Source organism: Theobroma cacao, chromosome 2 (assembly GCF_053813885.1).
Source record: "Theobroma cacao isolate CCN51 chromosome 2, ASM5381388v1, whole genome shotgun sequence".
In the NCBI taxonomy this organism is placed as follows: domain Eukaryota; kingdom Viridiplantae; phylum Streptophyta; class Magnoliopsida; order Malvales; family Malvaceae; genus Theobroma; species Theobroma cacao.
In genome coordinates this window covers 18,992,028-19,064,116 of record NC_142640.1, presented here as the reverse complement: position 1 = coordinate 19,064,116, position 72,089 = coordinate 18,992,028, and the positions used below count along the sequence as shown (strand labels likewise).

Sequence of the window (72,089 nt, the reverse complement as noted above, 5' to 3'; positions counted from 1 at the left end):
TTGAACAAGGATACATGAACCAACTACTTAAGTGTTCGTCTATGTCCAAAATTGAATTCCAATTTCAATAATATATATATATATATATTCATTCTAAGTTAGCTCAATAATTTTCTCAATATTTTATATGCTTTATAAGACAAAAAGAAGGCAAGAAGATTATGTTTATTGAATCATAAGAACATTATGTTTATTAAATCATAATTTACTTGAAACTAAACAACAAAATAACAAGTAGCCAATAAAGGTCATACTCATAAATTCATGAATATGACTTCCTGTGGATACGTGATTAAGCTAAACAATGAAGCTAATTAAATTCAAGAAAAGAAATAGTTTGTCCAGATTTTCTAATCATATGGCAATTTGATATCCCTCCCAACGCAACTGTCACGACCCGGAACCTCCCTCAGGCCCATGACAATCGCCGCAACGTCCCTGATTGACACTCATTATCCGGAATGCCAACCGGAACCCCGCAAGGCTTACATATTAGTTTCTTTCCTTTCTTGTGAGCAATCATTGTTAAATATCTAGTTTTTAGAGAATATACACTATTTTAAATAAAAAACAATCAAAATAAAATTTTCGCCACACAGGGGTATTTTGGTCATTTTTTTCTCAAAAATTTTGAAACTGGCTAAACGTAATATACAAGTACAAAACACATAATTCATATTCAAAATGAGTTTAAAAGTCTAAAATCTTCATTTAAAATGAAATTACGATTATTTGAATATAATAAGAAAATAAAAGAAATATTAAGGAAAATATTCTATTTTCTTATAAAACAATATTTATAGAGTTATACGTGAATAATTTTTATAGCGTAAAAGCTAAATAAATTTATAAATATTGAAATACAGTAAGCCAAAATATTTAATTTGATTTACAATAACAAGAGGGCCCCCGAATAAACAAAAGTAAAAAGGACTGTGAACCTACGGTTTGGAAAATGCAGATCCAATGGTAGTCCTCGATGAGATCAGCTATCTACAGTCTATACTGAACCTGAAATGGGTGGAAAGGAGTTGGGTGAGATTTTGCAATCCCAATGAGTAAACAGACATTATCATAAATATCTAAAGGTGAGTAAAATGGAGGCAAGTTTAAACAACAAATTTCAACCCATTTCATAATGTTTTCAATTTGTTTCTTAAACCATAAAATATTTGTAATTTACCAAAACAGTTGTTAAGGCTTATGTCTTTTATTAAAACAAGGCTCAAGCCAAAACTAATCCTCGGGGATACCTTGGCCGAGACATCTAACCGAGTCCACCAAGGGTGTTAAAATATTCACACGTGAAACACATTTTTATTTTTAAAACCAGCCGTTCCTTGGCGTTGGCCGAGTTACACATTCACGTGGGGGTTCGACGTGAAGTGAGCTCTAATACTACCCCGGGAGTTACCCTCCTCGCCTCTACAACCGGAGTAACTATATAACTGGGTTTACCGTGCCCCTCTAATAGGTAGTCCACGGAAACCCATCACTGCAGTGACTAACCCACCAATTTTAATAAAATTTTGACAGTATAACGTGGCTTTTATTTATTTATCCAGCCTGCATAGTAAAACAACTTACATTAATTTTCCAATGCATTCACAAAATATAGCCACATATACTCATTTCTCATAAGCCATTCCTAGGAAAATATATATTTTTCAAGTCAATTTGTAGCCTCCAATTACTCAATTTCATAATCAATATAATATTTTTTTATTTGTCACGTTTATTCCTAAAACATCAAAAATCCCGTTTTAATCTCGTTCTCATTTCATAAAATACATAAAGGGCATTTAAAATAAACTCTAGATAATTTACAATAATAATAAGTTTACTCACCGTTTGTACAAACTAAAAGCTTTCTAAGCGCCCCGATAACTACTCGTCGGGTACGACTTCTTTGCCTTTTCCGGAAGGCTCTCCTCCTAGACACATTACAAAAATTTACACAATTCATCACACTGATGCTAAATCACTATATAATTAACTTAAATCCTATACTAATGCATGGTATGAAATGCAATAGCCTAAAACGGCTTAAACGTGGTATTAACCTATTTTTGGCACTTTGCCCGATAAATTGCTAACGCGCTCCATTTTAGCTCTAAATCATCCCATTCTCTCTCCAACATTTCTAACCATTAAATATCAGCCAATAAACTTCTAAAAACAACAAAATCAGCTCACTCCCTTCCTTGGAATATTCGGCCAAAAATGAGACATTAACTTGATTAATTTTCAACTTTGTTTTTCTATCACGTTTAATCGTTTTTCATCATTTTCTCTTCATTTCCCTTAGAATAAAATCAATTCATCATCATTGTACAGCATTGAGCATCCAGCCAAGAGTGGGTATTGTGAAAATTTAATGATTTCTTGCCCAATTTAATTTCTAAACACATTTAACTAACTAAAACTATCAATTTAACTAAAAATCAAAACCTAAAAATTTCAATTTCTCTCCCCTAGAATTTCGTCCAGCCCTTGATATCACTTTTTGATCTCTCTCCTCAAGCATGCTAAATGGAAATAGAGGCATAGGAAAGGTAGAAATCAAGCTAAAACCGAAAAATCTTACCGTTAGACGCGTAAACGGTCGAAAACCGCGAATTTCTCTTTGAATTTTCTTGTTTCTCTTTGGTTTTTCTTTTTTTCTTCCTTTCCTCTCTATTTCCTCTCTTTTTCTTCCTTATGGCCGGCCAGCACTCAAAATTTGGGTTTAAATGGCTGACTTTTCATTAAAATAATATTATTTCATTAAAAAAATGCCACGTGTCACTTTCCCATTGACCCATTTTTAAAATTTCATCCATTTGTTTCCAAATTTTCACCATACACTTGTCTCATATGTTCATAGCTTAGATAAAATTCTCAGACTCATCCAAAGTCTCGGTGGAGTAATTTTTGTAATTTACACTTTTGCCCCCGTAAAAGTTAAAAATTACATTTTTGCCCCAAAAATTGAAAAATTGCCCACAGACATATTTTGTACCCCTTATACTCATACCATTCTCCAATTTGTCAAATTTGATCTAAATTCTCTCAAAATCTCAAATTTTGTCCGTGGGTGGCAACATTACGATTTTGCCCCTACACTCCAAAAATCACCAGAATTAAACTTTTTCACTTCCTATCATTAAATTATACTCCAAATAGTTAATCTTGGTAAAAAATTTCACTCCATGATCAAATTATTATCTTAGGTGGCAAAATGACGATTTTGCCCTTGAATATCCAAATTTCTAATTTTACCCCAAATGAACCCTCGAACTCTGAACAATCATTTTTAGTCATTCCTGGACTATAAAATATTAAATTTCATCATACAATTCCTATTTGAACTAGTTCAAGGTTAAATCAATTTAAGTGTACCGTTAGGTACAATACCGGGTTTCGTCTATTCTTAGGTGCTTTTGTAGCGTAATAACATGCTATTCAATGCATGTATGTCATGACATGTATTTATAGGGTCGGGTTTTACAATTCTACCCCCCTTAAAATAAAATTTTGACCTCAAAATTTCACTTACCAGATTCGACAAATAGATGCGGGTATTGGTTCCTCATCTGATGCTCTACTTCCCATGTGATTTCCTCCATTCGAGCACTTTTCCACAACACTTTGACCATTGAAATACTCTTGTTTCTCAGTACTCGATCCTTTCGATCCAAGATACTCACAGGTTGTACCTCGAACTTCAAATCGTCATGCAACTCGATCGGAGGTGCTTCGAGGACGTGAGAGGGATCTGGTACATATTTCTTAAGCATGGAGACATGGAAAACGTTGTGGATCCGATCTAACTCTGGAGGTAATTCTAATCGATAAGCCACTGGTCCAATCCTTTCAATTATTCGGAATGGTCCAATATATCTCGGGTTGAGCTTTCCCCTCTTCGCAAATCGAATCACACCTTCCATTATCCAATAAAACACCATAATTTATCATGATAGTATAATCAATAAGATTTAATACTTCAAAGTATTCAAATTATTACCTTTCCAAGGAGAAACCTTAAGAAAAACTTTATCATCGATCTCAAACTCCAAGTCTTTTCTCCGCTTATCTGCATAACTCTTCTACCTATCCTGGGCTACCTTTAGTCTCTCTCGTATAACCTTGATCTTGTCATTAGTTAGCTCGATCAATTCCACACTCACTAACTTCCTTTCACCTACTTCATCCCAACAGAGTGGAGTACGACATTTTCTTCCATATAAAGCTTCGTACGGTGCCATACCAATGCTAGACTGAAAGCTATTGTTGTAAGCAAATTCCACCAATGGCAAATGTCTGTCCCAACTCCCAATAAAGTCAATGACACAAGCCCGTAACATATCCTCCAAGGTCTGGATAGTCCTTTCTGACTGACCATCCGTCTGTGGGTGAAAAACAGTGCTAAATTTCAATTTGGTTCCAAGAACTTCTTGAAATTTTGGCCAAAATCGAGAAGTGAATCGAGGATCTCGGTCTGACACTATAGAAACAGGAACTCAATGCAGCCTCACAATCTCATCTATATAGAGCTAAGCCAGCTTCTCAATAGAGTATGTACTATGGACAGCTAAAAAGTGAGCGGACTTAGTCAACCGATCTACGATCACCCAAATCGCATCCTTTCCCCTCTGTGTCCGCGGCAATCCCAAAACAAAATCCGTAGTTACATGCTCCCATTTCCACTCGGGAACAGGTAAAGACTGAAGTGTACCTGCTGGCCTCTGATGCTCCGCCTTAACTTGCTGACATACGAGACACTTTGCTACGAATTCTGCTACGTCTCGCTTCATACTCGGCCACCAATAATTCTCCCTGATAGTCCTATACATCTTGGTGCTTCCGGGATGTAATGCATAAGCAGATGAATGAGCTTCTTCCATGATCGCCTGTCTCAACTGGTTTCCCTCAGGAACACAAACTCGATCTTTAAACATTAAGACGTTATCCTCTCCAAATCTGAACTCACTAACTCCCCCATCGATCAGTTTTTGAATTTCTTTTCTTAACTCATCATCAGACCTCTGAATGTCCTTGATCTAATTAAGTAACGAAGGTCGCACAATGAAGTTTGCCAATAAGGATCCATCCTCACCATTTCTCAACTGGACCCCAAGAGATTTCATCTCTATTAATGCTGGAAAATAACAACTCTGAAGTGCTGCTAAAGACGATGAAGACTTACGACTTAAGGCATCAGCTACAACGTTCGCCTTTCCCGGATGATAGTCTATCACCAAGTCATAATCTTTTATCAACTCCAACCATCGGCTTTGCCTCAAATTATGCTCCTTTTGGGTGAGCAAATATTTTAAACTCTTATGATCCGTAAATATCCGACAATGCTCACCATACAAGTAATGCCTCCAGATTTTTAAAGCAAACACCACTGCGGTTAACTCTAAATCATGGGTAGGGTAATTTGCTTCATGCCTCTTTAGCTGTCTAGAAGCATAAGCCACAACTTTTTCATCCTGCATCAATACGCACCCCAACCCCAACTTTGAGGCATCACTATATACTACAAATCCCTTACCATTAACAGGAAGTGTTAAAACGGGAGCGGAGGTTAACCGGCTCTTTAGCTCCTGAAATCGATTCTCACAAACATCATCCCACACAAACTTAACTCCCTTACGAGTTAGACGGGTCAAAGGAGCTGCTATTAAGGAAAACCCCTGAACAAACCTCCGATAATAACCGGCTAATCCGAGGAAACTACGAATCTCCGTCACTGTCTTAGGTTTCTCCCATTGTAAAATTGCCTCTACTTTCTTAGGATCAACATATATTCCAGTTCTGGATACTACGTGTCCCAAGAATACCACTTCCTGTAACCAAAACTCACACTTCGAAAACTTTGCATACAACTATCTTTCCCTCAAAGTTTGTAATACTATACGCAAGTGGGCAGCGTGCTCATCATTATCTCTCGAGTAAACCAGTATGTCATCAATGAACACAATAACAAACTTGTCCAAGTAAGGGTGGAAAACCCTATTCATGAGATCCATAAAAGCTGCCGGTGCGTTAGTTAACCCGAAAGGCATGACCAAGGACTCATAATGACCGTACCGAGTCCTGAATGCTGTCTTGGGTACATCCTGTTCTTTAATCCTCAACTGATGATACCCAGACCTTAGATCAACCTTGGAAAACACTGTAGCTCCCTGTAATTGATCGAAAAGATCATTAATCCTCGGTAACGGATACTTGTTCTTAATGGTCATTCTGTTAAGCTGTCGGTAATCGATACATAACCGAAGTGTACCGTCTTTCTTTTTCACAAATAAAACCGGTGCTCCCCATGGAGATATACTAGGGCGTATAAAACCCTTGTCCACCAACTCTTGCAATTGTACTTTCAACTCCTTTAACTCTGCCGGAGCCATTCTATATGGAGGGATAGAAATAGGTGCGGTACCTGGAAGTAAATCAATAGGGAACTCAAGCTCTCGATCAGGAGGCAGTCCCGGTAAATCATCAGGAAATACATCAGGAAACTCACTTACTATCGGGACATCCTCTAACTTAGGTTCCTTCTTTGAGGTATCAATTACGTATGCCAAATAAGTCGGATACCCTTTCTGCACTAATTTTGAAGCTTTGATGGCCGAGATTACACAGGACGGTAATACTCGACGTTTCCCTACAAACACAATCTCTGCTCCCTCCGAATTTCGGAGAACAACTTCCTTTCGGAAACAATCCACGTTCGCCCAATGTGCAGTTAACCAGTCCATACCCAATATTAGATCAAAATCCAGGATCTCTAGAGGAATTAAGTCACCCCTAAATTCTTCCTCGCCTACCCTTACCCCACAGTCTCTATAACAACTGTTTCTAACTAGCTTTTCTCCTAAAGGGGTGTGAATTACAATTTCTTCCTCTAATGGTGACAGGTTTCTATCAGCAATTGATGCAAATGTGGTGCTCACATAAGACCTATCTGAGCCAGAATCTATTAAAACATAAGCATTTTTATCAAATAAAGACATATTACCTGTCACTGCTCCAAGTCGGACTTGTGCCTCATCTTCCGTCACAGCGAAAACTCTTGTCGAGGTACGAGTCTGTGGTCTAGAAGGTGGATGTGTCGGGGTATTACTCTCCACACCGGACCGTATGGCTACTCCTTGTCTCGGTGGCAACCCAGAAGAATCTCTCCTCTGTATATCAGTGCGAGCTGGTGAAGATGATGCAACTACCGTGGCTCGTCCTAACCGTGGGCAATTACTCCTAATATGACCCGTCTGTCCACATTGGAAACATCTTGTTGGCTCTCTACATAGCCCACTATGATAATTCTCACAATTTTTGCATCTGTCAGAACCTCCGAAACTCTTCCCAGAACCAGTCATAGCAGATCTGCTAAACCTCGAAGGTCTCTGTTGTGATGGTGGAAATGGAGGTCGAGGAGATGTCACGAAAACAGAAGTAGTACTCCCTGAAATCACTAAGTCCTTGCCTCTTTTTACTGGCTGACTAGAAGACATACCAGGATTCCTCCTTTTTGCAAACTCAGTCCGAATCCTCCTATTCTCAGTCGCGAGTTTCTCAGCTCGTAAAGCCATCTGTACCACCTCCTTATGCGACTCCCTACCAGTCACTGTCATCCGCTCTCTAATCTCATTACGGAGCCCTTCCTCGAAATAACTGGCCTGATCCTGCTCAGATTTCACCAGATCCGGCACATATAACATTAACTCGTTAAAACGAGTCTCGTACTCCTCTACAGTTAGATTTCCCTGTTTCAAACTCAGAAATTCTCTCTTCTTTTCTTTCTGATGGAAATAAGTGAAATACTGACCATCGAATTCCCTGAGAAAATCAGACCATGTCTGAGGAGTAGCGGAACGGGACTTCACCGAATTCCACCAAGTACGAGCCCTCTTCTCTAATAATCTCGTAGCCACCATCAGCTTCATGTCGTCGTCTAATCTCATATCAGAGAGAGTCTCTGAAACCTGATTAATCCAGTCCTTTGCCACCGTGGCATCCAACTCACCCGTGAAAGATACACAACCCAATTGCCTAGCCTCCTTCAACTTCTTGGAAATGGATACATCCTGTACTGGTGGTGGAACTAAAGGAGTAGTTGGAGGCACTATAGGTGGAACTTGACCAGTCTGAGCTTGACCAGCCATTGCTGCAAAGAAAGCTGTCAATGTTTGTGCTGCCTCAGTAGGCATGGCGGGAATACCCGTAGGTGGCTGAGGAGATGGAGGATGTGGAGGACTATCGGCCTGCTCAGCAGCAGGTGCTGCCCGAAGGGTAGATGCAGCTGATTCCTCCTCTACTTTATTTGGCTGATGACGTTGGGAACGACCTCTTCCCCTCCCAACCGATCTAGTGAGAGGTGGGCGTCCGCGTCGAGGAGGCATAATAATCTATAAGAGAAATCGAGCAAGCTTAGGGAACCTTAGGCTCTATATGAAAATGCATGCATTCTATTCAACCTAACCTAACTTAATCCGGGGCCGCACTGATACTGTAAATTTTTAAAACCACTTTAAAACCAAAAACTCTTATCTTTAAAACCAAAAGCTCTTATCTTTAAAACCAAAAGCTCTTATCTTTAAAACCAAAAGCTCTAATACCAATAGAATTGTCATGACCCGGAACCTCTCTCAGGCCCATGACAATCGCCGCAACGTCCCTGATTGACACTCATTATCCGGAATGCCAACCGGAACCCCGCAAGGCTTACATATCAGTTTCTTTCCTTTCTTGTGAGCAATCGTTGTTAAATATCTAGTTTTTAGAGAATATACACTATTTTAGATAAAAAACAATCAAAATAAAATTTTCGCCACACAGGGGTATTTTGGTCATTTTTTTCTCAAAAATTTCGAAACTGGCTAAAACGTAATATACAAGTACAAAACACATAATTCATATTCAAAATGAGTTTAAAAGTCTAAAATCTTCATTTAAAACGAAATTACGATTATTTGAATATAATAAGAAAATAAAAGAAATATTAAGAAAAATATTCTATTTTCTTATAAAACAATATTTATAGAGTTATACGTGAATAATTTTTATAGCGTAAAAGCTAAATAAATTTATAAATATTGAAATACAGTAAGCCAAAATATTTAATTTGATTTACAATAACAAGAGGGCCCCCGAATAAACAAAAGTAAAGAGGACTGTGAACCTACGGTTTGGAAAATGCAGATCCAATGGTAGTCCTCGATGAGATCAGCTATCTACAGTCTATACTGAACCTGAAATGGGTGGAAAGGAGTTGGGTGAGATTTTGCAATCTCAATGAGTAAACAGACATTATCATAAATATCTAAAGGTGAGTAAAATGGAGGCAAGTTTAAACAGCAAATTTCAACACATTTCATAATGTTTTCAATTTGTTTCTTAAACCATAAAATATTTGTAATTTACCAAACAGTTGTTAAGGCTTATGTCTTTTATTAAAACAAGGCTCAAGCCAAAACTAATCCTCGGGGATACCTTGGCCGAGGCATCTAACCGAGTCCGTCAAGGGTGTTAAAATATTCACACGTGAAACACATTTTTATTTTTAAAACCAGCCGTTCCTTGGCGTTGGCCGAGTTACACATTCACGTGGGGGTTCGACGTGAAGTGAGCTCTAATACTACCCCGAGAGTTACCCTCCTCGCCTCTACAACCGGAGTAACTATATAACTGGGTTTACCGTGCCCCTCTAATAGGCAGTACACGGAAACCCGTCACTGCAGTGACAAACCCACAAATTTTAATAAAATTTCGACAGTATAACGTGGCTTTTATTTATTTATCCAGCCTGCATAGTAAAACAACTTACATAAATTTCCCAATGCATTCACAAAATATAGCCACATATACTCATTTCTCATAAGCCATTCCTAGGAAAATATATATTTTTCAAGTCAATTTGTAGCCTCCAATTACTCAATTTCATAATCAATACAATATATTTTTATTTGTCACATTTATTCCTAAAACATCAAAAATCCCGTTTTAATCTCGTTCTCATTTCATAAAATACATAAAGGGCATTTAAAATAAACTCTAGATAATTTACAATAATAATAAGTTTACTCACCGTTTGTACAAACTAAAAGCTTTCTAAGCGCCCCGATCACTACTCGTCGGGTACGACTTCTTTGCCTTTTCCGGAAGGCTCTCCTCCTAGACACATTACAAAAATTTACACAATTCATCACATTGATGCTAAATCACTATATAATTAACTTAAATCCTATACTAATGCATTGTATGAAATGCAATAGCCTAAAACGGCTTAAACGCGGTATTAACCTATTTTTGGCACTTTGCCCGATAAATTGCTAACGCGCTCCATTTTAGCTCTAAATCATCCCATTCTCTCTCCAACATTTCTAACCATTAAATATCAGCCAATAACCTTCTAAAAACAACAAAATCAGCTCACTCCCTTCCTTGGAAAATTCGGCCAAAAATGGGACATTAACTCGTTTAATTTTTTACTTTGTTTTTCTATCACGTTTAATCGTTTTTCATCATTTTCTCTTCATTTCCCTTAGAATAAAATCAATTCATCATCATTGTACAGCATTGAGCATCCAGCCAAGAGTGGGTATTGTGAAAATTTAATGATTTCTTGCCCAATTTAATTTCTAAACACATTTAACTAACTAAAACTATCAATTTAACTAAAAATCAAAACCTAAAAATTTCAGTTTCTCTCCCCTAGAATTTCATCCAGCCCTTGATATCACTTTTTGATCTCTCTCCTCAAGCATGCTAAATGGAAATAAAGGCATAGGAAAGGTAGAAATCAAGCTAAAATTGAAAAATCTTACTGTTAGACGCGTAAACGGTCGAAAACCGCGAATTTCTCTTTGAATTTTCTTGTTTCTCTTTGGTTTTTCTTTTTTTCTTCCTTTCCTCTCTATTTCCTCTCTTTTTCTTCCTTCTGGCCGGCCAACACTCAAAATTTGGGTTTAAATGGCTGACTTTTCATTAAAATAATATTATTTTATTAAAAAAATGCCACGTGTCACTTTCCCATTGGCCCATTTTTAAAATTTCATCCATTTGTTTCCAAATTTTCACCATACACTTGTCTCATATATTCATAGCTTAGATAAAATTCTCAGACTCATCCAAAGTCTCGGTGGAGTAATTTTTGCAATTTACACTTTTGCCCCCGTAAAAGTCAAAAATTACATTTTTGCCCCAAAAATTGAAAAATTGCCCATAGACATATTTTTCACCCCTTATACTCATACCATTCTCCAATTTGTCAAATTTGATCTAAATTCTCTCAAAATCTCAAATTTTGTCCGTGGGTGGCAACATTACGATTTTGCCCCTACACTCCAAAAATCACCAGAATTAAACTTTTTCACTTCCTATCATTAAATTATACTCCAAATAGTTAATCTTGGTCAAAAATTTCACTCCATGATCAAATTATTATCTTACGTGGTAAAATGACGATTTTACCCTTGAATATCAAAATTTGTAATTTTACCCCAAATGAACCCTCGAACTCCGAACAATCATTTTTAGTCATTCCTGGACTATAAAATAATAAATTTCATCCTACAATTCCTATTTGAACTAGTTTGAGGTTAAATCAATTTAAGTGTACCGTTAGGTACAATATCGGGTTTCGTCTATTCTTAGGTGCTTTTCTAGCGTAATAACATGCTACTCAATGCATGTATGTCATGACATGTATTTATAGGGTCGGGTTTTACAGCAACTACTACTGGCTCCGAATTGTCAAATAGGTGGCAGCCCTAACTCACTCTTGACAGAGTTACTTCACTTAAAGGATACAGTCCCAGCCCTATATCACTCCTATAAAGACCAAAATTACTGCGTCCAACTAAACTCCCATGATGAAGCCCTATGGCGTCTAAAATCTGTAAGAGGCAACCCCATGTTAAGTACAGCACTGAAGTTCCTAGATAAGGAGTGAATTAGTAGCACTTGATCATTTGTAGCACTCCCAACTAATAGGTGATATAGTAAGCATATATCTTACCATATCACTCCTTATGCTACTATTGCCAGCATATTTAGGTTCTTTTTTGTTCATCATATCGATGAAACATTGGTTCCATAGAAAGGGCTCAATGAGAGTGCCTCAATCTCAACCATTGCCGATTCTGCCACTGCTAGTTAAGGTTGTTTCTTTTACTTAAGGCCTTAAGAAGGAAAAGGAAGATGTGGATTAAGAAAGGCATTTGTAAGAGTAAAAAGAGCTTGTTGGAAAAACTCAATCCTTTTGCTAATCTACTTTATCTTCTCCTCTATAAAGAAAGACAACCCATTCCGTTCACTAAGGTTAAGTTCAATAGGCCCCTTGCCTTAATTGATTTGATGCATAAGATGGGCTTGATTTGATGCATAAGATGGGCCATCTCAATTTCCTTGTTCCTCTTTTTTGCACTTTATCAATTGTTCTTTGGCCTTCTTAACTTGCTTTTTGAGGTAGGTTTCTTGGTTCATCATTTTCTTCAGTCACTCCGACTCGGACAAGCTTTGGAACTGTGCAAGCTGTTGTTGTACCATGTTAGGTGACAGCCACACCACTGTCTCAATTTTGTCTAGGCCATAGATGATGGCACAAGCATTGTCACCGCATAGAGTGGATAACTCACTCATTTTCTTCAATAATCTTAACCTCTTTTTCTTGATGTTGACTCTTCTAGCATTGTCATTTGATATCCATTCAAGCTTCACCTTCTTTCTTGTCATGGTTATTGCTCAACAAATGGCAAGTCTCTCTTTTTCTCGACCTACTTCTAATAGAGGGAGAAAACAGAATTGGGTTACTTGAATGGTAGCCAATAAGGATTTTATATAGTAAGAGAGATGGGAAAAATCATTGAAGAGCTAAATTGGTAAATGATTGTGCAATGATAATTTGGAGATTAAGAGAATAATGCCTTACAAGATCCACTCGTCAAGACTCTATAATAAATGATGGATGGTAAGAGAATTTAATTTGTTGCTCAGTATGGTAAGATAATTCATTGTCATTCAATTATGTATGATGTATATTATCTAGATTGATACTTAAAATGACTATGTTATTAAATTATTTTAATTTGCGTGGCCTATTAAACTTAAGGCTTTTATTTCTTTCATGGTGTTCTAGTTTATATTCAAATGTATTTTACAGATCAAATTTCACAAAATATTCATCTATTCACCTTAATTATTAATAATAAAAAAGTATAAAATAATATATGAATTAATTAATTGATCAATCTTCTGATTAAGATAAGATCGCAATATCTCGGATGATCATGTTGGTGGAAAATTATCACGTTCGAAATAGACATATACATGATACTTGTCATTCGGATGTAATCAAATGATCAGATTTGATAGTAGATTTTATCTATCCACCAAATTCATAACAAAATAGTATATTTCCTAATCAATCAATCTTTCAAGACAAACAGGTATTATCCCGAATGAACATTATTATGCACACATTTTAGAGTGGTGAAATATTACCATGTTCATAGGTAAGATAAGTATGCTAGTTTTGATTCAGATGTATTTTAATTAATAGTCAAACCTGATGCATGATCTCATCTGTCCACCTAACTCCAAGGTAGAAAGGTATATTAATCAATCGATCAGTTTTTTAAAATAACACCTATATATTTTATCTTTTTATATATAGATCCATATCTATGTTTAGATTTTCCTTTTTTATTGTTAGCTTATCCAATCAAGCTCGATGATGCCATGGCTGTTACTTTAAGCTTTTTCTTCAAGATCTCTCAAAGGTGATTAAACTTACAAAACTTGAGAACTTACTCTGGGACCAATTCTTAGAAAGATAAGCGTAAAGTAAGACTACCAAGAAGGAGGTAAATTAGTTGTTAAATAAAAATTCCTCATTTTTCAAAAAACTTTGATGAAAAAGCAGAAATATGAGAGAATAGAAATAACAAAACAGAGAATGAAGTTAGTGAGTGAGGAGTAGAAAAATAAAAAGTAATCAGCAAGATTTTATAGAGGTTCGACCTTTTAATGCCTATGTTCTCTCCCTTGATATCACAAGGAGTTTGAACCCATTATCAACTTGCCTTTTTAATAAGATTAGGCATAATCTTTACAGTAAGCCTTTTGCATGATCAAGCGTAACCTCTACAATATGTCTTTTGCAAGATTAGGCGTAACCTTTACAACATGCCTTCTGTAGGATCATGCAAAACCTCTATCAAAACATTGCCTTTTCAAGTTCAAGCACAACCTTTACACAAGATGTAGCCTTTTAAAAGATCAGGTAAAACCCCTCTACCTTTTGCTTGGATGTAAACTAATGCAACAGTAGATTCTAATGAATCTCCAACTCAAAACCTCTAGAAAGGTTGATAAAAAAGTATAGGATCAGAAAAATGAGAGATTTTCAAAGATATGAATAATCAAGGAGGTTTTAGCTTAAGAAAGTATCAATTGAAGGATAAAAACGTGATTTTTAGGCTTTGCTCTTGCTAAAAGATAGGAACTTTCTACTCATAGCTTTTTATCTTGTTTTTCCACTCTTTTCTTCTTCAAAGACGATTCAAATTTATTCAAAATCTCTCAAAATCCTTACTTTAATATTCTCAAGGTAGGCATTTATAGCCTCTATGATTTCTTGCCCGTTGGAATAAAATTTGAATCATTTCTTGTACATTCTAGCTAACTTGCATAATTCTGTCGCATATGTAGAATCCGTTCTTTGCCTTTGAGTTGTTGGTTCCTCACAAAGTCTGGAGCTTTTTGTCTTTAAAGAATCAAGTCTTATATTTTTAGATGCCAGTTCTTCTACAACTAGGGTCAAAGGTGACACCTTTGCAATATTAGAGAATTGATTCTTCTACCTCAAAGTGTCGGTTCTTCACTATGGTCTGACGCCAAAATTTGAATTTAAGCTTTGTTTTTGTCGCTTTAATCTTGTCCAGTTGTACCATCTCTTCCTTAGTCACCAAGTCTTTGAATTTTTCTTTCAGTGCTTCAAGAACTTATATCTTCTCCATGTAGAATCAATTCTTTTTTCTTTGCATTTCTACCTTTTGCATTCTGTCTCTCTAGAATCAATTCTTTGTCTCTAAGGTGTTGGTTTTTCACAAATCCTAAAGCTTCTGTCTGTTAAGAATATACTTATTCTTTTCTTAGAACCGGTTCTTTACTAATGATCTTTGCTTAAGAACTGACTTCTCCTTTTTCAGAATCAATTCTTTTTGTGATAAAGAAATAGATTTTGCTCTCTTCTCATTTAAGAATTAAGTATTTTCTTTTTGAAAATTTGATTCTTAGGCTGGCACTTTGAATTTTAAAAACAACAAACTTTGAAAAAACCAAGAGATATTTCTTTAAGTTCAAGAGCATGATCATTCACATTCAAAGCATGTTCAAATAATCTTAGCCTTTCAATATATCTTTCTTTTAAATTTAGCTTCAACACTTCTTTGAGAATTTTCTTCATATTCAAAAGTATCTTTAATTTATTTTCAAAGCTCATTAAGTTCAAACAATTTTGTCATTTCAAAACAAGAATAAAGCTAACAAATTATTGTAGTTAAATGTTACCATTGAAAAGCCTTGACGTAAAGTTATACGAATTGACATAAAAGCTTATAAAGGTGGAACAATCAAATTTAAAATCCTAATGTAAATGATTAAGATTTGACATAACAAGTCAAATAAGTAAAAAAATCAAATTTTAATGAAAAGTAAACATTTAAATTTATATTTTTGGGTTAAAAGTATTTAATGATATACAAATTTTAATTTTAAAATAAAGAATAATAGGCATAATGTCATGACCCGGAGCTCCTATCGAGCTCGTGACAACTGTTACGACGTCTTGATAGACATTCATTACCCGAAATATCAATTAAAACCTCGCAAGGCTTAACATCAGTTTTTCTCGCTTCCCCTGTGAGTATTAGTCACTAAAATTATGTTTTGAGAGATTATAAACTATTTCCAAATCAAAACAATAGAAAAACAATTTTTTTTCTCACGAGGGCATTTTGGTCATTTTTCCTCAAAAATCTCAAAATCCGCTAAAAATGTAGTATGTGAGTACAAAACACATAATTCATAATCAAAAATAAGTTTAAACATCTAAAACCTTCATTTAAAATGAAATTATGATTATTTGGATATAATAAAAAAATAAAAGAAATATTCAAAAAAATATTCTATTCTCTTATAAAACAATATTTTTAGAGTTATAGGTAAATAATTTTTTGCAGCGTAAAAGCAAAATAAATTCATACATACTATAATACAGTAAGCCAGAGTATTTTATTTAATTTACAATAACTAGTGGGCTCCCGAATAACCAAAAGTAAGGAAGACTGTGAACCTATAATTTGGAGGATGCAAATCCAATGATAGCCTTGATGAAATCAGCTATCTACAGCCTATTTTGAGCTTGAAATGGCTAGAAAGGAGAGTGGTGAGATTATATAATCCCAATGAGTAAACAAATACTATCTAAAATATCTAAAGCTAAGTAAATGGAGATAGATAAAATAGTTTAACATATTGTAATTCATCACCTTTCAACTTGTTTCAACCAAATAAAATCAATTTATATAAATCGAGTAATCAACATGGCTTATGAATTTCTTAAAACTTTGGCTCATGCTAAAATCATTCTTATACTCAGTTATCAAGGATACCTTGGCCGAGGGCTATCCCTACCGAGACCGCCAAGGCTGTTAAAAAAATTTATGTATGCATAAATCATGTTTTCATTTTGAAAATATAGTCGTTCCTTGGCGTTGGCTGAGTTCACCCTCACGTGGTGGTTTGGCATGAAGTGAACTCTACAGTTTTAACCTCAAGAGTTATCCATCTGCGCCTTTCATACTGAGGTATGAATATAATAGGGTTACCGTGCCCCTCTAATAGGCTGGTCCGCGGAACTCGTCCACTGCAGCGACTAATTTATAACCCACCAGACAATAAAATTTGCAATAGCATGACAAGGCAATTATTTTATTTTACAGCCTCTCAAGGCAAATTAACAGTTCATACATTTTCAACACACATACTAATTCAGCCATTCATACAAATATTATCATAAGCCATTCAATTCAAACCATGATTTATAACACAGCAATTAGTCTCCAATTACTCCATTTTCAAAACCATCATTCAATTTCAAGACAATTTTATAAAATCATTTTCATTTAATCCCATTTTGCTTATAAAAATAAAGATTTACCATTTAAACTCATTTTCCATAAAATCACAAAATCAGATAAAACCACTTTAGATAATTAAGATGATAGTAAGGTTACTCACTATTTCGGGAGTCGAATTCCAAGTACTCCGATTCTTGATCCTTGGGTACTATCTCTTTACTTTTGTCAGAATGCTCACCACCTAGACATACATGACACATAATTCAATATATTGTGTCATACCATTATAAATCTATTTCAGGCTCTTTACTAATGCATGAATTGGGATGTAAATTGTTCGAATTATTGTCTAAACACGGTGTTCTACACAAATTCAATTGTGTACCTAAATTAAACGGTATTGGCCTAATTCGATCTATCACTCGATTAATTGGCCAATACGTCTAATTCAACTCTAAATAATTTCATTTTTCTCCCAATACTCCAAATCATCAAACACAAATTAAATAACTTGAAATATGGCAAAATCATCTTCACATTTTCTCTTAGGAATTTCAGCCATGGTGAGTGCATCAACACTATGATTTTTTCTACTTGATTTTCTCACCATAATTCATCATTTCCTAACCAATTTACTTGAAATAAAATCAAAATCATCATCAATATTCCACATGGAGAATTTGGCCAATGATGGGTGATGGGAGAACATGAATTTTTCTTGCTTGATTTTCATGCTACACATCACTAACTAACTAAAAACACTAAAATATCTCAAAATCTAACCAAATCAAGCATCAAAATCTCTCTCTAAGTGTTCAGCCAGCAAGATACCCATCATGAAATCATGTGATTCAACCATGGAAAATGCAAAATAATGCATAGGAAAGGTAGATCACAAGCTAGAATTGAAAAATCTTACCTTTTGTCACTTGTTTCCTTGAATTTTCACACTTTTCCCTTGAATTTTTCCACCTAGGGTTTTTGTTCTTCTTTTCTTCCTTTGTTCTTGCTATGGCCGGCCATATGAAGAGAAATGGGCTGATTTTGTGTTGATTTTTAAGCTAAATAACAAATGGATGAAAATTTGACACATGTCACCATTCCATTGGTCCATGTGTCATACTTACCCATTAAGCAATCTCTCTCGACCATATAAATTTCATCAATTATCCATGATAATATTGGGTAAAATCCATGTGATGGACAAATGTTGGGTGGTGTAAAATTACAATTTTGCCCCTAGGTGGCAAAATGACTATTTTACCCATATGCTCAAAAAAATGCCGAAATTAAAATTTTTCACTTCTCAAACTCAAATTATGTTCTAAATAGTCAATCTAGATCAAAAATTTCTTTCAACATTCCAATTTTATTCTCGGGTGGCAAAATGACCATTTTGCCCCTAGATCATGAAAATTCCAATTTGACTCCAAATCGGTCATCGAACTCCGAATCACCATTTTAAGTCATTCTGGGGTTTTAAAATTCTCAATTTCATCTTAAAATCTCTATTTGGTCTAGTTCAAGGCTTAATTCAACTCAACTGTACCATTTGGTACATTGTCGTTCTTTAACGATTTTTGAGGTACCCAAGTAAGCAAACATGTATTCTTATGTAAGAATGGCATAATAAACATATTGTAGAGCTGGGCTTGACAGATAAAAATTAATTATAGTTAAATGTTATCATTAAAAAGCCTTTATATAAAGCTATAAGAATTGACGTAAAAACTTATATAGGTGGAACAAGCAAATTTAAAATCTTAACGCAAATGTGTGAGAGTTAACATAAGATGTCAATTAATAAAAAAAATCTAATTTTAATAAAAAACATTTAAATTTATGTTCTTAGGCCAAAAATATTTAATGATATACAAATTTTAATTTTTAAAACAAAGAACAATAAGGATAAAATAATTATAGTTAAAAGATTGCATTGAAATGTCTTGACGTAAAACTGTAAGAATTGAAATAAAAACTCATAAGGATGGAACAAGCAAATTTAATATCCTAATATTAATGTGTGAAAGTTAACGCAACAAGTCAACTAAGTAAAAAAAATCTATTTTTATTAAAAAATAAACATTTAAATTTATATTCTCAAGCTAAAAGTATTTAACGATATAAAAGTTTTAATTTTAAAATAAAGAATAATAAGAATAAAAATAATTATAGTTAAAAATTACCATTGAAAAGCCTTGACATAAAGTTGTAAGAATTGACCTAAAAACTTATAAAGGTGAAACAAGCAAATTTAAAATCCTAATGTAAATGATTAAAAGTTAATGTAACAAGTCAATTAAGTAAAAAAAACTCTAATTTTAATGCAAAACAAATATTCAAATTTATAATCTTAGGCTAAATGTATTTATTTTAGAATTACACAATTTATTGCTTAATGCCATAGTATTGCTTAGTGCCATAGTAAGAAAACAATGGACTTTTATGTTTACAATAATAGAAAATATATAAAATAACTAAAAATTCTAATCTTATTCTTGGTAGACTTAAGGATATCCATGAAGATAAAACATTTTTGAATATTTAGTCAAAAAAGCATTAAGTCTTTAATGCTCAATGACCAATATTCAAACAGTAGTCCACACATGAACAAACAACGATTCAGACATAGGTAAAAGAAAACAAAAATTGGGCTACATAGTTTCCTTATACATCCACACTGCTTGTCCACAAAAAGACACATAGGCCACATGTTTGCTACAATACTAATGTTTGTCTGAAAAACAATCATGTAATTTGCTCATGTTTGAGCCCTTTCCCCATGTCCACTCCTAATGTCCTACTTTTAACACCACTTCAGCTCCCAACAGCCCAAATATTAGCTGTCTTTGCTACAGAACAACCATTTCCTAGAATTTGAAGAATTCGGGACTTTATCGTAACCAAGAGTTCTATTTTAATTGCAACAAGATATCTTTAATGCAGATAGAATTCCTCTTCTTACAATAATTCCTTATTCTTCAATTTGAATCAAGTTAGACCTTCTCATAATCCTTGTTTTTCAAAATGTGTCAACCACACCATTTGCCTTCCTCAATACATGAGTAATTTTCTAGCATTTAATTTTTTCCTGTAACTGTTCCATCTAAATAATAAGCTGCCTATAACTTTATGGTGCCTCCCCATGATTATTGGACCACAACAATACATTAACTGAGTCACTTTCAATCTACAAATTTAATGGACAATCATGCATAAACTCCACAACTATAGTGAAGGCCTCTTATATAACCAGTAATTATGCTGAATTAGAACCACCATCCCTACTGCCTTTCAAAATTTAGCCTTGATCACTCCTAAATTATTTTAAAGCATGCCTTGAATACTAACTTTACCAAAGGTACTCGAATGGTCTCCATCTACATTAAATTTCCACCATCCCAAAAAGGAACACCCCAAGTGGCATTCAATCATTTTCCTACATGTAAACTGTCTCTAAAAGATTCTCAAGAAATCGAATCAAATCCTCAATCATAATTTTTATATGTGGCCACTTAGCTTTAGCCAATATAGCCAACCTTAGTTTAATGAGATCAAATAAATTACTTATATCCCATGATTTTCCATTAAATATCATATCTTTCTGAAACTTCAAAATAAACCAAGTAATGGCATAAAAATCTAATAGCCACACATTACCTTTATCACCTTCTGTGTTAAAAAGATAAGCTTAAAGCAAAACTATTAAGAAGAGGGTGAATTGGTGGTTAAGTAAAAAATCCCTCTATTTCAAAAATGAGTTTAAATATGGAAAAATGAAGCAACAAATTATGGCATAAACTTAATGAATAAAGAGTAGAAAAGTAAAAAAGACTCAACATGATTTTTATAGAGTTTCGACCTTTCAATGCCTATATCGCCTACTTTGATAGCACAAAGGAGTTTGAATCCACTATCAGCTAGCCTTTTCAATAGGGTCAGGCGTAACCTTGACAACATGCCTTTTGCAAGATCCAACATAACCTCTACCAAGAACTGAGTTAAAGCACAACCATTAAACTGTTAGTGTAAGCCCTGCAAGCCAATCAATTTTATGCTTGTAAAACACTATATTAATTAGACATATTTCATGTTAAATACATTGTGGACATTTCATTTAATGTATGAGGTATTTCTTTATCCATGATTTTATTTATGAAGAGCTATGAGAGACTTATGTAGATAAAGTCCTTGGAACAAAATGGCATTGCAAAGAAATTATAAAGGTTATAATTATGAGATTCTTATGCATCAAAGCCTTGTACCTAAATATGTTCTTGGTCATTGTATTGTCAAGAATAAGGGCATTGATAATGCTCAAAGGCTAGTACATGCTAAACTTCCTTACTTTAGAAGTAAGCAATTGATCTCATAAGTTGAAGTATGTGAGATACTTGGGGATAGTATGTGGGTGCTTGTTAAGGAACAAGTTCACTGAACATGACTCGTTTTGAGAGCTCCATTTGGTATTTCACTCAAGTGTCTATGGAAATACTCTCATGTGTCAGTAGTGTAAGTAATCCTTACACTTGTGATACCAAGTCATCTTGTATGTGAACTGTTATGCTTTGATTTCACCTCTACGTGTCTGGAGATGACCAAATGCTTAAACAGGGTGCTTTTGGGTGTGGCATGAAGCATGCGAAGATGAATGAGTAGTCTAGAGAGGATTCATCACCCCAAGTGATTTGAAGGGGACATATCTCATTTGCTCCTGGCTTATATTGATTAAAAGTCCTTGGCCAAGGCAATCTTGATAGGTCAATATAGAAGGTGCGGGACTAATGTGGATAAGTTAAAAAGTAGATACCTATCACGACCCAATTTTCGAGCCATGACCGGCACATGGGCCCAATGGACATAGCCCACTAAGCCCAAGCAAGCCTATATATGTGACTCCATTCATCGATTCATCATTTGTTCTTGCCATTGTATTTCGTAATTCTTGCTAATGAGTATGTCAAAACTTTTCTATCGATACCATATATTCACATTTATATGATTCAGAATAATGTCATCCATGCCATTACATAGTGGCAACATTAAACAATATAAACATCTATTACTTAAGACATATACACTTCTTAACAATTTACATCAGGGCACGTGTGTTCAACAAAAAGGACTCTAGACTTCCAGCGGAGCAACTATAGCGAAGGTGCAGCTACGGAATGCCATTGATACCTACCAAAAGAAGGATACAAGTCTACGAGAACACCTCGACCTAGTTACCGGCTACCTCTTGATATGAAAACATGAAGTTGAAAATGGTGAGTATAAACCCAGTGAGTGAACAAGAAGGGAACAAGCAAACAATAAGGAGTGTTTACAAAATCATGATGCATTCATTTTTCAAAACAATGCAATTTGTTTTAGTTCTTATTAAAACCCCTCATGTAAACCCCACATGAGTAAATCACTTTATGAAAAGGGTGCTCAACAAAGGATTTGGATAGTGAAAACTTTAATAGCATTCATACGAATAAGGTCAAATAAACGAAAGGTCCTCGCTACAGCTAGAATGAATTTTCACTACAGCAAAGTTAAGATTGAAGTTATTAGCCGAACGAGGGTTTCTCACCACACCTCCTCATTTCAAACTTAACTAATTAATTTCTTAATGTTAGAAGTCTATGCTTAACTATGGTACCAAAGAAGTGGAAAATAGGATAGGAACTGAACAAAATAAGGAACAAAACAGAAAGTTTTTCGCTGCAGCGAGAATGAATCTCACTGTAGCGAAATTTATGCCAAAAAACAGAAAATTTCTCGCTGCAATGAGATTTCGACCATATTATCCCTCCAAACCCGAGAGTTTCTCGCTGCAGTGAAAATCATTCTCGCTGTAGTGAGAAATAAAGCACCAAAGAAATATTTTCGTTCTTTCAAGAAAAAGGCCATTTTGCTGAAATGATAAAACCAACATGAAACACATAAAGATTTCCAAAGTCCAACATGCCAAATTCATGTGCATTTCAACCATAAACCATATTCATGAGTTTTCATTCTCTAAACATATATACATATACATACATGGATAAATACTAATACCACTATCATCTCATCTAGCTCATATGCATCCCCCCACATCGTGCACATAGCTGGAGTCATCGTGTGCATCCCCCCACATTGTGCACAATTAGTGCCATCGTGTACATCCCCCCACATCGTGCACATGGGCACTTTCATCATCCAACACCTTCAACACCGTCATCACCGACATGTGCATCCCCCCACATCGTGCACACGCACGGTTATCATTATCACACAATGTTAGCCATCAATGCACAACATATATGTATATCAACATAATGACATAGACCAAGAATCCATACTAGCCACATGTCATATATAAAGACAATAATCAAAAGCTTGTTCCTAAGGTACCCATTTTTAAGAAAAGTTGAATAAACTCATTCAAAAGCATTGTGCAAATACATTCACATTCCTAAAATAGTTTTGAAATGCAAGTTCACTCACCGGTATTTTGTTGAGCCTTTAGCCGACTCTAACTCCCCTAATGGTCCAATTGAGGCTGTGGGACTTCGTTGAGACCTATCATGCACAACAACATCACCATTACCCCAACTTGGCATTAATACTGTTCCAAAACTATTTTCTAAATTGGGTTTTACTAGTCATTCTTAACTAGTTCCCAACTACCATTAAATAGCTATTGTTTGCAATACTCTAATCACACTTAAATGAATAACAATCCCAACAAATAAACTCTCACAAATCTAATTACTAGATATTCTCAACACTTTAAACTCAACTCCAATTTACTACTTACCTTGATAGCTTTGTAACTTTGAAATTCTTTCCAAAAATTTTCCAAGCTATTATGGGAGTTCTCTCTTTCTCTCTCTAAACACCTAGCTAGTGAGAAAAAGTATGAAAGTGGGATTTTTCAAGGGTTTTAAAGAGAGAGAGTGGAAGAGCATAAGGATTTATGAAAGGGTGCACCAAAAGCATGAAAAGTAGAGTTATTTTGAGGGAGGTTATGGATGTTCATATCAAGCTTCCATGGAGGTTAGAAGAAGCTGCTGAAAATTGAGAGAAGAAGCTACTGGAAGAAAGAGATATTTATAGCCCAAGCTTATCTTGTGAGACCTCGACCTTTATAGGCTCGTAACTAGGCATAGACTCAATAACACAAGCTAGGGGTAATTTCGTCATTTCCTTAGTAAGCCCCTAAAAGTAAGTTTTAAACAATATTAAGGCCCAAGAAGGCTTAAGGCATAAATGAATGATGAAAATATGGGTAAAATGATGAAGGAAATAAAAATGGTGATGATTTCCACGGTAGGGGCAAAATGGTCATTTTTCACCTCGGGTCAAAATTTTTAAGTTTTCAAAAACTTGAGCATTTCTAGACCATTATGGACTTTATTTCAGTGTCAAAGGAGTAAAAAGATTGCATAAAGGATTGGAGGAAAACAAGCTTATTTGTGGAGAGGCATTTTGGTAATGTAAGTGGAGTGGATACGCATGGGCTATAAATATCTCTTTCTTCCAGCAGTTTCTTCTTCTTCTTCCTTTTTCTCTTTCACTTCACTTCCAACCTCCATGGAAGCTTGAGATGAACCTCCATAACCTCCCTCAAAATAGCTCCACCTTTCATGCTTTTGGTGCACTCTTTCATAAATCCTTGTACTCTTCCATACTCTCTCTTTAAAACCCTTAAAAAATCTTATTTCCATACTCTGTCTCACTAGTTAGGTGTTTTAGAGAGAGAAAGAGGAAGTTTTATTACTACCTTGAAAGTTTTTGGAAAGAATTTCATGCACAAAGCTACCAAGGTGAGTAGTACACTAGAATTGAGTTTTAATGTTGAAAATGATTAGTGTTTAGACCTGGGGGTGATTTGGTAGTTGGGGTTGTTCATTCACTTTAGAGTGATTAGGATGGTGAACATAGATGGCCACTTAAGTGGCAATTTGAAAGCTAGCTAAGTGAAAGCTTTTACAATTTGTAAGTATGTGGCTTCAATTAATGGTGATGCTAATGTGATAATAGGTTCCAACGAAGCCCCATCGCCCCATTTGAACAATTAGAGAAGTAGAGTCGACTAAAGGTTCAACAAGATACCGGTGAGTGAACTTGCATTTCAAAACTATTTTGGGAATGTGAATGTATTTGTACAATGCCTTTGAATGAGTTTATTTAACTTTTCTTAAAAATGGGTACCTTGGGAACAAGCTTTTGATTATTGTCTTTATATATGACATGTGGTTGTTATGGATTTTTGTTCTATGTCATTGTGTTGATATACATGTATATTGTGCATTGATGGCTGACATGGTGTCAAGCCCGACTCTACAATATGTTTATTATACCATTCTTACATAAGAATGGATGTTTGCTTACTTGGGTACCTCAAAAATCGTTATAGGACGGTATTATACGAAACGGTACAATTAAGTTGAATTAAGCCTCGAACAAGTTCAAATAGAGATTTTAAGATGAAATTGAGAATTTTAAAACCCCAGAATAACTTAAAATGGTGATTTAGAGTTCGAGGACCAATTTGGAGTCAAATTAGGCTTTTCATGATCTAGGGGCAAAATGGTCATTTTGCCACCCGAGGTTAAAATTAGAATTTTGGAAGAAGTTTTTGATCAAGATTGACTATTTAGAACATAATTTGAGTTTGAGAAGTGAAAAAATTTAATTTCGGCATATTTTTCGAGCATAAGGGTAAAATAGTCATTTTGTCGTCCAAGGGCAAAATTGTAATTTTACACCACCCAACATTTGTCCAACACATGGATTTTTCCCAATATTATCATGGATAATTGAGGAAATTTAAGTGGTGGAGAGAGATTGCTTAATGGCTAAGTATGACACATGGACCAATGGAATGGTGACATGTGTCAAATTCTTATCCATTTATTATTTCCTTATAAAGTAGTAGAAAATCAGCCTATTTCTCATTCATGTGGCCGGCCAAAGAAGAACAAAGGAAGAAAAGAAAGAACAAGAACCTTAGGGTGAAAATTCAAGAGAAAAATTGGTGGATTTCAAGTAATCAAGTAATCAAAGGTAAAATTTCTTGATTTTGACTTGTGATCTACCTTTCCCATGCATTATTTTGCATTTTTCATGGTTGAATCACAAGATATCATGAAGGATTCATGGCTGAACGAATTTAGAGAGAGAAGATTTGATGGTTGTTTTAGTTAGATTTTAAGATATTTTAGTGTTTTTAGTTAGTTGGTGATGTGTAGGATGAAAATCAAAAAAGAAAATTCATTTTCTCCCATAACCCATCATTGCCCAAATTTTCCATGTAGAGTGTGGATGATGATTTTGATTTTATTTCAAGTGAATTGGTTAGGAAATGATGAATTATGGTGAGAAAATCAAGTAGGAAAAATCATAATGTTGATGCACCCACCATGGCTGAATTTTCCAAAAGAAAATGTGAAAATGATTTTGCTAGATTTTATGCTATTTGACTTGTGTTTGATGATTTGGAGTGTTGGGAGAAAAATGAAATTATTTAGTGTTAAATTGGACATATTGGCCAATTAATCGAGAGATAGATCGAATTAGGCCAATACCGTTTTATTTAGATACACAATTAAATTTCTGTAGAGTACCGTGTTTGGATGATAATCCGAACAATTTGCATCCCATTTCATGCATTAGTAAAGAGCCTGAAATTGATTTATAATGGTATGACACAATATATTGAATTATGTGTCGTTTATTGTGTGTAGGTGGTGAGCCCTCTAACAAGGGTAAAGACGTTGTGTCAGAGGATTGAGAATAGGAGTAATTCAAACTCTTGATACAGTGAGTGACCTTATCATCATCTTGATTATTTGAAGTGAATTTTAATTCATTTTTGTGAATTTTATGGAAAATGAGTTTAAATGGTAAATTTTTAGGTTTTATAAACAAAATGTGTTTAAATGAAATGATTCATAAAATTGTTTTAAAATTGAATGATGGTTTGAAAATAGAGTAATTGGAGACTGTTTTTATGTGTTGTAAATTAATGATTCCAATTGATTGGCTTATGGCAATATTGTCATGAATGGTTGATTTGAAAAATGTGTTGGAAATGTATAAATTGTTGATTTGCCTTGAAAGGCTATAAAATAAATAAAATAATTGCCATGTCATGCTATTGCAAATTTTATTGTATGGTGTGTTTAGCTTGCTGCAGTGGCCGGGTTTTTTGTGGACCAACCTGTTAGAGGGGCACGAAATCTCGTTATATTTTACCTCGATTGGATAGGCGAGTAGGGTAACTCCTGAGGTATAACTTTAGAGTTTCACTTCACGCAAAACCACCACGTGAGGGTGAACTCGACCAACGCCAAGGAACGGCTATGTTATCAAAATAAAAACATGATTTATGCGTACATAACTTTTTAACAACCTTGGCGGACTTGGTTGGGATAGCCCTCGATCAAGGCATCCCTAATAACTGGGTATAAAAATGATTTTGGCACGAGCCAAAGTTTTAAAAAATTCATAAGCCATGTTGATTACTCGATTTATATGAATTGATTTTATTTGGTTGAAACAAGTTGAAAGGTGATGAATTACAGTATGTTAAATTATTTTATCTATCTCCATTTACTCAGCTTTAGATATTTTAGATGGTATCTGTTTACTCACTAGAATTATATAATCTCACCACTCTCCTTTCCACCCATTTCAGCCTCAGGATAGTCAGTTGATAGCTCATTTCGTTAAGGGCTACAGTTAGACTTGCATCCTCAAAAACTGTAGGTTTACCTCTTTTGATACTTTTGGTCGTTCGTGGGCTCACGTGTCACTGTAAATTAAATTTTATACTTTGGTTATATGTATTACATTATGTATGAATTTATTTAGCTTTTACGCTATAAAAATTATTTACGTGTAACTCTATAAATATTGTTTTATAAGAAAATAGAATATTTTATTAAATATTTTTATGATATCCAAATAATCATAATTTCATTTTAAATGAAGATTTTAGATGTTTAAACTTATTTTTGATTATGAATTATGAGTTTTGTACTGGCATACAACATTTTTAGCAGATTTCGAGATTTTTGAGAAAAAATGACCAAAATGCCCCTGTGAGAAAAAAATGTTTTTCTATTGTTTTGATTTGGAAAATGTTTATAATCTCTCAAAACATAATTTTAGTGACTAATACTCACTGAGGAAGCAAGAAAAACTGATGTTAAGCCTTGCGAGGTTTCGATTGACATTCTGGGCAATGAATGTCTATCGGGACGTTGCGGCGGTTGTCACGGGCTCGATGGGAGTTTTGGGTCGTGACACTTGGTGTGATAATGATAACCGTGCATGTGCACGATGTGGGGGCATGCACATGCCGGTGATGACGGTGGTGAGGGTGTTGGATGATGAAAGTGGCCCTATGCACGATGTGTGGGGATGCACACGGTGGCACTAATTATGCACGATGTGGGGGGATGCACACAATGGCACTAATTGTGCATGATGTGGGGGCATACACACGATGACTCTGGCTATGTGCACGATGTGGGGGGATGCACATGAGCTGGATGAGATGATAATGGTATTGGTATTTATCCATCTATGTATATGTATATATGTTTAAAGAATGAAAACTCATGAATATGGTTTATGGTTGAAATGCATATGAATTTGGCATGTTGAACTTTGGAAATCTTTATGTGTTTTATGTTGATTTTGTCATTTTAGCAGGATGGCCTTTTTCTTGAAATAACGGAAATATTTTTTTGGTGCTCTATTTCTTGCTGCAACGAGAATGATTTTCGCTGCAGCGAGAAACTCTCGGGTTTGGAGGGGTAATGCTGGCCAGAATCTCACTGCAGTGATAAAGTTACTGAAGCTTCTCACTGCAATGAGAAACTTTCTGTTTTATGGCATAAATCTCGCTACAGCGAAAAACTTTCTATTTTGTTCCTTATTTTGTTCGGTTGCTGACTATTTTACACTTCTTTGGTACCATAGTTGAGTATGGACTTCTAACATTAAGGAATTAATTAGTTAAGTTTGAAATAAAGAGATTTGGTGAGAAACCCTTGGCCTGTTGAGAAACCCCCGTTTGGCTAATAACTTGAATCCTAACTTCGCTGTAGTGGAAATTCATTCTCGGTTATTTAACTTGATTCGCATGAATGCTATTAAAGTTTTCACTCTCTAAATCCTTTGTTGAGCATGGACCTTTTTCATAAAGTTATTTACTCGTGCGGGGTTTACATGAGGGGTTTTAATAAGAACTAAAACAAATTGCATTGTTTTGAAAAAAATGAATGCATCATGATTTCGTTAAACATTCCTTATTGTTTGTTTGTTCCCTTCCTTGTTCACTCACTGAGTTTATACTCACCGTTTTCAACTTCATGATTTTAGATCAAGAGGCAGCCGGTAACTAGGTCGAGGTGTCCTCATAGACTTGTATCCATCTTTTGGTAGGTATCAATGGCATTCAATAACTGCACCTTCACTATAGTTCCTCCGCTAGAAGTCTATAGACTTTTTTGTTGAACACACGTGCCCTGATATAAATTGTTAAGACATGTATATGTCTTAAGCAATAGATGTTTATATTGTTTAATGTTGCCACTATGTAATGGCATGGATGACATTATTTTGAATCATATAAATGTGAATATATGGTATCAATAGAAAAGTTTTGACATGTTAATAAGAATTACGAAATACAGTGGCAATAACAAATGATGAAATCGATGAATGGAGTCACATAGATAGGCTTGCTTGGGCTTAGTGGGTTATGTCCATTGGGCCCATGCGCCGGTCATGGCCCGAAAATTGGGTCGTGACATATTCACTCCACTTAAATTACCAAAATGCCCTCACAAGTCAACTTGTTCTCCTTCAATCCTTTATGAAATCTTTTTGCTCCTTTGACACTGAGCCAAGGTCCATAATGGTCTAGAAATGCTCGGGTTCATGAAAACTTAAAAATTTTAACCCGAGGTGAAAAATGACCATTTTGCCCCTATAGTGAAAATCATCACCATTTTTATTTCCTTCGTCATTTTACCCATATTTTCATCATTCATTTATGCCTTAGGCCTACTTAGGCCTTAGTATTGTTTAAAACTGACTTTTAGGGGCTTACTAAAGAAATGACGAAATTACCCCTAGCCCGTGTTATTACGTCTATGCCTAGTTACAAGCCTATAGAGGTTGAGGTCTCATAAAACTGAGCCAGGCTTTCTATCTATCTAGGAAATATGATGAAAGGATCGAATTAGACTAAGATAATGTACACTAAAAGGTTAGTCAAATCATATTGACTCTCTTGACATTTGGGTGGTCATGATGTATTGTTAGATGTCGCTCATGATATATAAATATAAATATAAATTCTTCATTGAATTAATTTATATTTATTGCCAACATGTTGGGAACCTAATGGGTCACACACATAAGGTGAATTGTCGAAATTAGTTTGAGTTCAATTGGATGTGATCTAATTGATTTTATAGAGGCTTAATCCAATTAAGTATCAGGCTAAATCAAATATGATTTGATGGAGTATTAAATAAAGGCCCAATTAGCCAAAGACATTTTATAATTCTTATTGGTTATAAAGTAGGTCAATTAACTCTATAAAAGAATCCCTTAGCCACCTCTTGTAGATAAGAGAGTTCTATTTTATTTTCTCATGTATTGAGATAGGATCATAGCCAAAAAGAGAGAAACACAAGCGAGCTCAAAGTTGAGAGTTTGCTAGTACAAACTTCAGCTTAGGGATTCAGACACTCTTAGTGAAGAGATTTCGGCAAATCACTATCTGAATCACCATTAGTGGTAGGATAACTATGCTACTATGGTTTGATAAGTCCTAGTTGGTGTACAAAAGTTAAAACGAAAAGCCAAGGAGAACTCCACCAAAGAAAGTAGACTTTCAAGTATGTCAAAATTTCTTTTGTGGTTTTTCTAGATTAGTTTCAATTAAAGTGATCCATGGCTTGGGGGAATAAATTATAGTAATATTTCGCTACATATGAGTTGTCTTAGCATGATTTAAATCCCCGACAATGGTATCAGAGCCTCCTTTAATTGATTTTATCTAGTTTTATGTTTAGTTGTTGAAGATTACAAAAACTGTTTTGTTTATATGTCAATTTTATGCAAAGTTTGAAAAATTATTTAGAATAATTCTAAATGGATTTTTTCAAAACTAATTTATGTTTCAAAAAGGCCTTTAAAGTCTTGATTTATGGATTTACAATCTAGATTTAATAAGTCCTTAAAGATTTTATAGATTTGTTTTAAGAGAATCCAAATCTAAAAAATTTGGCAGCATAATGTGATCTGCTTTGGAAATTCTTTTGAGGGACTTAGAGAAGGAGTTTGTGCCTGATTTTTGGAGGGTAGAAGGTCAATGGGATGATCTCAACCTATGAAAATTTGGTTGGTGATCTGATTGTGAGACCCTGTCAAGCTCGATTAAAAGACGGTATTGTACAGAGTGGTACAACTAAGTTAAATCGAGTCTTGAACTAGTTCAAATAAAAATTCTAAGAGGAATTTGAAAATTTTGAAACCCACAAAACGACTTAAAATAGTGATTCGGAGTTCAAAGTCCAATTTGAAGTCCATCAGGAAAATTGTTTGATTAGGGACAAAATGGTCATTTTACTATTTGATGATTTAATGGAGATTTCTAGCCAAGATTTGATCACATTTGACCAAGAATAATTATATGAAATATAATTATGATTATTGGAGTATAAATGATGTTTAGCAATGAAAAAAAATTTTGATTCCCGGTATTTTTGGAGCACAAGGGCAAAATGGTAATTTTACCACTAGAGGACTAAACGGGAATTTTTATAAAATATTTTTTTTGCCCCATTTGATTAATATTGATCAATATTAGTGTTATTTTAGGTTGAAAAGTAGAAATAATGAGATTCCGGTACATTTCGGAGTATAGGGGCAAAATCATAATTTTTCCATCTCGGAGCCAAATTGGTAAATTTCTCGCCCCAGTACCTGTCAAGACCAAGGGATTTTAATTGTGGTAAGATTGGATAAATACCAGAATATTTGTGGTGGAAAATTAAGAAGAAAAAGTCAAAAAGTTAAAATTTTAGGCCAATAAGCATGTGACACATGGCATGCTTGATTATTTTATTATTTTCTATAGAAATCAGCCCATTAAATCCCCAATTCCCTCACCATATTCGGCCTAGACATCCAGCAACAAGAGAAAAGGAAGAACAAAAGGAAAAACAAGAAAACCTAGGTGGAAATTCAAAGAAAAAGTGAAGAAATCAAGGAAACAAGCTAGGTAAGTTAAAATTTCTTTAATTCTCCTTGATACCTAGCTTACCCATGCTTTTGTTCTTGATTTCCATGGTTGAATATTGAGTTATTATGATGAATTCAATTCTGAAAAATGGGTATGGAAGAGGAATTGTTGTTGGAATAATTTGATTTTAGACTATGTTAGTGTTTAGGGATAGTTAAGCATGGTTATGAACAAAAACACAAAAGAAATATTCAATTTCTCTAGGGTTCCTTGTTGGCCGAACCATGAGGGCTGAATATCAATGGGGGATTGTTTTTATTTCTAGGAAAATGGCATGGAAAATGATGAATTAAGGTGAAACGGTTATGTAGAAAAAAAATTCGATGCTTGTGCACCAAATGACCAAATTTTTCTATAAGGAACTGTGAGGGTTCTAATGCTGAATTTGGCTTTATTTAAATGAATGTGGTAAATTAAGGTATTAGAGGAGAAATGAATTAATTTGGAGGTGATTTGGACACAATCGCTAATTAATCGGGTGATCGGTCGAACTTAATCGATACCGTGATTAAACGGTAATCGGACATATTTTTGCATTTACATATCAAGTATTAGTAATTAAAACTAATTTATATCAATTTAGGGACAATATAGTAAATTCCTTGACTTTGTTATTTGTCAAGGTGGTGAGACGTCCGGAAAAGGCAAAGGAATTACGCCTGAGGACTATTAGTCAGAGTTCACCCGAAATCTGGATTTTCGACACCTGTGAGTGGACTGCCTATCAAAATTGTTTTGGGAATATGACTGTTTTGAACAAAGTGTTTGAATGATTTTATGCAATTTTTCATGAAAATGAATGCCTTGGGAACAAGCTTTTGAGAAAAGGTTTATGTTATGAAGTGTGGTTATTATGGATTTCTATGTGGCTGCATTATGTTGATATACATATATGCTTGAATATAATGTTGTGTAATTATGTTGACTCGACTATGTGCGAGTAGGGAGTGCGCATAAGCCGAGGATTACCCGGTTATGTGCGAGTAGGGAGTGCGCATAACCCGGTGATGACCCGATTATGTGCGAGTAGGGAGTGCGCATAACCCGGTGATGACCCAGCCATGTGCGAGTAGGGAGTGCGCATGAGCTGGTGATGATGATGATGAGCTGGTGACGATGATGATGGGTTGGTGAGATGATGATGATGGGTATATATATATATATATATACATATGTAAATGTGTGTGTTATAGCAAATTGATGGACAATGATTTATGGTTGTAATGTACGTGAAATTTGACACATTATACTTTGAGAATTTTCATGAATTTTATGTTGATTTTATTAGTTTAGCAAGATGGCTTTTTGTTGAGTGAGAAAAAAATGTTTCTCTTGTTGCTCTGTTTTCATTGCAGCGAAATTCATGCTCGCTGTAGCGAGAAACTCTCGGGTTTGGAGGGGTTTTAAATAGGAATGAACTAAATTGTATTGTTTTGAAACAAGTGCATCATGATTTTAAATTCTCCCTAATTGTTGCTTGTTCCCTTCCTTGTTCACTCACTGAGTATTGTACTCATGTTTTATAAAAATTCATGTTTTCAGATCAGGTGACTGTTGGACCCTAGATCGAGGAGTCCTCGTAGTTCATCTCCTGGGTATGTGTCTGGCATTCGATAGTAATCCCTTTTATTGTAAATGTCTCCGCTGGAAGTCATGGGTCCTTTTGTATTATGAAAACAATCTAACAATATGAATATGTGTATGCAATGTAAATTGCTAAATACATGACTGGTATAGTGCATGTATATTATTATCGATAATGCCATTGTGTTTTGGCTATGTTCACACCCGAAAAAAGATGTGTGTGTATGCATGATATGATAAATTTGTTAAGCAAAGGTAAATGGATAGGCTTGCTTGGGCTTAGTGAGCTATGCTCATTGAGCTCATGCGCCGGTCATTGCCCGGGAAATTGGGTCGTGACACTGATGATGCTTTTACACAAACAGTTTGCTATAATTATATTATTGTATGACAAGGACATGCAAAATCATGGCAATATGTATTCCGAATTTGCTAAGGTTTTTACAGATTTTTGGCATGATGTTTGGGCATGGGATGTTTCTGAATTGGTACCAAAATAGCAGCAAACAATGGAGTATGGAGCTTCAAAGAATTTGGGACAGCATAGGTGATGCATACCAAATAAAATTACATTAGCTTGTGCTATTTCTTCTCTATATAATTAAGAGTTGTACTAATTTGGTTGTGACCTGAATTTAGACTCCTAATTGTAATGGAATATATCCTAAAGAGTTTAGGATTGCCCCAAATAAGATTCTAAAAACAAATTGGCAAAGAAATAAGACTCTTGGCGATAAATATTTAATTCTAGTTGGACTAAAATTGTAAAAATTGAGGACAGCAAGGATTAAATTTTCCAATAAGATTAGAAAGCCTAATTGGATTAGGATTCCTTTAAATATTAAATTTGTAATATGATTAGAACTCCTATTAAGAATAAGGGTCAGATTTAAATTCATAGTCCTAAATGGTTTAGGATTACAAAGTCTATGCTTAATTTAATTCCTAGTAAGACTAGGACTTTTAAATTGGCGCACGACATTTAATGGGACTTGGACATCAAATTATTTAGATTAATCTCTTCAAAGGTTGAGTAATATTATTGCCAAATGACATATGAGATCTTCAATTTGAATTAAACATAAGTTTTATATGTTCATTATATGATTATGAATGTATGAGGCTGATTATGGACTTAGACCACTATAATGTGTTATGGATGGTTATGGTTAAATGTATTTGGTATTTATTTTATAAATAGGGAGTGTGTGCCCCGCCTTTCCTTTATTTATTTAGGAGTTGTAAAATTCTCTTCTCATCTTACTCCCCTCAAATGTAACTTGAGGTTTCTTTACATATATGTAATAAGAATTTATAGGATTAGATTAGGAAAAAAATTTTGTAATTCCAAGAATGAAGGACAAAGGCTCCAAAGAGACAAGATATGGTGATATTTGTATGTAATCCCTTAGGATTTGACCAACTAATTTCCTTCGATGGCTCAAGGAAATTAGATTAGATAAAAGTCCATAATCATCCTAGTAGTATGCATGTGATAGATTTATTTTATGCAATATTATAAATGCTATGCATGCCAAATTTGACGAGACCTAAATAACAAGATAAAAGCAACAACAAAAATCCCTCATTAAAATATTGAGTCACATGCTTCACATCATTAAGTTGCCTTCCACCATATAACAAGATAACTAGGCTACCCTTTTAATTAGAGACTTATTGAGTCACTTATGGTCAAACTTTTACACGGGCACGTTTGAGTTATTAGTGGGTTTTACTCAACTAAAACTCTGAGGTTCGGATGTGTCACACTTGACCAGATGGTCTAAGAGGCAGGGTTAGGTGAAATGCATATGATGCATTTAGACAATGAGTTGTCACCTAACTGATCTGGGAGTTGCATGTGGATGTAATTGATAAGCTACGTTATCTACCCAATTAGGCTTATTGTGATTTGTTGAGTCACTCAAGGTTGCAATAATTAGAAAGGGGTTCCAGCCCACTAGAAATACCTAGTAGAGATTTTCGTATAATAATGAGGGCTATTATTACGAAAAATTAGTGGGAGAATCAATGTAAGATTTAATACCTCGTCTTAAATTGATTTATAACATGAAAGGCTAATACAAATACTTTTGCTATATTTATAGGTTTTTAGAATGTGTATAATAATAATTGCTACTTTGCTTGGCAGACTTGATGCCATCAGCCTAAAATGTTCAGACTGGTATATCACTTTGAGAAAAGTTCTCAATAAATGGAAGGGTGCAATCTTGAGGAGTAAAGAGATAACTTTAAATATGATTGAGCTTAATCTTTCTACTACTAATCCTAAATCTTGGATAATAGATTCAGGATGTGGATCACATTTATGTACTGGCATAAAGGCTTTAAAGAATAGTAGAAGGCTTGGTAAACATGAGGTAGTCCTAAGAGTGGGTAATGGTGCAAAAATTGCAGCAGTTGCCGTTGAGACTTGTGATCTTATTTTACCATCGGGCTTAGTGTTAGAGCTAAAAGAGTGCTATTGTGTACCAGCATTAACTAGAAACATCATTTCGGTTTCATACCTAGCTAAGAATGATGATTTCGAATTTCGTATGAAGGGCAATTGTTGCACCGTCATTTTAAATGATATATTTTATGGATCTGCAACATGTCATTGAGGACTTTATGTTATGGATCTTGATAGCCCAATGCTCAATATAGATGTCAAGAAAGCTAGAAAAGATAATCTAAATCAAACCCGCATCTGGCATTGTGGACTTGGTCATATCAATGAGACAAGGATAACAAAGTTACATAAACGAGGTTCTTTAGATCCATTTGATTATGAATCATATGGAGCTTGTGAATGTTGTCTCCTTGGTAAGATGACTAAGATTCCTTTTATTAGAAAGGCTGAAAGAGTAGGTGTGCTCTTAGGGCTAATACATTCGAATGTATGTCGACCCTTAAACACACTAGCTAGAGGAGGTTATTCGTATTTCATTACGTTTACAGATGACCATTCTAGATTTGGTTATGTATACCTAATGAAGTACAAATCTGAAGCTTTTGAAAAGTTCAAAGAGTTTAAGGCTAAAGTTGAGAAACAAATTGGGAAGAGTATTCTCACTCTTAGATTGGATCGAGGAGGAGAATATCTTAGTTAGGAGTTTTTGGATTATCTAACGAAACATAGGATTCTATCACAATGGACTCCACATAGAACTCCACAACACAATGGAGTGTCTGAGAGGAGAAACTGAACCTTGTTGGACGTGGTTCGTTCCATGATGAGTAGGGTAGACCTTTCGATATCCTTTTGGGGATATGCCCTAAAAACTGCATACTACCTTCTTAACAAGGTTCCAACCAAATCGGTTGATAAGACACCATATGAGATGTGGTATGGCAAAAGGCCAAACTTGTCTTATACAAGGATTTGAGGATGTACGGCTTATGTGAAGCGTGCATCATCTGATAAGCTTGGAGCTAGATCAGACAATTGCAAGTTTGTAGGGTATCCTAAACAAACTATTGGATACTATTTTTACAATCCCACTGAGCAAAAAGTGTTTGTCTCGAAACATGCCACTTTCTTGGAAAAAGAATTTTTACTTGAAGGGATTAGTGGGAGTAAAATAATTCTTGAAGAGGTTCAAGAACCACAAACTGACATCCTTTTGGGACCTGAGTCGACGATTGAAGCATTGGATGCTCAAAGCAATACTCAAGAAACACAAGTACTCTGTAGATCTACGAGATAGAGACAACTTCCAAAGAGATATAGATTTATGATGGAAAGAGATGCTATGCCAATTGACAAAAAGCGTACTAATTATGAGGAAGCAATATCTGATATTGATTCTGATAAGTGGCTGGAGGCCATGAAATCCAAGATGGATGCCATGCATGTCAACCAAGTATGGACTTTGGTTGATGCACCTAAAGGGTAAAACCTATAGGATGCATATGGGTATTTAAGAGAAAGACTAACATGGATGGTAATGTACAAACATACAAGGCTAAGTTGGTTGCTAAAGGTTACATCGAAGTTAAAGGAATCGATTATGAGGAAACCTTCTCACCTGTGGCCATGATTAAATCCATTAGGGTTTTGGTTGCTATTGCTGCATATTATGATTATGAGATATGGCAAACAGATGTAAAAACAACATTCCTTAATGAGAATTTGCAAGAGGAAGTGTATATGACACAACCTAAAGGTTTTACATCCAAGGAGAATCAGCATAAAGTATGCAAACTCCAAAAGTCCATTTACGGGCTAAAGCAAGCATCTAGGAGTTGGAACATCAAATTTGATGAAACTATTAAAGAATATGATTTCGTCAAGAATCTTGATGATCCATGTGTTTACAAAAAGGTAAATGGACAAAAAGTTGTACTTTTAGTACTTTATGTTGATGATATACAATCAATAGGAAATGATATACCGATGCTACAGACTGTCAAAATCTGGCTATCCAAACAATTCTCCATGAAGGATTTAGGAGAAGGAGCCTATATTTTGGGAACAAGGATCTATAAAGATAGATCAAAGAGGCTATTAGGATTGTCTCAATCCACTTATATAGACAAGGTGCTAAAGAGGTTTAGCATGATCGAGTCCAAAAAGAGACACTTGCCTATGTCACATGGCATTCATCTCTTAAAAGATATGTGTCCAAAGACACAAGATGAGAGGATAAGGATGGATAGGATACCGTATGCATCGGTTATAGGATCCATCATGTATACCATGTTATGTACTAGACCAGATGTGGTGCATGCTCTAAGTGTAATGAGCAAATACTAATAAAATCTAGGTGAAAATCACTAGATTGCTATGAAAAATATCCGTAAGTACTTACAAAGAACTAAGGATGTCTTCTTGGTCTATGGAGGGGTTGAACTCCAAGTTAAAGGATATGGAGATGCTGCACTCCAATCTGATAAGGATGACAACAAATTGCAAAGTGGATTATATTTACCTTAAATGGTAGTGCTATTAGCTAAAAAAGTTCCAAGCAAGCAACAATTGCAGATTTTACAACCGAGGCTGAATACATCTCCGCGTTTGATGAAGCGAAAGAGGGAGTTTGGATCAAGAAGTTCGTAACTGAACTTGGTGTGGTTCCTATCATTGTTGATATTGTAACTATATACTATGACAACAATGGAGCCATTATGCAAGCAAAAGAACCAAGGCCTCATCAACGATCCAAACATGTATTGTAGCATTATCACTTGATCAGAGATATCATTGGAATAGGTGATATTAATATAGAGAGAGTGCTCACAGAGGACAACTTAGCTGACCTTCTCACTAAAAATCTATCCTAGCAGAAACATGATCGCTACTTGGAGAGCTTTGGTATTAGATACATGGGCGATTGGCTTTAGTGCTAGTGGGAGATTGTTAGTTTAAACCCTACAAGCCAATCAATTTTATGCTTGTTAAACACTATATTAATTAGACATATTTCATGTTGAATACATTGTGGATATTTTATATAATGTATGAGGTATTTATAAAGAGTTATGAGAGATTTATGTAGATAAAGCCTTTGGAACATAATGGCCTTGCAAAGAAATTATAAAGGTTATAATTATGAGATTCTTATGCATCAAAGCCTTGTTCCTAAATATGTTCCTGGTCATTGTATTGTCATGAATAAGGGCATTGGCAATGCTCAAAGGCTAATACATGCTAAGCCTCCTTACTTTAGAAGTAAGCGATTGATCTCATAAGTTGAAGTATGTGAGATACTTGGAAATAGTATGTGGGTGCTTGTTAAGGAACAAGTTCACTGAACATGACCCGCTATGAGAGTTTCATTTGGTATTTCACTCAAGTGTCTATGGAAATACTCTCATGTGTCAGTAATGTAAGTAATCCTTAGACTTGTGATACCAGGTCATCTTATATGTGAATTGTCATGCTTTGATTTTGCCTCTACGGGTTTGAAGATGACCGGATGCTTAAGTCGGGTGCTTTTGGGTATGGCATGAAGCATGTGAAGATGAATGAGTAGTCCAGAAAGGATTCATCATCCCAAGTGATTTGAAGGGGACATATCTCATTTGCTTCTGGCTTATATTGATTAAAAGTCCTTGGCCAAAGCAATCTTGATAGGTCAATATAGAAGTTGCAGGACTAATATGGATATGTTAAAAAGTAGACACCGAGCCAGGCTTTCTATCTATCCGGGATATATGATGAAAGGATCGAATTACACTATGATACTGTACACTGAAAGGTTAGTCAAATCATATTGACTCTCCTGACATTTGAGTGGTCATGATGTATTGCTAGATGCCGCTCATGATCTATAAATATAAATATAAATTCTTAATTGAATTAATTTATATTTATTGCCAACATGTTGAGAACCTAATAGGTCACACACATAAGGTGAATTGTCAAAATTAATTTGAGTTCAATTGGATGTGATCTAATTGATTTTATAGAGGCTTAATCCAATTAGCATTGGGCTAAATCAAATATGATTTGATGGAGTATTAAATAAAGGCACAATTAGCCCAAGACATGTTATAATTCTTATTGGTTATAATGTAGGTCAATTAACTCTATAAAAGAATCCTTTAGCTGCCTTTTGTAGATAGAAGAGTTCTATTTTATTTTCTCATGTGTTGAGATAGGATCATAGCCAAAAAGAAAGAAACACAAGGGAGCTCAAAGTTGAAAGTTTGCTAGCACAAACTTCGGCTTAGGGATTCACACATTCTTAGTGAAGAGATTTCGGCAAATCACTGTGTGGAACACCATTAAAGGAAGGACAACTGTGCTGCTGTGGTTTGATAAGTCCTAGTTGGTGTACAAAAGTTAAAACGAAAAGCCAATGAGGACTCCACCAAAGAAAGGAGACTTTCAAGTATGCCAAAATTTCTTTTATGGTTTTTCTAGATTAGTTTCAATTAAAGTGATCCATGGCTTGAGGATTAAAATTTTAATAATATTTTGCTGCGTATAAGTTGTCATAGCATGATTTAAATCCCCAAGATAAACAAGATGAAGCCTTTTAAAGGATCAAACAAAACCCCTTTAACTTTTACTTGGAGGTATAACCAACACAATAGTTGATTCTAAAGAACCACAAACTAAAAACCTTTAGAAAGTTGATAAAGAAACTTAGGTTTAAAAAGGTGAGAGCTTTCACAAAAATATGAATGATCAAGGAAGGTCTAAGTTCAAAAAAGATCAACTAAAGGATAAAAATATGAACTTTAAGCTCTTTGTTTGCTTAAAGGTGGGAGCTTTCTACTCACAACTATTTCTTTTGTTTTTGTTGCTATTTTCATCTTCAAGGATGATTCAAAATCCTTTTCTCTTTTTACTTGAACATCCTCAAGATGGATATTTATAGGCTTTGAGATTTTCTGCCCGTTGGAGTGAGTTTTGAGTCATTTCTTGTACATTCTAACCAACTTGCAAAAATCTGTTGTATCTGTACAATTGAGTCTTTGTTGTTGAGTTGTCGGTTCTTCGCAAAGTCTGCAGCTTTCTGTCTCTGAAGAATCGATTCTTCTATTCTTAGGTGTTAGTTCTTCTACAATTGTGCTTAAATGCGACACCTTTATAATCTTGGAGAATCATATCTTTTGCCTTAAGGTGTCAGTTTTTCACTGTGGTTTGGGAGCAAAAATTTAAATTCAAGCTTGATTTTTTGCCACACCACTTTTGTCTAGTTGTGCCATGCCTTTCTTGGTCACCAACTTTCTGATTTGTACTTTTGGTGCTTCAAAAATTGACTTTTTCTTTGTGTAGAATCAATTCATTCTTCCTTACTTTTCTTTTTCTACATTATGTCTCTCTAAAATCGATTCTTTGTCTTTGAGGTGTTAGTTTTTCACAAGGTTTATGGTTTCTGCCTTCCAAGAATCGACTTCTTCTTTTCTCATAGTCGATTCTTCACTATTTATATTTACTTGAGGACTGACTTCTTCTTTTCCAAAATCGATTCTTCTTGTAATGAAAGAAATAGATTTTGCTTGCTTTTCATTTAAGAATCAAGTCATTCTTTTTGAAACCATGATTCTTAGATTGGCACATTTAATTTTGAAAAATAAGAGACCTTTGAGAAAATTAAGAAATATTTCTTTAAGTTCAAGAGCATGATCATCCATATTAAAAATATATTCAAACAATCAAAGTATTTCAATCTAATTTTTCTTTAGGTTTAACTTTAACAATCCTTTGAGGATTTTCTTTATACTCAAAAATATCTTTTCACTTTCAAAGCTCTTTAAGCTCAATTAATTTTTTTCATGTTAAAATAAGAATAAAGCTAACAATCTCTCCATTTTCAATATGGCAAAATTAAGAATTAAATTTGCTCATTGAATAAAACTCCCTTTGAAAATATGCTCACTTTTTCAAAATATTTTTCTCAAGTAATGCTCCCCCTCAATTTGTGCTTTTTCAAAGTGATTTACATTTAAGTTTGAAAGCATTTTTGAAAAATCTAGCTATTATGAATGAAAAGTTAAGTGCAAATTTAATCATTATATTTCACCCCCTTTTTGTTATTTCAAAAAGGTTTACAAAATATAGTACAAGAATAAAGGAAGAAAAACTCATAGAAAGATAGAGCATTAGTAGCACAAGTTAAGTATAATTATCAATCAATATAGAAAAGTTGCCCTCGAGCATTTGGCTCATTGGTTGGTGTATAATCCCCTTACCTAAAGAGCAAGGTTCAAATCCTCCCTCCCCTAATTATAAAAAAAAAAAATCAACATAGAGAAGTTTATAATAAGTTCAATCAATCATAAATCAACACAAAGGACCACAAACAAGGAGATGTTTCATTAAACAAGAAGTATGCAAAAGATCATTTCAAAACAAATTGTATGCAAATGTTATGTAATGCAACTTTCTAGGAGTTTTTGAATATGAATTTGAGTCAAAGTTTAGGATAAATTATGACTTTTCAAGATAGTCGTATAGAATTTTATGATTTTGGGACAATTGCTTTTGATTTCTAGAGATTGGAACCATTGTGATTCAAAGTTTAGTTAAATGTTTGTCAAGTTGGATGAAGAAAACAGTACAATGATCAACCATCTATTTGAATCTTTGAATTAGTTCTCCATTATTGCATCAGTCTTTTTATTGATTTTATCAAACTGATCTAACCAGCTTATTTCTTGATTATCCATTTCAACACAAAAGAAGTGATGTGCATATTCAAGCATGTATTCCATACTAGGTAGTCCACATAGGCCTTCATCTACCCTTAGAGGAGGCTCATAAGGAAATGATGGATCCATTGGTAGCTCAAATATCTTGAATTTTGATTTAGAGTGGACTTCAATAAACTTTTCTTTTAGACATTCTACTTTAATAGATTATTTTTTTTAACCTCTTGCTTGTGTTTCTTTCCCTTTAACTTTATCTTTTAGTTGAATATTCTTCGTTATCCATTCATTCCTAACAACATCATATTTAAAGCCAAGTTTTCTAGTTGCTCCTTGATCAAGATTGTTGACTTTCTTAGCCATTATTAGCTTGTCCAATGAAGTATTAACCTTCATATTGTCTACAATCTTTGAGATGGCCATTCCATAAGGCAAATTGTTTCTTCCATTCATAGCTATTGACTCCATATCTTTGCAAATGAACTATGATAGATCGATTGGAGTACACTTCTTGATATGATGCATGAATTACATGTCTTCAGTTGTCACTGTATTGCTTTTGTGGTTGAATGGTCTAATGTTTATCTGACTATTAAGTGCAAAATTTTGTCGTTTGCACTAAGTCTTGTTGTGCTTCTTGGATTCTCCACTGATGTGACTGGACCAATTAAGAATTCAACTTTTAGCTTATCTTCGAGGATTTTGTTTTCTTCATTTATCTCATCTATAGAATCACTTTTGATGGTTTTCAACTTTAACATTTTTTGTAGTAGTGTTGGTGCGATGATATCACCTTTCCATTAACCAATGTAACAAATAAATCATTGTGGTCCTTCATGTTTTCATCATTATCTCCTTGATACATAGTGGTTGCATTCGTATAAAATACTTGAACTAATTTTTGATAGATTAGTCTTTTTAGACATAAATATTCACACCGCCCCATTTTCCTCAAATTTTCAATATACAATAGTTTAAATTCTTTCTCAAACCATTTCAAGTCTATGGTTTTTCCATGAATTACCTTTGTTTTGGAGTAGTCCTCATCAAATATCTTCCTTTCTCTTTTGTTTGTAAAGTTGATATTGAACAGAATAGTTTCTCAGATCTCATTGTTTTCGAAAGTGTTGCTGAAGCTTTTCCTTTTCTTTCTCTTGACCTTATTGAAGCCATTTCCTCTAAAGGTTTAAAGGTTTTGAGAAAGGGGGTGTTGATTCTTTCATATAGATAACAAATTCTACTATTGATAACTTGTATTTGCAAATGGGTCAATTAGAGTTCAAACAGATTTAAAATGGAAAAGCTTTAGGGAAAAGTTTTAGTCTTTTGATTCTTAAAGAAAAGGCTTTTGGTAGAAAGAAAATTTCTTGAGAGAAATAAGATTGGGAGATTTTTGCTTTTGAAGAGTATTAAAATTGAAATATCTAATTTTTTAGATTTAAGTAGTTTCCCAACTTAACGCGCCAAAGTCGATTCTTAAATGATAAGAATCGATTCTTTGTGCTCTAGTTTTTCAAGACTTTTTGAGGTTCTTATTGAGAATTGATTCGTAGAATTTAAGAAGTTGATTTTTTGAATTCCTGAAGTATTCTGGAAAACATGTTTTGTTTGCAGAATCGATTCTATTAAAATCAAAAGTCGATTCTTAACCTTCGTAAACTTTAAAAATAAAGGATTTTTTATCCAAATCAAATGCAAGAAATCTTCCATGTAGAATCAAGTTTGGTGCCAACACCTTTGGGTTTTGAATTTGAAGGACCAAATTGTAAAGGATGAAAAGTTGAAAGGTCAAATGGTAAATAAAGAAAAATTTTAGGACTTATGTGCAATTTTACTATTTTAAGTTGAGTGGAAATTAAGTAACCAAGGAGAAATTAGATTATGTGGGAGGATGGAATATGCATGTAACAAATACTATTACAAGCAAAGATATGCATGGAAGGATACCCTTGTAGTGGGGAACATGTGGGACCCCCACCATGTGACAAACAAAATGGTATAAGACAAAATAAATAGGATAATACATGTATGTGGATTTTTAAGTTAAAGAATGCATGGAAGATTTATGCATGGTGGACACTTGGTGGCAATATTAGACTAAATGAAAGAACATTTCATAAATTGAAATTTGATCATTCAACTTGTTCATAATTATAGCTTTACCTCTTTACTTTTCATTATTTGCAATTCCACCCCTCAACTTTTAATTCTTTTTAATTAGGTCCTCCCATCATTCCTTTAATTCTAATTTCCTTCTATTTTCTTGTCATAGCCCAAATACTGAGCCATGATCGAAACATAGGCCCAATGGGCATAGCCCACTAAGCCCAATCAAACCTTTTTATGCAAACCCGATCATCATTCCCAACCATCATTTCTAAACCACATATTGAAATTCTGAACTGAAAATATTTCAGTAATATTCTATAGTGACATAAAACTCACAATTTTACTATGTCCAAATAATGTCACCCGTTTGCCAACTCATAGTGGCATCAGTAATCAAATATACATAATTGACTTATAATATGGATCCTAGCGGATTACATTACATATACGTATTCACAGGTAACAGACCCTTGACTGTCAGCGGAGTGACCGTGGGTGAAGGTACAGCTACTGAGATGCCGTAGTTCCTACCAAGAAGGTGAGCATATGTGGACAACTCAATCTAGGTCCCAACTGCCTCCAATTCTAAAAACATGAAGTTTAAAAGCATGAGTATAAAGCTTAATGAGTGAACATAAGAAGGGAACAAGCAATCGATACAAGGAATTTGGAAATCATGATGCACTTGTTTCAAAAACAATGCAATTGATTTAATTTCTTACTAAAAACACCTCATTTCAAACTTTGATCAATAACCTCATAGTGTTGCAAAAACCCATGATCAATCCATGAAGTTAAATGGGTGAAAAATATGCCAAAATCAAGCAAGGTAGAAAGCATGGCAGCAAGTTTCTCGCTACAGCGAGAAACAGTCTTAGTTTGCATATGTTTCAGTTTTTCTATTATATCTCCCACTAAAGAAGTCAAATTGACCTGATTTTTTGACCATTAGAAAGATGAGAGGCAGGGATACAACTTTTATGTTTACCACTTTTCCCAGTTTTGACGGGAAGGTGGTCAAAATCTTTATTGAAGTGAAAGTACTGCACCAAAACCTGAGAGTTTCTTGCTGCAACGATATTTATTCTCGCTACAGCGAGAATTAGGCCAGTGTGACCCCCAAAACCAGAGAGTTTCTCGCTGCAGCGAAAATGAATCTCACTGCAGTGAGAAACAGAGCATTTTAATTGAAATGGGTCTTGTTACATTAAAAGCCATTTTCTTGTTGAAATGAAAAGCAGTTTGAGAGCAATTAACAATGCCAACTTGCAACACAATCACAAATATTTTCATAACTTTTTATAAATCACACATATATATATATACATATGCATTCATCATCATGTGTGCACTCCCTACTCGCACAGTTCAACATCATCATGTGTGCACTCCCTACTTGCACACTTCAACATCCTCACACATCATTATTCATCAATGCACAATGTATATTCATATACATACATACCAACATAATATAGGAGCACATGGATTCATCCTTTTACACATTTCACATTTTCACAAGATCAAAGCATTTTATCAAGGGCTTGTTCCCTGGCACACATTTTTAAACAAAGGTTGGATAAAATCATTCAAATGTTTCATTCAAATACATTTACATCTCCCAAAGCAAATTTTGAAATGCAAGTTCACTCACCGGTCTTGTTGATTCTTTTGCTTGACTCTAACCTCAACTAATACTCCAAATGGACATGTGAGGCCTTGTTGGAACCTATACACACACAACATCACAACCAACCCAAAATGGCATTAATATAATCCAAAATCTCTTTCCTAATCAAGTTCCACTAATTATTCTTAACTAGCTTCCAATTGCCATTAAATGGCTAGTTATTCACACTACTCTAGTCATCTTAAGAGTGAATAAACAACCTCAATGCTAAAACACTCACAAACCCCATTGTTACCCATTGTCAACAACTAAAGAAATTTAACCCTAACTTATAGTCACCTTGATGGTCTTTGTAGTTGAATTATTTTTCAAAATTCTTCAAGCTAACAAGGGAAATCACTCTCCTCTCTACATGTCTAGCTAGTGAGAGGAAGATGAAAGTAAGACTTTTTAAGGGTTTTAAGGTGAGAGAGTGAAAGAGCACAAAAGGTTTCATGAAAAAGTGCTCAAAAGCATGAAATTGAAGCTAGAGAGAGAAAGTTATGGAAGCTTTAAGGGAGGCTCCCATGGAGATGAAGAAACGTGAGAGGGGGAAGGAAGAAGAAATGGTTGGAAGCTGCTGGAAATTGCTAGAGCTTTAGATATTTATATCTAAAGTTTATCCATTTCTCACATAAATTACCAAAATGCCCTTAACATGGTGACTTTGTCTTCCTCTCATCCTTTGTGCAACCTTTTACTCTTTTGACACAAGGGCAAGGTCTGTAAAAGTCTAGAAATACTTCAATTCACAAAAACATAAAAAATTAGACTCGAGATGAAAAATGACCATTTTGCCCTTATCGTGGAAATTATCATTATTTTTATCTTCTTCATTTATTTACCATCATAAACATCATTTATTCATTCCTTAGGCCTATGTAGACCTTAATAGCATAAAAAAACCCACTCATAAGAGCTCACCAAGAGAAATTACGAAATTACCCCTCGTCCGCATTATTGTGTCTACTTCTAGTTATGTGTCTATGGAGATCGAGATTTCACAAGTTCACTTTTGAATTGCCCTTTTTAACTCGGTAATTAACCTCAATTGGCATTCATAAACTTTATTAGCCACCGTATCATAATACGGGGTATTACATTTCCTTCCTTTACACTTGTACAAATAAAATATCAAATTCATACTTCACGAAGGTGTCACCATAATATTTAAATATACATTTACCCTCACTTACTTATTTAATAAAGGCACGCGAGCCCCACTAACATCATTTTTCTTCGAAATTGTTTCTTACTTATTCTCCCTCACTTAGATTAGTCATATAGTCCTCTTTCATGACTAATTTCAACAATAGATAAAATATTAATATTTTATTAATAAAATATTATTTCATTCTAAAATTCTCCACTTATCTCCTCGGGTCCCAAAGTGTCTCACTTTGTCCTGGTTCACTTCCAAATTGCCTTTTAACTCGCTAATTCATTCTCAATAAAATATTATTATTTTATTATTTTAATATTATTTTCTTGTTCATGAGATTTTATTTCAAAATATTCCTTCCACCCATCACCATTCTTTGGCACTTAAATTAACGTCAATTGACCCTTCGTCTTGTCGATAGGGTTTTATTGACTTCTATACGAGGGTATGGGTTGTTGCAATTTACTTATTCAGTTATGTTTTTAATGCTTTCAATTGCCTGATCAACAATTAACTAATTTGTGAATCTAATCGAGACTTGGTAGAGAGATTTTAGGTTGGACTAAGTTTTAAATAGTGTACATTCACATCACTTAGGTGATCTGATCCACGGTTTGGGTAGACATACGTCAATTTCCATACATATCCAAATTAGGACACTAGCTTAATGAATCTTATTTAATTGATTCTTATAGAAATGTAATGACCCAACTAAGTTAGGTATTTGTGTAAGCATCTCGATGGAGACTTGGACATAACTTTGGACTCTAGGTTTGTAAAACCACCCATGAATGTAAATAATAAGAGAAGCTGGTATCAGATGAAGTGTTGAATGAACCCATCATCCTAGGTTTTAGTCTATTGCCTTTCTCAAATAATTTTAATTTCTGTTAGTTAATTTAGTGTTTGCTTTAATTTAGTTTTAATTAATTTTTAAAAAATTTTAATTACTTGAATAAGATTAATTTTTCATAATTTTAGTACTTACTGAAGATTTAGGAACAAATCTATATGGGAACGAAGCTATATTTCATCACTATATTACTTGTTTGTAATAACATTCACTTATGTGAGAAATCGACAACAAGTTTTTTGTGTCGTTGCTAGGGATTTGTTTTCCTATTTATTTGCTATTATTAAAATTCAACAGATTAGTCTTAATTGAAATTTTTCTTCTTTGTTTTTCAAGTTTGTTTCGTTGTTGTATGAAAAGAGAAAAAAGCTTGAAAATTATACCGTTTGATCTAGAGATTAAGAGAACGTTCTGAAGACTTTAACATGAAAATCAACAAGGTTTTGTTCAAAAAAATGCAATGGCTGATCTGCAGGATGTGTGGCAAATTGAAGAGCGAGTAGCAGCTAAAATCGTTGCTTAAGGGATTATGTTGTTCCATTAGTGCAAGGAATTCCATCGAGCATTTGAAGGGTGACTATTCAAGCCAACAATTTCGAGATCAAGTCGACGATCATCACCATGATTCAAACCTTAGTCCAATTTGAGGTCTTGCAAATGACGATCCAAATTACCATATTTCAAACTTCTTGGAGATATGTGATACTTTTAAACGCAATGTTGTCATAGTTGATGTAATTCATTTGAGGCTCTTCCCTTTTTCATTGAGGGATAAAGCTAAAGCATAGTCGAATGCACTCCTTATTCGATCAATAACAATATGGGATGATTTTGCTCATAAGTTTCTTGCTAAGTTCTTTCCTCCAACCAAGATAGCGAAAATGAGGAATGATATCACATCATTAATGCAGCAAGATTTTGAATCGTTGTACAAGGCTTCAGAAAGATACAAAGAATTACTTTAGCATTGTCCTCATCATGGTCTTCCAAAGTAGCTTCAAGTGCATACATTCTACAATGGCTGACTAGTCATGTTCGAACCACCATAGATGCTACTACGGAAGGAGCTTTAATGGCTAAATATATTGACGAGGCATACGATTTGTTGAAAGAGATGGCTGCAAAAAACTACTAATGGCCAACAGAGCGATCAATGCATAAGAGAGTAGTTAGACTGCATGATGTAGATGCCATTTCGGTAGTATTCACACAAGTAGTAGTTTTAACTAAAACACTCGAATTTTTTGCTACTAACTCCATTCAAATGCTGGGATTCAACCTCATACTCAAATATAAAAAATAATTAATAAATTAAAATTATAACGTAGGGAAAAAATAAACTAGTATTTAATCAGAGAAACAACCGAATCCTATAGGATCAATGTTTGTGTTTTTCATGTAACTTTCAAATTAATTATGAACATTCATAAGTTTAAGAGTTACATACCTTGCTCTAGATATCGTAATAAGAGTCAATTAAATCCAAAGTCTTTGCTTCTTCACATTTAGAATTTCTTAAATCTTCAGCCACCCAAGTGTTTGGCCTCTAACAATAATCCACACAATGACCGAATAAGACATTCTCAAAGGTAGGAGTTTTACTTGTGCTAGCAAGTTTTGTTTCTAAAACAAAAAAATAAAAAATTCTTATCGAATCTTATTTTTGTCAGACAAAGAAAATTATTTTTCTTTTCTTATTTTATGAAACAACTGAGAAGTGGTTGGAGGCTTCGAGTTTTAGTTTGCTAACATAACATATTTATATAGCCAAACTAATTTGTAACCCTAAATATAACAATTGTATTTTAATTTAATTAAGTCTTTATGAACTTAATTAATTTCTCACTTTATTTTGATCTTTTTGAATTAAGTCCAACTTAATTAATTATCCTTATTTAATCCTAAACATGTCACTTAATGCGTGAAATACCCCATACTTTGATATGGTGATAGATAAAGTTGATCGAATGCAAATTGAGGTCAATTAAAATGTTTAAAAGTGATAAAAGACGAAAAGAGTAGTTTAGGATAAAATATTTCGAAAGTGAGAAAATAACAATAAAATAATAATAATTTTATCAGAGGAGAATTTGTTAGATAAAAGGTGATTCGGAAGTCAAGTGAGGCATAATAAGGTATTTTGGGTACGAAGGAGACAAGATAAAATTTTTAGAATAAAATAATATTTTATTAATGAAATAATATTAAAATATTAATATTTAGCCGGATTTCAAAATCAGTCATGAAGAAAGATCATATGGTTGATCCAAGTGGGGGAGAAGATGACAAGCCCGACTCTATAAAAATATTTGTCATGACATACATGTGATGGATAGCATGTTTGCATGCTAAGAAAGTCTCGAAAAACTTACAAAAGTCGGTATTGTACCTAGACGTACAACAAAGTTGATTTAAGCCTCGAACTAGATCAAATAGAGAATTCACGGTGAAATTAAGAATTTTAAAGTCTCAGAATGGTTTAATATGGTGATTCGGAGTTTAAGGATCAATTTGGAGTCAAACCGAAATTTTCGCTATCTAGGGGTAAAATAGTCATTTGCCACCTGGGGACAAAATGAGAATTTTAGAAAAGATTTTTTTGGCCCCATTTGACTTATTGGAGTATAATTTGACTTATTGGAGTAATATTTGAGGTTTAGAAGTGAAAAATTTTAATTTTGGTATAATTTGGAGTAAAAAGGTAAAATGGTAATTTTGCCACCCTAGGGGCAAAATTGTAATTTTCCACCATCAGGACATTTTTCCAGCACATGGTCTTCCTTTATCCTCATTTTGACCATTGACTAATTATGTGGTGGAGATAAAAAGGATTAAAATTTTAAAATTTTAAAAATGGACCAATAAGAAAATGCCATGTGTCATACCTTTATTATTTTATTGTCGTGCTAGAATGAATTTTATTGATTGGTGGATTATATATTAATTATTCACTGAAGAGGGGGTTCCGTGGACTAGCCTATTAGAGGGGTACGGTAAACTCCATTATATTCTTACCTCGAACGGAGAGGTGCATAGGGTATCTCCTAGGGTAAAGCTTAGGGTTCACTTCACGCCAAACCACCACGTGAAGGGGAACTCAGCTAACGCCAAGGAACGGCTGTATTTTTCTGAAACTAAATATATATTTTAAGTGTATACAAAAATTTTAACAGCCTTGACGGACTGGGTTGGATGCCCTGCACAAGGTATCACCGAGTATGAGTTTTGGCACGAGCCAAAGTTTTAAGAAATTCATAACCCAAGTTGGTTACTCGATTTTTATGGATTGATTTTATTTGGTTGAAATGAGTTGAAAGGTAATGAAATTACAGTATGATAACTTATTTTAATTGTCTCCATTTACTCGACTTTAGATAGTTTAGATGGTATCTGTTTACTCATTGGGATTTTATAATCTCACCACCCTCATTTCCTCACATTTCAGGCTCGGAGAATTTCATAGTTAGCTGACTTTGACAAGGACTTTCAATTGGACTCAAATCGGTAAAAGCTGTAAGTTTCCAACTTTCGATGCATTTTGGTTAGAGGTGGGCCCACGTGTCACTGTAAAAGAAATTTTATGCTTTGGTTATTTGCATTATAATATATATGAATATAATTAACCTTTACGCTATAAGAATTATGTACCGATAGTTTTATGAAAATTATTTTACAAGAAAATAGTTTATTTTGTTGAATATTTTTATTATATTCAAATGGTCAAATTTTCACTTCAAATGAACGTTTTAGATACTTAATTTGTTTTTAAATCATTAAATATATATTTTCTGCTTACCTACTAAATTTTTAGCAAGTTTTGAGATTTTAAAAAAAATAACGAAAATGCCCCTGTGAGCTAGAAAACAAAATGTTATGTTCTGATTTGGAAATGATTTGTAATCTCTTGAATTTTGATATTTGATAAGTATTGCTCATCGGGGAAGTGCGAAAGCTAATATGAGAGCCTTGCGGGGTTTTAATCGGCATTCGGGGTGAATAATGTTTGTCGAGGCCTCACGGATGTTTTCACGGGCCCGATGGGGAGTTTCGGGTCATGACAATTTGGATTGGTATCAGAGCATGGTTTAAAGATCAAAGATTTTGGTTTTAAAGCTTTGGATTTTAATGTTTTTGATTTTAAGGTTGTTTTAAGAAATCTACACTGACACTGCGTGGCCCCAACTCTAATTAAGTTAAGATAAGTTAAGTTAAGTTAAGGTAGGTTAGATTGAATAGAATGTATGCATCTACATATAAAAATCTACCTACTTTTGAGATGCATAAATAATTAAACAATTACTATTTGGTTGCATATAGGTTTTGAGGTGCATTGGTGACATACACACCATGTCTAGAAGAGGTGGTAGTTTCGATACCTCTCATAGTGATAGCGATGGATCTCTAAATTCTACGGCTAGAAGCAAATGGCACCCTGATACAGGTGATTCAGAAAGTGGTCCATCCTAAATTCCTAATAATAGAATTCCTCTAAACTTAGCAGAATGGGTTCATAATAAGGAAAGCTTTGATAGTAGCCAGAATTTTGAAAGTGAGAGTAGCTCCAATATTCTGAAAACTGAAATAGATTTCCTTTTGAAACAATCCGAAGAGTACCATAGAGAACATACGAGGAAGGCAATTGCAAGGGGAGATATTCGTCTTAGGAAGGGGGTGAACGTTGTACACCATTTTCCTCTTGGATGTGGAAGAAATGTTGCACCGGTGAGTGCCGAGGAAATTAGGAGAAGACAACAAGCCTGGATTGAAAAGCAAAGAAAAAAATCTTAAGAGGAGGAAAACCCGGAAGAGGATCTTTTGGAGGACTCGGAGTAGAACCTTTCGATAAGATCAGATTAAGATAATGATCCCAAGGACATGTAATATTTTCGTAGGATTTTACATTACCTTAACTCTAAGTAGATGTTGTGTAAAAGAGATAATAATGATCTGCACAAAGAAGTAAAAATAGTTTGGCTTTTAAAAGTATATGACTAGAATGTATTATAAAATGGCTATTTAAGTAACTGAAGGTATATGGGAATCTTTAGTATGATAGGGACAAATTGGTAATATAATTATTGAGGAAGGTTATAGAAGGAAGCAATAAGGTTATAAATGACATTCGGAATGGATAATGTGATTACGTTAATGATTGTAATTTAAGCATGAAGGGGAGTATTCAGTGATGTTATGACACTATAAGGTAATAGTTGGGCACAAATATAACCCAATGAAGTTAAATTATGGAATATGGGGAATATAAAATTTTGATTTAGTAAGGATTGCGAGAATAAAGTGAGGAAGAAGTTGGGCTGTTTTCGTAGTTAATTTTACCAAAAGTCAATAAAATTATTGGAGTATAAGACAAAGAAGATAATTGGATAGGGATGACAATAAATTTGAGGAAAGTTGTAGATAATAAGCAACTTATGCGTGGAGTGGTGTATGTATCATGAATTTATTACACTGTATGGAATGGATGTTTTGAGGTGGAATTTTATGAATGTTGATAAAAGTCAAAAGATGACATGAGATGAAAGTATTAATCTGGCTTAGTGTGTATGACAAGAAAATAGAAGGTACCTATACTTATGGAACTCATGATATATATCTAGAAGGGAAACCATTGGTTGAGAATGATTGATGTGGTGACTTTGAATGCAGACAAATAACTTTGATGAGAAAATTTCCAATAGCTACAGTACTTTAGCATTGACTGTTCAACGCTGTAATGCTTCGAATACCTCACGCTTATGATGCATGAGTAAGATGGGAGTGACATGATAATGAGCTTACAAATTGAATTTTGGTTATTGGTCATTGTGTTTTGTTATCTGGGAGTGTTGAATATTCTGGAGAATGTTTACCCAAATGAATTGAAAAACTTCTTTATTGCCTTGTATATAGGCATATAATTAAAAGAAAAAAATTGAAAGATTCTTGAAATGACTATATTGAGATGAGATACCAAATAATGAAAGTGTGAAGGAAGAATTATGAGACTGGTATAGGAAATCAGTTTATATAGAATATCATTACAAGAATTTGTAATATCTGTTTTGATACAGTAAAATGACAAGAGTTAGGAACAACATAAGGCTAATTGTGTGACACCCTAAAAACCTATGAAGATGAGTTAGGGATTGAATGGATGAGTGCGTATTTATATACCTTTTAAGATTAAGTGTTTTAGGAATACATAAACATATTTGAGAAGAGATTCTAATCATACACAACAAGTATGAAACGTAAAATTTTTAAAACTTGCTGAGAAGCCTAACGGCTAAATCACAAGTTAAGGGATCACATGCTGTGAGACATAAATTTAAGATAGATATTCCCAAGGAAATACTCCAGAGAAGTTTTACTCTGGATCTCGTTAAAGCAAGCACTAAGTTATGTGATTATAAAAAGGAAGCTATAAACTGATAGTGATATTAGTATTAATATTGAAAAATACTTAAGGAGAATCTAGTTTTTAAGTTTTACAATTTCAAGTACAATTTATAAATTGGTTAAGGAAGAATGATGTTATGTTCATATGAAGGAGTGGAACAAAGGATGATAGAAGTTGACCTTGAAAATGAAGTCAGATAATGAAATTTTCCTAATATATATTATGGAAATTAGAATTCGAAAATGCTTGAGGTATACATGATTCAAATGGGTTTGAGTCTTAAGTGACAAATCAATATCGTAATACAAGAAAGATACAAGGTAATGTAGAGGTATGAAGGATAATCAAAGAAAAAGGATGACTTTTAGGAATTATGGTATTGCATGAGATGCAATGATCAAGTTAAGATAAATCTTTGAGGCATGAATAGGATTATAAAGCATACACGCATAATAGATTATAATTCAATGGAGATGACATTGTGATGCAATGATATATAGTATAAGGAAACTCAAACATATGGTTGGAAAAGATATGAATGATATGAAGTTATACGCAAGTATAATAAGAAGGTTGACATGCACTATAAGAATTATTATATTGAAACTAGGATTAGGATACAGATGAATAAAGGGGGAATGTAGTCCAAGGCATGTGAACACATGGATTCCTATATATAAATAGAGATGTTGACATTTGAAAATGCATGTATATATATATATTGAAATTGATAATTTTACTAACTAAAGTGAAGAATGGTTCTCGATAATTGGGAGATTTTGAAATAGTGTCTAGAGAGGTTAGTAAGCTAAAGTGTTAACGGACATGTAATGAACGATTAAAGTTATGAATGACTTTGAAAGTAAACCTTGAATTGTTTAAGTTCTTAATGGAACTCTATCAAAGGAAGGGTATGGACTAGTATAAGATGGATGAATCAAGGTTGAGAAATTTGGTATGGAGCAAATTAATAAAATGATGAATAGGTATACATAAGTAAGTATGATATGTGATCAAAATCGGTATAATTGAGATGAAGTTATGGTTCAAATTTAATAATGGTGATAAAGGCATGCTTAGTGTCTCGATATAAGATATCATGGTTGTGAAAAGTATTACTGATCCGGTTCCAAAGGATGATAATTGCCATAAATAAAGCATTTAATTGAACTGAAGGTGAATGAGGTAAATAAATTGAATGTCCCCATAGAAGGAACAAGGAGTAGGATCATAGAAGGAGATTAATAACGCAACATCGACGGGAATTCGAGGACGAATTCTATTTAAGTGGGGGAGATTGAAATACCCCATACTTTGATATGGTGATAAATAAAGTTGATCGAATGCAAATTGAGGTCAATTAAAATGTTTAAAAGTGATAAAAGACGAAAGGAGTAGTTTAGGATAAAATATTTCGAAAGTGAGAAAATAACAATAAAGTAATAATAATTTTATCGGAGGAGAATTTGTGAGATAAAAGGCGATTCGGAAGTCAAGCGAGGCATAATAAGGTATTTTTGGTACCAAAGAGACAAGATAAAATTTTTAGAATAAAATAATATTTTATTAATAAAAGAATATTAAAATATTAATATTTAGCCGGATATCGAAATTAGTCATGAAGAAGGATCATATGGTTGATCTAAGTGGGGGAGAAGATGACAAGCCCGACTCTATAAAAATATTTGTCATGACATACATGTGATGGATAGCATGTTTGCATGCTAAGAGAGTCTCGAAAAACTTACAAAAGTCGGTATTGTACCTAGACGTACAACGAAGTTGATTTAAGCCTCGAACTAGATCAAATAGAGAATTCATAACAAAATTAAGAATTGTGAAGTCCCAGAATGGTTTAATATGGTGATTCGGAGTTTGAGGATCAATTTGGAGTCAAACCGGAATTTTCGCTATCTAGGGGCAAAATGATCATTTGCCACTTGGGGACAAAATGGGAATTTTAGAAAAGATTTTTTTGGCCCCATTTGACTTGTTGGAGTATAATTTGACTTATTGGAGTAAGATTTGAGGTTTAGAAGTGAAAAATTTAAATTTCGGTATAATTTAGAGTAAAAGGGTAAAATGGTAATTTTGCCACCCCAGTGGCAAAATTTTAATTTTCCAGCACATGGTCTTCCTTTATCCTCATTTTGACCATTGACTAATTGTGTGGTGGAGACAAAAAGGATTAAAATTTTAAAATTTTAAAAATGGACCAATAAGAAAATGCCATGTGTCATACCTTTATTATTTTATTGTTTCTTTATAAAAAGGCATAAAATCAGCCCATTTTCTTCATATGGCCGGCCAAGCAAGGAAGAGAGAGAAAGAGAGGAAGAACAAAGGGAAAAACAAGAAAACCTAGGTGAAAATTCAAAAAAAAAGTGAAGAAATGAAGGAAACAAGCTAGGTAAGTTAGAATTTCTTTAGTTCTCCTTAATACCTAGCTTACCCATACTTTTGTTCTTGATTTTCGTGGTTAAATATTGAGTTATTATGATGAATTCAATTCTGAAAAATGGGTTAGGAGAGAGAAAATTGTTAGATTAATTTGATTTTAAGTTATGTTAGTGTTTTAAGTTAGTTTAGCATATTTAGAAACAAAACAACAAGAAAAGAATTTATTTTCTCCCACAACCATTAATGGCCGAATTTATCATGTTTTGAGTGAGGATGAATTTGATTTTCATTCTAGGAGAATTAGTTAAGAAATGATGAATTATGAGCCTAGAAAAATAATGGGAATTTTCAAAGCAAAAATACGAATTTTTACCCACTAAGGGTATTTTCGTAATTTGCTATAGAGACTGATAAATTGAATCTCATTCACAGTCACTAAGGTAATTTAAGTATAATTAGATTGTATAAAGTGAAAAGAATTGATTTGGAGTTAAACTGGAGATAATAGGTCGAATTAGGTCAGCACCGCATTTAAACGGTAGTCGGATAAGTTGTATATCATATCATGCATATATACCAAGCCTAAATTGATTTTATAATGGTCAAGCATTGATGTGATGAATTATGCATTGTACATTGTGGATAGGTGGTGAGCAAAATACACTGGTAAAAGTACAAAAATTGTGCTTGAAGATTGGGATTAGGAGTACATCGACTCCTAGAACAGTGAGTGAACTTATTATCGTCTTAATTATCTAAAGTAGTTTTATACAATTGTGTGATTTTATGGAGAATGAGTTTAAATGGTAAATTGCTATGTTTTAAGAGAAATTGCGATTTCATAAATTTTCTGGGAAAATCGAATACTGGTTTTGAAAATAGAGTAATTGGAGACTGTCTGCTTGTGTTGCAAATTTATGGTTTTGAATTGAATGGCTTATGACAATAAATGAGCATGAATGGCTAAACTAATTTTGGTGTTAGAATTATTTATACTGTATATTCAGCCTTGAGAGGCTAGGTTGCGATAAATTACCATGTCATGCTAGAATGAATTTTATTGATTGGTGGATTATATATTAATTATTCATTGCAGAGGGGGTTCCGTGGACCAACCTATTAGAGGGGCACGGTAAACTCCATTATATTCTTACCTCGAACGGAGAGGTGTGTAGGGTATCTGCTGGGGTAAAGCTTAGGGTTCACTTCATGCCAAACCACCACGTGAAGGGGAACTCAGCTAACGCCAAGGAACGGCTGTATTTTTCTCAAACTAAAAATATATTTTAAGTGTATACAAAAATTTTAACAGCCTTGGCGGACTCGGTTGGATGCCCTGCGCAAGGTATCACCGAGTATGAGTTTTGGCACGAGCCAAAGTTTTAAGAAATTCATAAGCCAAGTTGATTACTCGATTTTTATGGATTGATTTTATTTTGTTGAAATGAGTTGAAAGGTAATGAAATTACAGTATGATAACTTATTTTAATTGTCTCCATTTACTCAACTTTAGATGGTTTAGATGGTATTTGTTTACTCACTGAGATTTTATAATCTCACCACCCTCATTTCCTCACATTTCAGGCTTGGGGAATTCCATAGTTAGCTGACTTTGATAAGGACTTTCAATTAGACTCAAATCGGTAAAAGTTGTAGGTTTATAGCTTTCGATGCATTTTGGTTAGAGGTGGGCCCACGTGTCACTGTAAAAGAAATTTTATGCTTTGGTTATTTGCTTTATAGTAAATATGAATATAATTAACTTTTACGCTGTAAGAATTATGTACCGATAGTTTTATGAAAATTATTTTACAAGAAAATAGTTTATTTTATTGAATATTTTTATTATATTCAAATGGTCAAATTTTCACTTCAAATGAACATTTTAGATACTTAATTTTTTTTAAATCATTAAATATATATTTTCTGCTTACCTACTACATTTTTAGCAAGTTTTGAGATTTAAAAAAAAAATTAAAAGAAAATGACAAAAATGCCCCTGTGAGCTAGAAAACAAAACGTTATGTTCTGATTTGGAAAGGATTTGTAATCCCTTGAATTTTGATATTTGATAACTATTGCTCACCGGGGAAGTGCGAAAGCTGATATGAGAGCCTTGCGGGATTTCGATCGGCATTCGGGGTGAAGAATGTCTGTCGAGGCCTCGCGGCAGTTGTCACGGGCCCGATGGGGAGTTCCGGATCATGACAATGCGTGTAATATCCCGCACCCTCGTTGGACACAAATAAGGCCTTATTGATAAAATGAATGATCGTTTGATGTAATTTGCGTGCTAAAGAGCGACAAAGGATGAAAGGAGCGTTCAAGAATAACATGCTTCGCACGTGTAGAAATAATAATTAAATAATAATATTTTCGTTGAAGAGGAATTAGTATGCTAAAGGATGATTTGGAAGTAAACCGAGATGAAATGATGTGTTTCGGGACCAAAGAAGGGAAGTGAAAAATTTTGAAATAAAATAATATTAAAATATTAATATTTTAAATGTTATCGAAATTAGTCATGAAAAATGGAATATGACTAATTTAAGTGGGGGAGATGAACTAAAGAAGAATTTTGAAGGAAAACGACGATAATTGCGTCAGCGTGATTTTATTAAATCGAGCTAATGCGGGTAAGTAAATATTTAAATATTATAGTGACATCGCGTTGAAGTACAATTTTGATATTTTGATTGTACACGTGTTAAGGAAAGAGATAGATGAAAATTATAATTTTTAAACACATCGGAAAGATCGAATTTTAAAATGTGAAAGTTGGAGGGTTATGTGGTAAATAAAATAAAATCAAGGATTAAGTGCAAATGTGTTAATTGAAGTTAATAAATATATATATATATATATATATAATAATATAAATATAGGTGAACAAAAGGGCAACCGCCCATGTGATCAATATGTAACTTAAAATTATATATATATATATATATATATATATATATATATATAATAACAATAACAATAAGAGAAGAGAATGGTGGTGGCTGGCCAAGTAATGAAAAAGGGAAAGGTAAGGAAAAGTCAAAGAAAGGCATGGGTTCATGGGAGAGAAGGATAGGATACAATAATAAAGAATAAAGAAAGTAAAGAAAGGAAAAGAAAGGTGGGGGCCGGCCATGTGAGGAAAGAAAAAGGAAGAAAGACACAAAAGAAAAAAACAAAGAAAACAAAAGAGAATAATGTAGAAATGATGGTGGGGCCGGCCATGTGAGATGAAAGAAGAGATAAAAAAGAAAAGTGAGAAGTCGGTTGTGAGGGAGAGCAAAAGAAAAGCAAAGGAAAAAGGAAAGAAAAAACCGTGGGAGAGGAAGAAAGAAATGAAGAGGAAAAGGGAGAGAAAGAACCGTGGGAGAGGAAGAGAAAAGAAAACGATTTTGCGGCACTTTGAGGGAGGAAAAGAGAGCTTTTTGCTATAATTTTTGGAGGAAGAAAAAGCTGAAAATTTTGAGGTAAGAAAGCTGATTTTTTTTAGGTTAATTGCTGGAATTTTTGAGGTTTTTATGGCTGATTTTGGATGCTGAAAATTTGAGCTGTTTGTTGCTAATTTGTGCAAAAAAATTGTAGTTGTTTGTTGCCAATTTCTGCAGCAAAATTGGAGCTGTTTTCTGATAGTTTGTGCAGGAAAATTGGATAGCATTGAGCTGCCAATTTGAGGGAGAAAAAGCAACTTGGTGCTACCAAATTTTTGAGGAAAAGAGAGTTGAAAGTGCTGCCACCGGAGAAGGAAGAAAACGAGCCAAGAAGAAGAAACGTGGAAGAGAGAAAAAGAAAGAAAAAGAAAAAGAAAATAGATAAAAAAATAAATGGGCATGGCCCAATAGAAAATAAGTGGGCATGGCCCAATAGGAAATAAAGATAAATGGGCTTAGCCCAAATAGGAAAAATGGAAAAGTCCATGGAAAGGGCCCAAAGGTTATAAAGAAATGAAAAAGGCGCAATGGTAAGTTAATGTTATATTTTAAGATTTATGTGTATAATATTGTGCATGTTTTTAATGAAAAATATGCAAGTTGCTTAAGGAATTTTTAATTAAGTTGCTACCCATGCAAATGTGTGATTAAGTATTCTGAGTTTAAATTGTTGCTAGGAAAGTTTGTCGTGGAGGCGTGCTGAACGAAGTATGTGACCGATAAATAGGAATAATTATATACCCGTACGAATCAATAGTGAAGTAATATCCCACTATTATGAGGTGAGTAGAGGGTGTCAATTTTTAAAATTTCGTATATATATACATGTACTATATTTTACGTACAGTGCAAAATTTATGAAAAACATGTGTTGATAGAATTGTAAGGAATTGTGGGTGTAAATTATTTTTAGAAATCATTTGAAATATATATATATATATATATATATATATATATATATTAGATGTAAAGTGTTTTAAACCAGGAAACAAGCTTTTCGAAAAGATTTATATAAAAGGAAATTGTGCCTTATTGTTTGTGTGGTGTGCATTCATGAAATTTATTACATATTCACCATGCTATTTTGATACAAAATATCATGCAAATATTTACAATGAACATTTTACGAAAAGAGAGTTTTAACGTGATGTGGGGACCGATATTTTGAGAAAGATTTAAAATATCCCCTCGAAGATCAAATTTGAATTCTTTTAAAAGGTGATTTCATTTTAACCAAGAAATTCAAGAGTAATTGGAGACTGCTACTTGTTGCATTATAAATTGTATTTTGAATCGAATGGCTTATGATAATGTGGGCATGATTGGCTAGATTGGTAAATGTGTTGAAAATATATGAACTGTGTATTTACCCTTGAGAGGCTGGATTGTGATATAATTGTCATGTCATGCGGTTGAGATTTTATTGAATTTGTGGGTTTAGCTTACTGCAGTGGGCGGGTTTCCATGGACCAACCTATTAGAGGCATGGTAAACCCCGTTATATCTTACCTCAGTATGAGAGGCGCGGGTGGATAACTCCTGAGGTTAATACTTTAGAGTTCACTTCATGCAAAACCACCACGTGAAGGTGAACTCAGCCAACGCCAAGGAATGGCTATGTTTTCAAAATAAAAATATGATTTATGCGAACATTACTTTTTAACAGTCTTGGCAGATTCGGTTGGGATAGCCCCAGGCCAAGGTATCCCTGACAACTGAGTATGAGAATGATTTTGTCATAAGCCTTGTTGTTTATTTTTGACAAAAATGTAATGGTTTTATATGAGTTGTAATAAGTTTTAATATTATGAATTATATTTCTCTGCATGGTGAAAATGGAATTAAATAGTTTTTCGCAGCTCCCCTATTTGTTTATTTGTGAAATGAATCTTTAATTCCTCGCATATGGGGTAAGTTATGATTTGGGCATGATTTTAAATATTATTTGGTTTCGCGGGAGCTTGTTAAATTTTATTGATTTGATTAGAAAATGATGATTAATATATTTTTATACGAAATATTTTATTACCTCGATTATTTATACCTTATAAGAAATTCTCAATTTCTATATAAGGCGCAAACCCTCGTTTGAAACGAACTGCTTTTATAATCTTGCATTTTTATATTCAACTGATCTGTCGTTTGCTTGTTTCCCATCTGCGCCCTACTCACTGAGTCGATGATTATCACTGAGTCTATGAGACTCACACCCCTTTTTATCCCCTTTTGCAGATAAAGATCAGCCTATCGTGTAGTTAGTGACGGGTTCGGTCCATCGTGAATAGGTAAAGGCATCTCCTAGCATTTTATTCCGAGTCGCTCCGCTATTAGAGGTCAAGTCATAGCATTTTATTTATTAAGTTGTAAACGAATTCTAAATTTTTATATAAGTATTAATTTGGAGATTATAGATTTTAATGCATATACTTACGAATAAAAGGAAAAAGTTTGTATTGATTTTTATATCTATGGTTCAATTTAGTATATGAAAGTATCGATATTATATGGTGATTGAATGTAGTGGATTAATGAGCAAATTCTAGACAGGCTTGTTCGAGACTTAGCGGGTCTTTTTCGAAAGTCTTGGACGTCGACAGCGATTGGGGAGAGGTTGTTGCAATGCGTGTGACCCATTAGGATTCTAACTTGTTGGCAAATAAATATAAATCCTAATCAAATATCAATTTGATAATTAATTTATATTTATAGATCATCAGCGGCATCTAGCTATACATCATGACCACCCAAATGTTAGAAGTCAATTAAAGAATTTGACAAAGCCCTTTAGTGATAAGCCTCTCAGTGCAATACGATTTTTTCATCAAATATCCCAGATATGTCATAAAGCATGGCTCGTGTCTACTTATGACATTCCATATTAGTTCTCATAATTCATGGCTAACCTTATGAATTTAGGAAACTAACTTTCCTCAAATTCATCATGCTTTGGCCAAAGACTTTTGTGAGACCCTGTCAAGCTCGATTAAAAGACGGTATTGTACCGAGTGGTACAGCTAAGTTAAATCGAGCCTTGAACTAGTTCAAATAGAAATTCTAAGAGAAATTTGAAAATTTTAAAACCCACAAAATGGCTTAAAATAGTGATTTGGAGTTCAAGGTCCAGTTTGGAGTCCATCAGAAAATTGACCAATTAGGGACAAAACGGTCATTTTACCATTTGATGATAAAATGGAGATTTTTAGCCAAGATTTGATCACATTTGACCAAGAATAATTATATGAAATATAATTATGATTATTGGAGTATAAAATGATGTTTAGTAGTGAAAAAAAAATTGTCATTCTTAGTATTTATGGAGCACAAGGGCAAAATGGTAATTTTGCCACTAGAGGACTAAACGAAAATTTTTTTATAAAACAATTTTTGCCCATTTGGTTAATATTGATCAATATTAGTGTTATTTTAGGTTGAAAAGTAGAAATAATGAGATTTCGGTACATTTCGGAGTATAAGGGCAAAATCGTAATTTTTTCGTCTCTGGGACAAATCGGCAAATTTTTCACCCCAGCACTTCTCAAGACCAAGGGATTTTAATTGTGGTAGGATTGGATAAATACCAGAATATTTGTCGTGGAAAATTAAGAAGAAAAAGTCAAAAAGTTAAAAATTGGGCCAATAAGCATGTGACACATGGCATGCTTGATTATTTTATTATTTTCTATAGAAATCAGCCCATTAAATCCCCAATTCCCTCACCATATTCGGCCTAGGCATCCAGCAACAAGAAAAAAGGAAGAACAACAGGAAAAACAAGAAAACCTAGGTGGAAATTCAAAGAAAAAGTGAAGAAATCAAGGAAACAAGCTAGGTAAGTAAAAATTTCTTTAATTCTCCTTGATACCTAGCTTACCCATGCTTTTGTTCTTGATTTCCATGGTTGAATATTGAGTTATCATGATGAATTCAATTCTGAAAAATGGGTATGGAAGAGGAATTGTTGTTGAAATAATTTCATTTTAGACTATGTTAGTGTTTAGGGATAGTTAAGCATGGTTATGAACAAAAACACAAAAGAAATATTCAATTTCTCTAGGGTTCCTTGTTGGTCGAACCATGAGGGCTGAATATCAATGGGAGATTGTTTTTATTTCAAGGAAAATGGCTTGGAAAATGATGAATTAAGGTGAAACGGTTATGTAGAAAAAATTCAATGCTAGTGCACCAAATGACTAAATTTTTCTATAAAGAACTGTGAGGGTTCTAATGTTGAATTTGGCTTTATTTAAATGTATGTGGTAAATTAAGGTATTAGAGGAGAAATGAATTAATTTGGAGGTGATTTGGACACAATCACCGATTAATCGGGTGATCGGTCGAATTTAATCGATACCGTGATTAAACGGTAATCGGACGTATATTTGCAATTACATATCAAGCATTAGTAATTTAAATTAATTTATATCAATTTAGGGACAATATAGTAAATTCCTCACTTTGTTATTTGTCAAGGTGGTGAGACGTCTGGAAAAGGCAAAGGAATTGCGCCTGAGGACTATTAGTCTGAGTTCACCCGAAATCTGAATTTTCGACACCTGTGAGTGGACTGCCTATCAAAATTATTTTGGGAATATGACTGTTTTGAACAAAGTGTTTGAATGATTTTATGAAATTTTTTTTCATGAAAATGAATGCCTTGGGAACAAGCGTATGAGAAAAAGTTTATGTTATGAAATGTGGTTATTATGGATTTCTATGTGGTTGCATTATGTTGATATACATATATGCTAGAATATAATGTTGTGTAATTATGTTGACTCGACTATGTGCGAGTAGGGAGTGCGCATAAGCTGAGGATGACCCGGTTATGTGCGAGTAGGGAGTGCGCATAACCCGGTGATGACAGCCATGTGCGAGTAGGGAGTGTGCATGAGTTGGTGATGATGATGATGAGCTGGTGATGATGATAATGGGTTGGTGAGATGATGATGATGGGTATATACATATATATATATATATTTATATATATATATACATATGTAAATATGTGTGATATAGCAAATTGATGGACAATGATTTATGGTTGTAATGTACATGAAAGTTGACACATTGTACTTTGAGAATTTTCATGAATTTTAGGTTGATTTTATTAGTTTAGCAGGATGGTTTTTTGTTGAGTGAGGAAAAATGGTTCTCTTGTTGCTCTGTTTTCACTGCAGCGAAATTCATGCTCGCTGTAGCAAAAAACTCTGGGGTTTGGAAGGGTTTTAAATAGGAATGAACTAAATTGCATTTTTTTGAAACAACTGCATCATGATTTTAAATTTTCCCTAATTGTTGCTTGTTCCCTTCCTTGTTCACTCACTGAGTTTATATTCACCATTTTCAAATTCATGTTTTCAGATCATGAGGTAGCCGATAATTAGGGAGGTGTCTTTGTAGACTTGTGTCCATCTTTTGGTAGGTGTCTCGGCATTCGGTAGCTGTATATTCATCCGAGTCACTCCGTTGGAAGTCGAGTATTATTTTGTTATGTATAGCTGAACTTAATGTAAATTTTAAAAGAGTAAAGCCAGTATGAGTTGGCAATGTATATCACTATTTTGATTCAAAGTCATGAAATAGGACTTAGTGATAATAAATAGAATCATAAGTAAGATAAATAATAGGCTTGCTTGGGTTTAGTGGATTACGTCCATTGGACCCATGCGCCGGTCATGACCCGAAATTTGGGTCTTGACAATGTTGGTATCAGAGCCCTAGGTTTGTCTAGGTCCTAGAACTTCCTTTTTGTTAGTCCAGCGGAAAGTCAGGTCTTTATGTGGGAACTTAAGTTGTAAAGTGTGAACCACGGCATAGTTTACAATTAAATGACCGCATAGATTCCCTATCTTAGAAACCACATTTTGCCTTAAGTATGATTATAATATGTGTTTAATAACAGGTGTTTGCTCTTGTCTAGGTAAGAATGCCGCCTAAGACACGAGCCGCCTCAAGACGGGCAAGGGAGCAAGATGCTCCCATTGAGATGGCAGATAGACCACGGGCATCCACCCGGAGAGGCCGAGGTAGACGTGGTAGGGTCACTAGGCCGGTGAGGTCGGATACGCTTATGAGTTGGCAAGAAGAGGGACAGTCCTTAGGTGATGTAGATAGACACCCAACTAGTGGTATTACCATTGAGGATTTGACGGCAGGCCTACAGGGAGTTAACCGGGTTGTAGAGATGATGGCGACCTACATGGAAGATATACAAAAGGTAGTAGAGGGGAGACCTACAGTACAAGAATCCCCTAGCTCCCAAGGACAGGCCGATCGCCAACATCATGAGGTCGAGAGGGGACATCTAGATATTTCTCTTCCTGACTTCCTCAAGCTTAAGCCTCCAACATTTTCAGGGTCTGATGCATCGGAGAAACCCCAGGTTTTCTTGGATAAGATGGAGAAAATTTGTAAAACCTTGGGATGTTCTAGTGTTCGGTCAGTTGAGCTAGCCGCCTTCCAATTAGAGGATGTGGCGCAGGAATGGTATAGCTCTTTATGTAGAGGCAGACCGACTGATGTAACACTGTTGGCCTGGAGTGAGTTCAGTGCAGCCTTCTTAGATCGATTCTTACCACTCAGTGTGCATAATGCCAGAGCCATAGAGTTTAAGACTTTGGTACAGACTTCAAGCATAACGGTGTCTGAGTATGACATCAAGTTCACGCAGCTAGCTCGTTATGCGCCCTATCTCGTTTCTACTAAGGAGATAAAGATTCAGAGGTTTGTGGATGGGTTAGTGGAGCCATTATTTAGGGTTGTGGCATCCCGAGATTTCACTACCTATTCTGCAGCAGTGGATCATGCTCAACGCATCAAGATGAGGACCAGTGAGAGTAGGGCTGCGAGAGATAGAGCAAAAAGAGGCAAGACAGAGGGTTATCAGGGCCGTAGAGATTTTGGCAGTGGTGGTTCCTCTTCTAGCCATCAGGGTCCACAGAGGGACTTACGGTTACCTCAACAGGGGAGTGACGCGCCTGGTGCTAATATTAGGGTGGGATAAAGAACCTTCAGTTCTAGGAGGCAGCAAGATTCTAGACAGAGTAGTCAAGTCACTCGCTCTTGTGATACTTGTGGGAGACGACATAGTGGACGATGCTTCCTTACTACAAGAACTTGTTACGGGTGCGGTCAACCTGGGCATATTAGGAGGGATTGTTCGATGGCACATCAATCACCAGATTCTGTTTATGGTTCCACCCAACCAGCTTCATCTGCTCCGTCAGTTGCTGTCTCATCTAGCCGAGAGGTTAGTGGATCGAGAGGTAGAGGTGTTAGTACTTTCTCTCAGGGCAGACCATTTGGGTTCGGTCATCAAAGTTCTGTTGGTAGAGGCCAAGCGAGGGTGTTTGCTTTAACACAGCAGGAGGCTCAGACTTCTAATGCTGTGGTCTCAGGTATTCTCTCCGTTTGTAATATGAATGCTCGGGTACTATTTGATCCTGGTGCTACCCATTCTTTTATCTCTCCATGTTTTGCATCTCGGTTGGGCAGAGATCGTGTTAGGAGAGAGGAACAATTAGTGGTGTCTACTCCTTTAAAGGAGATATTTGTGGCCGAGTGGGAATATGAGTCTTGTGTAGTGCGAGTCAAGGACAAAGACACTTTGGTGAATCTAGTGGTGCTAGACACCTTAGACTTTGATGTAATCTTGGGGATGGATTGGTTATCACCCTGCCATGCTAGTGTGGACTGCTATCATAAATTGGTTAGATTTGATTTCCCTGGTGAACCATTATTTAGTATTCAGGGGGATAGGAGTAATGCTCCAACCAATTTGATATCGGTCATATCTGTCAGAAGATTATTACGACAAGGTTGTATAGGTTACTTGGCTGTTGTAAAGGATACTCAGGCGAAGATTGGAGATGTAACTCAAGTGTCGGTGGTGAAGGAGTTCGTGGATGTATTTCCTGAGGAGCTACCAGGTTTGCCTCTTGAACGGGAGATTGAGTTTTGCATAGATTTGATTCCCGACACTAGACCTATATCCATACCCCATATAGAATGGCACCTGCAGAGCTTAAAGAGCATAAGGATCAGTTGGAGGATTTGTTGGATAAAGGTTTCATCCGACCTAGTGTATCCCTATGGGGAGCACCGGTGTTATTTGTGAAGAAGAAAGATGGGTCACTTAGGCTGTGCATTGATTATCGACAGCTTAATAAAGTGATGGTGAAGAATAAGTATCCTCTCCCAAGGATAGATGATTTATTTGATCAACTACAAGGAGCACAATGTTTTTCTAAGATAGATCTGCGATTTGGGTACCATCAGTTGAGAATCCGGAATAAAGATATACCCAAGACCACATTTCGAACAAGATATGGGCACTATGAGTTCTTAGTGATGTCATTTGGGCTCATGAATGCTCCTGCAGCCTTTATGGATTTGATGAACCGAGTGTTCAAACCTTATTTGGATAAGTTTGTGGTGGTGTTTATTGATGACATTTTGATATATTCAAAGAGTCAAGAGGAGCATGAACAGCATCTTAAGATAGTGCTCTAAATTTTGAGAGAACATCAATTGTATGCTAAGTTCTCCAAGTGTGAGTTTTGGCTTGAAAGTGTTGCATTCTTGGGGCATGTGGTATCTAAGGATGGGATACAAGTTGATTCAAAGAAAATTGAAGCAGTGGAAAAATGGCCAAGGCCAACATCAGTTACGGAGATTAGAAGCTTTGTGGGTTTAGCTGGCTATTATCGTCGCTTTGTGAAGGACTTCTCCAAAATAGTTGCCCCTTTGACTAAGCTGACACGTAAAGATACAAAATTTGACTGGTCTGACGCTTGTGAGAATAGTTTTGAGAAGCTTAAGGCATGTCTCACCACAGCTCCAATGTTAAGCCTACCGCAAGGCACAAGGGGTTACACGGTGTTTTGTGATGCATCGGGGGTTGGTTTAGGATGTGTATTAATGCATCATGGGAAGGTGATTGCGTATGCATCTAGGCAACTTAAAAGGCATGAGCAGAATTACCCCATACACGATTTGGAAATGGCAGCAATCGTGTTTGCCTTAAAGATTTGGAGACATTACTTGTATGGTGAGACTTGCGAGATATACACGGACCACAAAAGTCTGAAGTATATATTTCAGCAGAGGGATCTTAACTTACGGCAACGTAGATGGATGGAGTTGCTAAAGGATTATGATTGTACTATTCTTTATCATCCTGGTAAGGCCAATGTAGTGGCGGATGCCTTGAGTCGAAAATCAATGGGAAGCTTGGCACATATTTCCACTGGTAGGAGATCCTTGGTTAGAGAGATCCATAGCTTGGGAGACATAGGTGTGCGTTTGGAAGTTGCGGAGACAAATGCTTTGCTAGCACACTTTAGAGTGAGGCCTATTTTAATGGACAGGATTAAAGAAGCACAAAGTAAAGATGAGTTTGTGACTAAGGCCTTAGAAGATCCTCAAGGTAGGAAAGGAAAAATGTTTACTAAAGACACAGATGGAGTGTTGAGGTATGGAACCAGACTTTATGTGCCTGATGGTGACGGGTTGAGGAGAGAAATATTGGAGGAAGCTCACATGGCAGCTTATGTGGTACATCCAAGGGCTACAAAGATGTATCAAGATTTGAAAGAGGTGTACTGGTGGGAAGGACTTAAGAGAGATGTAGCTGAGTTTGTCTCCAAGTGCCTGGTTTGTCAGTAGGTTAAGGCCGAGCATCAAAAGCCTGCAGGGCTACTACAGCCATTACCAGTACCCGAGTGGAAGTGGGAACATATTGCTATGGACTTTGTAACGGGTTTACCTCGAACCAGTGGGGGATATGATTCAATTTGGATAGTATTAGACCGGTTAACAAAGTCAGCTCATTTTCTTTCGGTTAAGACTACTTATGGGGCTGCCCAATACGCTCGAGTTTATGTGGATGAGATAGTGCGACTACATGGTATTCCCATTTCTATAGTATCTAACAGAGGAGCTTAGTTTACTAGTAGATTTTGGGGAAAGTTGCAAGAAGCATTGGGCACTAAGTTGGATTTCAGCACAGCTTTCCACCCTCAGACTAATGGACAGTCTGAACGAACCATACAGACATTTGAGGATATGTTGAGGGCTTGTGTGATAGACCTTGGTGTCAGGTGGGAACAATATCTACCCTTAGTGGAATTTGCCTACAACAACAGTTTCCAAACTAGCATCCAAATGGCACCATTTGAGGCCTTATATGGACGAAGATGTAGGTCACCCATTGGATAGCTAGAGGTGGGAGAAAGGAAACTTTTGGGGCCTAAATTGGTGCAGGATGCAATCGAGAAAATACACATGATCCATCAAAGGATGTTAACAACACAAAGTAGACAGAAATCATATGCTGATAACCGACGGAGAGACTTGGAGTTCCAAGTAGGAGCTCATGTATTTTTGAAAGTTTCGCCAACTAAAGGGGTAATGAGGTTTGGCAAGAAAGGGAAGTTAAGTCCTCGGTATATAGGGCCATTTGAGATCTTAGAAAGGGTTGGAGCGGTGGCTTATCGTTTGGCATTACCGCCAGACCTTTCAAATATTCATCCCATGTTTCATGTGTCCATGCTTAGGAAGTACAACCCAGATCCATCACATGTAATACGGTATGAAACCATTCAGTTGCAAGATGATCTAACCTATGAGGAACAACCGGTAGCTATCCTTGATAGGCAAGTTAAAAAGCTCTGTTCAAAGGATGTAGCCTCAGTGAAAGTGTTGTGGCGGAATCACACTAGCTAGGAGGTAACATGGGAAGCTGAGGATGAGATGCGGACAAAGCATCCACGCCTCTTCGATATGTAAAGGTAAGCCACTCTACATTCAATTTAAATTCGGGGACCGAATTTTTATTAGTGAGGGAAAATGTGAGACCTTGTCAAGCTCGATTAAAAGACGGTATTGTTCCGAGTGGTACAACTAAGTTAAATCGAGCCTTGAACTAGTTCAAATAGAAA

At 34.8% G+C, this 72,089-nt stretch overlaps 1 non-coding gene across 1 annotated transcript; it reads right to left on the bottom strand.

Moving 5' to 3' along the window:
* Positions 1-49,799: 49,799 nt before the first annotated feature.
* LOC148764132 (small nucleolar RNA R71) lies at positions 49,800-49,906 on the bottom strand. Its single transcript, XR_016024885.1, has one exon. It is a non-coding gene; the product is annotated as a small nucleolar RNA R71 (small nucleolar RNA).
* Positions 49,907-72,089: the final 22,183 nt, after the last annotated feature.